Raw genomic sequence first — 72089 nt, forward strand, 5'->3', positions numbered from 1 at the left:
TCCAGGACAATTTCCACGGCGATTTTCGGAGTGATTTCTAATTCTTTTCTCCCCAGTTGGTTCGAATATGCTTTTGTAATTTATTGTCGAGGGACAGACACTTCCATCTGATTCGTGGTCTTCGAATATCATTGCTTTGGACTCGATCCTACTATACTGACTTTGACTCTTTTGAACGCTTTGACTTTCCTCTTGAGATGGCGGCCCGAGTGGTGAAAACTCGCACGACAAATCGTAGTGGCCAGGGTTGAGTGTTATCGTCTGGGTCTAAAACAAAGGCTTTATTTGACACGGGACTTGTAACTACAATGATGCGGGAGTCGGACGGTTCTCTTGTACCCCCCCGTTTGGTTTTTAATTGCGGCTTCACATTGTCTGACTATATCTAGGGGGGGTCTGATTCTGGCGGGGAATATAGGGGACCGGAAGCCTGTATGACATCTCCTCCTCCGCTCTTTTCCTTCTTTTAGGGTTTAGTTGTTGGGCGACAGGCACGCTGCTAGTGGGGTTAGGCCGTAGCCATTGCAGGGGTGCAGGGTGGGGGGAATGGGGGGGGTTATTTTGTCCTTATTTAGTTCTATGGCCTTTTTTCTTTCCTTCCCCTTTTACGAGAGGCGATATGTCTATTCTGAGTCTATTTTTCACATGTCTGGGTGTCTACTTTGGTCCTATTTATCCTGTATACGTGGGTGGACGGGCCTTGCTAGTGCGAGCATAACGGGGTTGTTGATTATATTGATTGTCCGTTCTATGTATATCTGCTCATGTTGACGCCCCACGCTCCTTGTACTGATTGTGTCACATTGGCCTATTTCCCTACGTACCGATGCAATGTATCCTATTGTGTGACTCCTGATATGTGTAATATTTCCTCTTGCTTTTTCTTCTTTAAATAAAAAGATACATTAAAAAAAAAACTCGTAGGCGTGCTTCAACACGAGACAGAAGCTCACTGCAAACATCCGAAAATTTCGGATTCGGGAGCGTGTTTTTGGCGTTCTGAGTGACGGATGACATCACAGTCGAAAGAACGCAAAAAAAACACGCCCCCGAATCCGAAAGAGACGGGGCTTTATTGGAGTGACGCCTGTCTCCTCCAATGGCTGGCCTCCGTTTAGGAAGCCAGCCAATGGAGGAGAGAGGAGGAGAGAGGCGGGTTCAAGCCCCCATACTCCAAATCATTAAATCTCCTCCCGGACACTGCGCAAGCGCAGCCTTTGGTCCTCGACCTAAAAAGCAGTCAGGCACCGAAAAGATGAGCTCCTGAAAGCAACTTTGGGCCGACCTTGCTTGTGCCGCCACACTCAATGATGGAAATGGATTCTGGGCAGCAGTTAAGGACATGAGATCTGTGGGCCAAACTCACCCCAATAAGCTGCAACATGGCTAGCAAAGCCTGGGTAGCATATTTCTCTAAAATATACACAGCCTCACACTTGAATGAGGCACCGTTAAATAATCCACCTGTTACACGAATCTCGATATCAGTGTCAGAAGTAGAGGACGCCATTTATCAAAGCTTAGGGAACAAGGCCCCAGGGCCTGATGGGATTTCCATTGACCTTATTAAATATAAACTGGATTTTTGGGTGCCTCTTCTACTTAATGTTTTTAATAATTTAATAAGCATCTTTATTCCAAGCACCTGGTCTACCAGCATAATTGTGCCCATTTTTAAAAAAGGAGATCGATCCAACCCTAGCTGCTACAGACCGATCTCTTTGATTGACAATACCTTGAAGATCCTTGGGAGGATATAAGGTCTTGGGCTGAAAGGGAATCCATTTTAATTGTTGTCAACTGGGTTTTAGAAGCAAATTAGGAACTGTGGAACAGAGCCTTAATTTAAACTTAATTATCGTTAAGTACACGATAGCCCAGGAGTCACCTATCTACCTGGCTTTTATGGACTTTACCTCAAATTTCGACTTTGTAAATAGGTCACGTCTGTGGTTGGTCCTTTTAAACTATGGGTTGGATGAGACATTGGTTAATTTTTTAGCATACTTGCATAGAAATTTGAAGGCACGGGTGAGGATTAGCAACAACGGGGAGGTCTCAAGGGACATCATAATTGGCAGAGGGGTCGGACAGGGGTGTGTACTGGCCCCTCTTCTATTTATTTTATATATAAATGAAGTACATAACGTACTGTCAGAACTTACTAAGGACCTACCCATTATTAATGGTAATGCACTATCCGCCTTACTATACGCGGACGATGCGGTCCTATTGGGTCACACCCCGAATGCACTACGCACTTTAGTAAGGGGTTTTGTTGCTTTTATGGCAGATCTAGACCTTTGCCCTAATTTTAAGAAATCTTTTAAAATGACTTGTGGACCCCAAAAACATTGTATTACCTCAATAACCTCCGGTCCTGAACACTTAGCATGCACAGGCACTTTCCCATATCTGGGATTAGTATTTTCCAATACTGGATCCTGGGCAGCTCATGCTGCCCATAGCAGAGGAAAATTTATGAAAGTGAGAAATTTGATCTTGAGTCTCCCTCAACTCAAACATGCAGAGGTAGTCTTATCTATAACTAAAATTAATAAAACACAGTGTATCCCCACCACCATCTATGGTGCAGAAGTTTGGGATTTTATAAGTTGTAGTGGAATTCAGAGAGAGGAAAACAGATTCTGTCAAACTCCTGGAGGTCCAAATTTCCTCACGAAACTTTGTGTGTCATAAGGAATTAAACTTATTTTATATAGAAAATTTTATAAGGTCTCGCCCAGCTATATGTTGGCTAAAAGTGTGGCAAAATCCGGCAGCTACCTTTGCAAGGAATATTATAGCTGACTGCCTCAATTGTGACATGAGAGGGAGCATACCTTGGCTTTCCGCTGTTAGAAAAAGCTTTAGCAGCGTGAATCTGGAGCATTTCTTTTTGAGTCCTCTGGGCCAAGAGGGAATAAGTAAAAAGGACCTTATGGAAGTGCTATATGATTCATACAATAATGCAAGACATGCCACAGAGTTTTCAAAATTGTCGGTCGCCAGGTATTTATCGCTAGTGGAGGCTGACACCCCTCTACCCATATGCTCACTTTGCTTTCCTTTGGGATTTAACAGTAACCTTGAGCAAACACCCTGTCCCTCTGACACCCATAGAAATCAAACGATGGAATTTTTTTTATTCTTTTGTAATTTTTATCAAATATATACAAAACAATACTTGATACCCTATTTTAAGGCAATTGCCAATATTCATTATAGATTCGCTTATCTGGAAAATCTTAGACCTTAGAGGGACGATTGGATTTTCCGCATCAGCTCCTTTCTGAGAGTGGCTATACGCTCACGTGCTTCTATGAGCACTTTGTAAAGGCATCTTAGCGTTTGGGATCGCACACCATTGCCTTTTTGTATGAACCTACTTCCATTTTTAGTAGGGAACACCAAATGAAAGTGTTACTTGTAGATTGGACTACCCTAAAATATCAAATGAAATCGTACTTTATATTATGCTGCTAAAATTGTTCACAATTAACTGCACTTTATTATCATCTGCTGTTACCTGTTTTTCAGGGGATCACCCCAGAAGATAAATTTTAACTGCACTTTACATTATGCTGCTAAATTGTACATAACCGATTGCACTTTCTCGTAATCCGCTACTATTTGTTTTTCAAACCCCTGAACGCGCTCAACATTATCCTGTTGCCATTTCGTCCATTTTTTACTTTTTTCTATGATATTGTAGTTTGGCACATATCGTCATAATTGAAGTCCTTGTAATCCGACAATCTCCTTTTTATCTATTTATATTGTATTTTTAACAAAAATTGTATGTTGCTGGTATTTTTTGACGTGCTTTTATGGATATTTTATATCTGAATAAAGATTATTGAATTGAAAACCCAAGTACTGGGTTGTCGCTGATGTACCTTTACCCTTTCTATAAAGGTGTAGTCACTCTTCATTCACTCTGTACTATCTGCTCGAGAAACAAACAGTAACTGTCAAGAAAAATCATGTTTCCTGTGGTAATAAATTCAGTGTTTCTAACAATTTAAAACATCTTGCTGATAGCTTTATACCTTTACTTTGCTTCTAGCACAACGTATAATTACACGATCCGCACCTACGCACTAACCAAACAATGATGCCAATATATTTTAAACAAAGCTTTTATTTCAAAGTTGCCACAAATGGTGGCAAACAATTTCCCACACAAACAAGGACACCAAGCCTACCATTTTCGTCACAAGTCGCCAGCTCATACCCAGCAATTGAGATTTTTTAAATACAAAAACATATGTTGCACAAAAAGGTTTTTCCGCCAATAATACTGCTCCTTCAAAGAAACCGCTTTTCCTTCCAAAATGCGGAGAATTCGCAAGTTCGCCCCACCTTATCAGCCCACCGCAAGCAACCATCTGTGCACAATTGTTTTCCTTTCACACTGTCTGTAGGCATTTGGGAGAAGCTAAATATCTCACATAAAATTCACTGTGTCCCAGCATACGGAGGTGGAGCAGGAAGTCTGAGTTAAGCTTTAGATGGTTCCAGTGCTTAATTTGTGCCAGTGGCTTCCGGTGTTCGGCACAGGCATTTAATTGTCAGCACCAGCTCTAGTGACAATCCACCACATGACTGTTTTATTTTGAGATGAGCACAAAAACTGTGTTTATTAAGTCAATGTACACTGAAAATGAATAATCCAAGCATCTAAGTTCTCACTTGTAGGAGTGTGATGGTTAGGTGTTAGTACGGCCATTGGCAGTGCTGGCAGGGTATGAGTGTGCAGGCTGCAGTGGCATCCAAGAAGGGCCAATACTTCACTATAGAATGCTCACACTGTATATGTTGACTCGATGCTCCAGGTAGAGGGGAGACAGGCCTGCTGTGATAAAGCTCAGTAATGAAAGCCTGTGTCTAGCTAGTAGCCCGAAATACCATATAGCCCAAATAACATGTATTTAAAAAAAATTTACATTTACCATAGGAAGATAACATTCTAAAAAGTAATCCTATATTTTAACCACTTATGTTTGCTTTCAGAAACATTTTTTTTTTAAATTTCAAACAATTGCAATTGTTTATTTTATATGTCAAAAAGAAACAAACCCACAGGAAAGTGCCATTGAATAGTGTCCCGCTGCAAAATGGCATTTTTTAAGACAGAAAAAATGGAAAATAATATGCCTAGTGGGCTTTCTGTCCCAGGGGCTTTTCCCCCATCTGCCTTGGGGGAGGAAGGGGAAGAAAGACCAGCATTTTTGGGGGCATTGCCATGCCCATTTTGGGCAGCCCCCACCCATATATACATAAAAATTCCCTGATGCCTAGTGTGCTTTCTGCCCCCAGGGGCTATTGCCTCATCTGCCTGGGCAGAAAGACTGGACTATAGGAGAGGTGGGAGCATTGGCATGCCCATCTCTGGCAGCCCCCACCCCTAAAGATGTCCTAAAAAAAAATCCCTGGTGCCAAGTGTGCTTTCTGCCCACCCCGGGGGCGGGTTGGGGGGGTGAGATTGGTTGCAAAAAGACTGAATATGCCCAAAATAATGGGGAGAGCAAAAGCCCTTGCCCAATAGGGCTCTCCCCTCCCTGGTGCCTAGTGGGTGGATCCCTGCTTGGAGCCCGCCCCCTCCTCAGGTGATCCCCAAGCAGGGATTCACTGGGAAGGGGAACTATTGGAAAGGGGAGGTTCTCCCCTTTCTAGTGATAACACTCCCAACCAGAGGGAATGAAATTGAAACGGAGTTGGTTTCTCCGAAATGAGGTCAGCGCAACGTGTGCATCGATTGCCATTTCAGAGAAACTATCAGAATACTCTCGGAGCTGGGGAAGTTTTCCCCCAGCTCCTAAGGGTGTTTTGACAAAGGAAATTCCTCTGGTACTCCCACCATAGGGACTTTGTGTGCCATGTCCCCCTGGACTCCCCGGGTGGCTAGTTTCCAGAAATGTCTCGGTTTGGTAGGCACTTACAACCCCCACAAATGAGGTACCATTTTTATCGGGAAACCTGGGGTAACACTGGGTGGTAGGACATTTGTCATCCCACAACTTTCCCACGCAAACAGGAGAAACATGAGATTTTATTGTGCTAAATTTTACGTTTGCAGGGGATTCTGGGGAGGAAAATGTTGGGGTGGGGGGGGTCCATGCAAGCTTTACCTCCCTGAACTCCCCCAGGTGTCTAGTTTTCATAAATGTATGGGTTTGGTAGGTTTCTCTAGATGGTCGCTGGGCCCGGGGCCAAAAACCCAGGCACTAGGGCTACCCAATCAAGTGAAGTACCATTTGTATTGGGAGACTTGGGGAAACACAGAATTGTATAACTGTTATTATCTGTTGACTTTCTGTGTATTTCTGCCTTCCAAATGTAAGACTATGTGCAAAAAAAGTAACTCTAATAAATATCATATAATTCACATGCTAGTATGGGTACCCACAATTTCAGAGATGTGCAAATAACTACTGCTTCTAAGTTCTATATTTTGTTCCCATTTCAGAAATACATAGATGTCCGTGATACCTATTTTTCACTCTATATTTTACCAAATACCCAATATGACTCAGCTCAGTTATTGGCTCTGGGTTCCTCTGGTTCTTAGTGCACCTACAAGCCCTATATATCTTCACAACCAGAATGGTCCGACGGGTGGAATGGTGTAGTGCTTTAAAAAATATGTCATACTTGGAAGAAGTTACAGGTGAAAACGTTTGCACAAATGGCTGTTTTTTCCAACTCATTTTCAATTTTCAACTGTTAGTTTCTATAACAAAAACTTGAAGGATCTACAAGAATTACCTCTTGCTGAATTCAGAATTGTGTATACTTCTCAGAAATGTATAGCTTTCTGGGATCCATTTTTGCTTTCACACCCATTTCTACCACTAACTGGATGGAGGTTGAAAGCACAAAAATAGGCTATGTCCCAGTAAAATGCCAAAACTGTGTAGAAACGTGTAGTTTCTGACATGTCTACCTGTCCCTGAAAGCTGGGAAGATGGTGATTCCAGCACCACAAATGCAAAGGTGAAACCCTTTGCAGGGGAGAAAAACCAGACGCTTTCTTCTGCAGCACTCTTTCACCATTAAAAAAAATGTAGCTGTATTTTGGCTAGTTTCTGGGTCCCCTCCAGGGGAATCCACAAAACCTGGCTATCTTTAAAATTCCCATGATGTTGGAAGAAAAGAAAAGGACAAAATTTTGGCGTGGATACCTTGGGAAAAAAAAGTTAGAGGCCTAAGCGCGAACTACCCCACATAGCCAAAAAAAGACTTTGCACAGGGGGAGGGGGAGGCCTAGCAGCAAAATGGTTAAGGGTTTCAAGGTGCTGGGGGTCGTATGGGAGATTGAGAGAGCTATTGCCCAGAGTTGCATGATGCTGAGCTGCCGGGGGCGATCAAACTGTGAAACCCGCGCTCCGGAGCCAGCCTCTTTGGCTGCTGCGCCACACCTTAAGATACTGACTTTTCCTTTCTGCCATTGCTGAGAAGATGAGTTCAGTTTGAGTTTATGAATTATCAGCAGTGTCTGGTCAGAGGCCATCTTTGGCGCTCTGGTAGAAGTTTGAGAAAAACAGAAAAGTCATTCAGTTGTTCTCGTCCTTTTGATCAAGAGTTCTCGAGTTGTCATATGGTTGGAAGGTTTGCCATATTTAGCCAGTTTTTCCTTTTCCATATGAGCTAATAAAATAGACAGGCTGACAGAAAATATTACTGCCTGGTGGATTAAAAGTTACCAGATTGGTCACATTATGATGTAGTTTGGTAAAGTTGGAGAGCCAGTTGGGGTAAGTTGTTAGGATGAAGCAGAAGTAGTATGGACAGTTAGCACTGCCTTTACCTAGCAGCAAGTCAGCCCTGTCAGTGCGGTGTTTTGAGCAGTGGCATGGGGTGGCAAGAGTATGAAGCGCAGCAGTGATGCCGTGTGTATTAAGGTTGAATGTTATGGCAGCATCTCATGAATTAGTTCTTGGAATGCTGCTGATGTTACAATACTGATTCATCTGACTGCTGTATCTTCCTTTCTGGAAAGGGGGATCTCATCACAATCTGCGTCTGACCAGAAGATCTACTTTCAACAGGACACTTTGAGATGCACAGATGTCTTCCATAGACTCACTGACTCATTTAGTGGGGGTTTCTTTTGCCTTCTGGTACGTGTAGTCCTGTTTGGCCAATCATTTGTGCAGGTCTGGATGAGCTTCTGACGAAGCTTTCCAAGATGCTCTTTCTGACATTTTGCACTTTCTTGTTTTCATGTCAGTCAAGGCTTCCAAAGTCCACTTGCAGAGCTGATTTGCCAGGCGAAGCATCTAAGATCCAGCTACTGATAAGAGTGCCGCTGCAAACCCACATTTCACAAGTGTCGCAAATAAAACAGCACTGTTACTGTTTGCACATGGCTCTTTCAGTGTTAAATTGATTTATTCCAGAATGCTCCTGCTGTTGCTTTGGAAGTGAGAGTGCCTCCTTGAAAACCATCACAGTGAATGTATCATATTTGCTTGTTTGTAAAATCCTTCACATCAATGTTAGAATTTTTGCCGGGTTCCGTTCAATAAATTGCAATTGCCTATAGGGCATGGTTTGGGACCACAGTTTTTCAAACTATTACCTGGCAGCCCAGTACCAGTGTTTGGTTTGCTGGCCGCACTTTGATGGATGCAACATCTTACCAGAGAGCACAGTCCCCCGGGGATAACGTATCCTACCTTGCACCAAATTAGGCCTCATCCCTCCGGGATCGACAACTATAGCCAAGCGCTGGGTCAGTAAAGTGCTCAAGTTTACATCCACATAACGTCCCCATGCCTCACAAATTCCACTTCGGGGCCTACCCATAGGCACACTTTTTCTCACACTTACAGAGCTAGGACAGTGTGAGAAAAACCTCGCTACCTGGCGCTATTTATTCCAGGACGGTCAGCTCCTCACCTTTGACCAACTTACAACAGAGACAGGCCTCCCGGCTGGCCCATTTCTGTTCTACACACAGATGAAAAGGATTGGCAGAGTGCTGTGAGGAATCGCCACCACAGAGCCGTCTACACAAGGGTTGATACAGAAACGGTTATGGTGAAGGCCGACCCTTGGTCACCTGGCTCTATGAAGCCCTGAGGGATCGCACCCTCACACCCGTGCCGTGCCGTGATTGATTGATTGACACCCCCTTGCGCGACTCCAAGGCAGTGGAGTAACGAAACTCGCGAGGTCCCCTTGCAAAGTGCATGGCGGGGCCCCCCACGACACTCCAGACCCAGTCAGGAGCTCTCTGGCCTGCCGTGCACAGTGCCGGAGGGGACCCCCTGGAGGTTTGGGGACCCCGCACTGCGGGGGCTGTTGTTACGCTACAGCTCCAAGAGTCCTGTGAAATGGAGTTGGGGAGAACAATGGTCATTTTCCCAGTGAGCCAGAAAGGCGGGGCTCGTTTTGGACCGGTGGGGGCCGTTTCTGGTATAAGGGGGTGGGTTTTGCAGCAGTGCTGCAATATCGCCCCTCTGTACCAAAAGCAGTAGCAGTGTTTCCCACCAGCAAACGCCCCCCTTTTCCCGGCCAGTCAGACTTCATTGCCAGTGCTGGTATGCGCTCCCAGTCTTGCACGCCACAACATTGGAATACTCACAATCTCCAGAGACAGCGGGTTCAAGAACATACTATTCTCCTTCCTACACAGGGCTTAGCTTACACCAAGCACACCTGGACCGAGTATAATCTGATGCACAAGTGACATGCCCCTGATGCCGCTCAAATGACACCAACTTGCAACACACAGTGTGGGACTGCCCTGCTCTCCACCAATACTGGCAAGCGGTGCTTGCAGCGATAGCAGACATCACTAATGTTGCCAGGTAGACACACGGTAAGCCGTAGCTCACAACCAAACAAGGTTGCCACCCACTGCGTGGCTCTCTCACTCCTTCTCGCCAAAAGAGCTATTACACTGCGGTGCTGCGCACAGATGCCTCCAGATCAGGGGTTTTCAAACTAAGGGGTGAGCTTATCTGCAATGTTTAAATAAGTCTAGACATATTTAAACATTGCTAGATTAATACAAATAATTTGTGAAAATATTTGAGGGGGGAGGGGGAGTGCGTGACATAAAAACGTTTGAAGACCCCAGCTCCAGAGGCTGCCTCCTTGTGGCGCAAACTAACCTGAAGAATCGAGGCACCTTCCAAAGCACTTCATCCCCGTGGAATGGTATGCTATGCTGGTGCAACTGCATGCAATGAATAGAGATGACACTCTTCCACCCTGAACCGCGTACACCTGGCACCCTAACAAATATCAGGGAGTGATACCATTTGTGGATCTCTATATGTCCCTTCCATAAACTGCATCATACGAGTACACCTCCAGTGACTCCCACAGTCACTACACACCACCTGCACTAAATCCCTAACAACACCCCCATACCCATCTCGCCCCGCCCCCATTAAGAAGTGGTCCACCTAAAATAACCACTAAACTCACACACTATTCCCACTGTTTGTAATTGTACAACACATTCAAATTGAAATGCATTCACACACAGGCATGATCCGTGGTTATAATTTATCACTCACTAAACTGTGACTATCAAGTACTGTGAATCAATCCTGCACCATTGTACTAATCTGTTAAACCACACATCTTCTAATAAAATGATAAATAAAAGGTTGGAGGTCTTTTTTTCTAACTAAGATTGAAGTTTAAACTTACATGCTTTAATCTTTAAAGTATATAATACGTTGACAAAGAAAGTAAGAAAGTAGACATAAACAAACACATTTTTAAAGTAAGAAACTGTGGTTGATACACATGATGTATCCAAAATAAAAAATTATTCGAATAATGGAAAAAATATGACTAGAGGATTTATCTTTAAAAGTACACTTTCAATAAAAAATAAAAAAACTGAGAACAGTAGTTTTTAGCAGATTTCCGAAAAATAAACAGGTAGAAAGTATATGAAACAAGCACTGGTAATGCTTATAACCGAAAGTGTTTCTTCAGTGACTATTAAGCTTAGGTACTCAATTAAACAATTCTCATGCTCTATTATGTAATTATAATCAGCAGCTCATATTGGTAATTTATTTGCTAATCCTCTTAAAGCCGAGCATCTTCAGCTGAAAAAAATTCATAATAATTGGTTTTCTGGACTTTAGTGAGACACACACGGTGCCATTAGAGAGTTTTTCACGTCGCAATTATGCTTCTAACATCAAATCAGAATGCTTACATTTAATAAAGCTAAATTAAAAGCAACAAAAACAAACGCATCTTATTCACAGAGATTTTCTTTTCTTCTACCACTTTTAAAGCAGTTGTTTCATTGATAAATGGCCTTAAAAGAACAGCACTGCAGTGAACTGAGCCCTTGTTGCTTTCTAAATGTAATATTTTTGCTCATGATTTTGCAAATAAAATTCAGCCTTTCTCTTTCATGTGATCCTAACATGTTTTCATTTTGTCCTGAAATAAAAAATAAAAGATCAGCTTCACTTCTTTCACAGATTTGTTTGCTATAAATCGAGAATTCAGATTCTGCAAGGTTGTTCAGCTTTGATAGAGATCTGTATAGCCTCTGGTCCAGGTATGGATCATCTTCCAGCTAAACTGTATAAATACTGCATAAAGTCCAATGTTAGTTTCGTATTCACATCCCCAATATTAATTCTCAATTGAATTCAGGAAGTATAGCAACAAATTTGACAAAAGCACATACCGTACTCTCGATTAAAAAAAACCCACTATGGACCCATCTGGATATTCATGGACCAACCCCTTAACTTCCCTATCCGTCTAAAATACTTGAGAATGCTTTCCCATTTAGTTGAATCCAAAAGAGTATACCATCCTGCACAAGCAGGCTTTCTTGCTGGATGCAGCACAGACTGGTTCAGCTGCGGTTTAGTCAAAGAGCCTGGTCTTGAGGCCCTTCCTGAATTGAGGCAGCGATAGTGATTCCCGGAGATGTAGAGGAGGGAGTTCCAGGTCTTTGCAGCAAGGTAAGAGAAGGGTCTTCCTCCAGCCATGGTCTTGCGGAACCATGGAATGGTGGCCAGGGTCAGTTGGGCAGAGCAGAGATGTCTGATGGGTGTGTAGAGGTAGGGCAGTGGTTGAGGTATGCAGGTCCGACATTATGGACAATGGGCTTTGGGTAAGCCCACTTCTATTATTCATCAGATAGTGCCATCTACATATTGGCTCAGCCCTTCGGCACAGCATACATATAATTGGGCAGAAGATCAGTCCTCTTCAGCCATTGGCTTTGTTCCCGATGTTTGCCTCTGCCTATTACACAACAACTAATCTTTAGGATGTCAGTTAGTGTGAGTAACAGTATTTTGCCTGTTTACTTTTCATCCAGAAGAATCCAACCTTAAGAGCTATTTCCTTTAGTTTATCCCCATGCAGCTCACCGGCAGCTGCAGACTAGCGCTGGCTAATGAGAGTACCAGCAGATGGGGCGTGGCCAACAGCCGAGCATGCCAGACGTGAGCTGAGTTAGCTCCATCTATAATCCCCAGTTTTTGGTAATTTATCCTGCTATCTTGGTGCCGAAAACCCCCTCCTTGACCGTAACTGGAAAGGGGTGTCGGCTGACGGAGAGAGAAGGCATCTCTACACTACACACGCTGTGTCGCAGAGGCTCCGCTGCGAGGAGGAGGTGAGGCCTAGTGGAGAGCGAACATCCACGGCCCCCGGTGACAGACTTGGCGGACCGGAAGTTCATCGAGGCTGGGGGGGAGTGTACCGGAGCTCCCGCTGTACGCATCAGGCCAGAAACACTTACCGGAGCGATACGGGGGCTGGGACACGGCCTTGCGCTACCTCCCACTCACCCGTCACTGTAGACGATCGCGCTGCCTCACAGACGGAGGCGCGGGTCAGCCAGCTCCAGCGAAGCCCGGGCCTGCCGCCGAGAGTGCGGCTGGAAGAGGCGTGGGTCTCGCTTCCCCCCTCCCCCTCTGAGGGGGTGAACCTCCGAATTCTTGCCGGTGTGGAGGAGGGCAGGGCGCTGCCTTGCCCGCGGGACGACTCAGGGCCCGGAATACGAGGGACACGGCGGATTATTCCACTGGGACACGCCCACAGACGAAGATGGCGGCCATTGCCCTGCATCTGAGGTAAGGCCTGACTGCCTCCTAAATTCGAGAGAGCGGCGGGGTGACCTAAAGAGTGGTTGTTCCTGCTGACCCCCCCACCTGTTTTGCTCTACACCCACTGTGCTGCTGGATAGTGGACGCCCGTGGGACTGGTGCGGACGGGCCGCTTATCGCCTTCCCTTCCCTCCCCCCTCGCACACGGCATCCCCCTCCATTTTCCGTGGCTGACGTTGACAGTCGCCTCCGCGCACATGCCGAGACCCCACGCACTGCAATAACACTGTGCTCCGAGGGGGCTAGAGGAGGGGGTGCTCTATACGCGGTCCACTGTTGGACTCACTTACAAGGATCTGGATGCTAAGTACATTAAAGATTATCCAATTTACGACAGCGAGGGGGATGAGGATTTGCACGGGTGCAAGACCAGGAATGGGACGCTGAGAACGCAGAAAACACTGTGAAGATCCTGGAAGCTTCCCTTGAGGCGCTGCTGAGTTTTCAAATCTGGGCGCTCCAAAGAACATTACGCCACACGTGGGCCTAGACGCACGGACCGACACGGAAGCTGGTTGCAGGGGTGAGTGGTGGGTCTGACCTCAGCTGGGTCGAACGCACGGGTGATTGCGGTGGAGGCGCTTCCGGATGCCGGGAAGCCTGTACGTCGAGAGTTCACTACTGTGCAGAAGGAGAATAGTGGAACAATGGTGCGGAACAAGGCCCGCCAACCTGACCCAGTTTCGCGGACGGTGGTGCACTCCTCTGGATCGGAAGATCCACTGGCCTCCTCAAATGACGACATAATTCCCCCGACGGGATTGGGAACACAGGAAGCCAAACTGGACCTTATCCTTGCTGAAATCAGGGCCTCCAGAGAGGCACTCGAACTGCGGATGGAAACGATGTCAACGGGCCTCTCACTGCTGAATGATGACCACAAAAAACTGTCCGAAAAAGTGGCTGAACACAAGCTTGCGCTGGATGATTGATTCCGCAGCAGACTGAACACTCTACACGACTGGAGGTCTTGGAACATCAACTTAAAGGTTTGCGAGAGAGGGTGGACGATGCTGAAGGGCGCTCTCGCCGTAAAAATGTGCGAATTCTAGGCGTGCCGGAACGCAGTGAAGGGACAAACCCGACAAAATTTGTGGAAGATTGGCTACGGTCCATTATGGACCCCGGGGACCTCACTCCGATGTACAGTGTAGAAAGGGCCCACAGAGTGCCCCCAAGGCCACCGAAACCAGGAGCCCCTCCGCGTCCGCTAATAGCACAACTCCTACACTTCAAAGACCGGGATGCAATACTGAAAACTGCACGAGAGAAAACCCCACTAAAATTTGAGAACAAAACGATTTCCATTTACCCGGATTTTACGCGAGCTGTGCAGAAAGCCCGGGCGTCCTTTTGGGAAGTGAAACGGACATTGCGGGAGCGTAACATGAAGTACTCACTCTTCTTCCCAGCGAGGCTCAAAATTATTCATGATCTCAAGACCTTCTTCTTCGACACCCCGGAGGACGCCTCAGAATGGATGGAGGTGACCCTGACGCCGCCCCAGACTCAGGGCGGTTCAACGAGTGAGCCAAACGAACAAGTATCGGACACTTCTAGACCGTGCTTAGATCAAGGAACAGCAGTAGAGACAGAAATCTCGCAACCTGACAATTGGAATCGTACGGATGCAGGGAGCTCCTTAGAGATTGCGGTGCTTACAAAGGATGCCCTAGCGGCACATGATGCGACCAACGATATGGACACGAACAGTCAGGCCAGCTCTCACACAGCTGCATCAGATACGGACACTAGCGTGCAATTGTTCCCACGCATCACGGCTCAGATGGCGGAAGATTTATGACCACTGTTGAGACAGATGCAGCTTGGTAAAGTAGCCGTGCGTCAGCCTGATTACTTAAAGGGGGGGAAAAGATACAGAGATACACATTGGTAATGGGGTGTTCCGGAGGTGTGACTTTTGGTGGACAACTGATAGTAGGCGACGACTGGGCACACCCCCCCCCAGGCGTAGGCACAATGGTGATTTGTTTCTACCCCAGTAGGGTACTTTGGTTTGGCTCTTCACAGTTTAGGGGGAGGGGCCTTCTAGTTGGGGAGTTCAGCACAAATGTAACACTTACACTGTATACCAGCATGATGTCCAAGTTGGACCTTAGAGTAATGTCTTGTGAGAGTAATGTTCTCTGCCATGTCGACCCCTAATAATTACAAAATCTGCACCTGGAATGTGAGGGGCCTAGGCTCAGTCCGTAAGAGGCATAGAGTTCTATCGCAACTGAACAGGCGCCAAATATCCATAGCGTATATACAGGAAACTCATTTGAATAGAGAGGAGGGTGCTAAACTACTACGGAAATGGAGAGGCCAGTTGTATGCCACGGAATATTCGGCGTTCTTCCGAGGGGCAGCCATCTGGATCAGGAATACTGTCCCTTTCAGGGTCTTGGAACCTAAGGTGGACAAGGAAGGGAGATATGTGTTCATAAGGGGGATACTAGATGGTTTATGCATAGTCCTGGGCTGTATATATGCGCCCAACTCGGAGCAATCGAAATTCTTACAGGATATTAGTGGAGTATTGTCCGGATGGGTGGCACATGATTGGGTGGTGGGAGGAGACTGCAATGCAGTCTTAGATATTACACTTGATAGATCACACCCCCCACTACATGCCACTGATAGTAGACGACAAGCTGCGGCACTAGCGTCTTGGGCTGACGGGTGGGAACTTGTTGATGCGTGGAGGACATTGAATACGACACATAGGGAGTACACGTTTTATTCTCCACCTCATAAATTTCATACCAGAATAGACCGTATATTCTGTTCAAGTACACTGTCTGGGTCCATACTGTCGGTGAACCATATGGGCAAAACACTATCAGACCACAATCCGGTGGAACTAACATTACAGTGGGGGAGGCTCCCCACCCCTATACCAACTTGGCGCTTATCGCCAGGTTTATTGGAAGACTCGGTTTTCCGATCCACTTTACTAGATGCCAGCACCGCATACTTTGTAGAAAATGAGAACACAGCCAGTACCAGACAAATTGAATAGGACGCGTTTAAAGCAGCTATACGTGGGATAGCGATGGGCACGAAGGTGGGGGTCAAACATCTGGTATTAGACAAATTAAGGGCGGTAGAGGGTAGCCTGACGTTGCTTGAGACCGAAGCTGCGGGTACGGCTGACAACCTCACTCAACTTCAGGAGGCGCATATTCAACATGCGGAGTTATTGGAGGAACAGCGAGTGATAGATTACAGGGAATAAACCAACATACAACACACGCAAGCAGACAGGGCAGGGCCCCTGCTGGCGCGCTTAACACGCAACGCTCCAGAGGGTGCTCCTATAACGGAGGTGAAGGACCAAGGCGGATCAATAATACGAACCCAATTAGACATCAACAACACGTTCAAACATTATTACACTGACCTGTATGGTCCACATGCCACACTGTCGGAACATGATCTGGAATGCTTCCTTTCAGACTTACACATCCCACAACTGACGCCTACACAAAGAACTGAGATGTCGAAACCCATATCACTAGCGGAAATCAGACAGGTCATTAAAGAGATGCCAAGGAGCAAAACCCCGGGGTCCGACGGCTTGGCGGCTGAATATTACCTGACATACATTGATATCCTAGCCCCACGATTACACACGTTGTACAAGGGAGCCCTAGAAGGTAATGCACTGCCAGACACGACATCACAAGCACTGATAGTGTCTCTATTGAAACCGGGTAGGGACGCACTGCAGCTGGAAAATTATCGACCACTATCCTTATTGAATACGGATTATAAAATCCTTAGTAAGCTGCTAGCGAACCGCCTCTCACACTGTGTCGCAGACATAATACACCCAGACCAGTGTGGCTTTGTCCCGGGTAGGAGCACCGCGCTGAATTTGCGAAGACTCAGTCAGTTGATGACACGGGGTGATGGAGTGGGAGCTACAGAAGGATGTGTTTCCCTGGACCTTAGACAGGCCTTTGACTCCCTGAGATGGGACTACATGTTCGCAGTCCTGGCCAGATTCGGCATACCACCTGAATACATTACATGGGTGAAATTACTGTACAAGGGCCCCACAGAACGTGTCCGTACCAACAAGTGTATCTCAGAACAATTTGAAATAGCAAAAGGGACTAGACAGGGCTGCCCACTGTCGCCCTTGCTCTTCATTATCGCCTTAGAACCCTTACTGATAAAGGTAAGGACTGTGGCAGTTAACAAGGGGATGACAAATCTAAACACTCATCATATTATCTCTGTGTACGCGGATGATATCTTATTGTTCCTTAGAGATCTGAAGAGCCCGCTAACACCATTACCAGAGATATTTAGAGATTTCAGGGGGCTGTCGGGTCTCACGATAAATGAAACTAAATCGTATGCTTACAGCTTTCATGGGTCTCTTGAGGCCACACACCTACAGTTTACACCGCATAGTTTCTGGATTGCCCCCGAGACTTTCAAATATTTGGGTATACAGATTTATAGGCGGGCACAGGATATGCTGGACGGTAACCTAGGTAAAGCCCTTACTACCCTGAAGACACAGGTCCGCTTTTGGACCACGTTACCGCTCTCAGTTGCAGGTAGGGTCACTATCTCAAAAATGGTGGTACTGCCTAGAATGCTCTATTATTTCACAAACATACCAATACTGATACCCATGTCCTTTTTTAAAGCACTAAACACGGTCATAACGGAACTAGTGTGGGGAGACAAATCAGCCTGGTAAAATTGCAACTGCCGACAGACAGGGGAGGTATGGGAGTACCGGACCTAATTGCTTATAGCTACGCATGCCAACTGCAATGGCTAGCCTACTGGCTAGCGGACCGCAACCTTCATGAAGTGAATATGTCTGATGCTGATAGAGCAAGAGGAGAGATACACCGGTTGCTACTACCGCATGCTAAGATAATGAACTCTGCCCCACCTTTGCTCAGGCTGGCGCTTCAACACTGGAAGGCAGCAGTCAGATACACTAACAAACACTCTACGTACCCCCCCACGATACCGCTGGTGGGGATCCCCCTGGGAACTGGTACACTAACGGAACGCAGGCTGAAATCATGGCACGACGCAGGAGTGTTAACTATCGGGGATTTTTTCTCGAATGGCAGTCTATTGTCACACGCAGATTTCACCGGGTTACACCAGACTCCAAGGGCACTGTTCCTCACTCACACGCACATTTCACATTACATAGCCACGCATTGGGCAAGAGACGGACAGGAACCAGATACAAACACACTGCTTACAATGCAATACCTTATGGGGACGGGCAGTCACCTGACGAAGTGGATGACCAACGGTATCCGTTTGGGCAGAGCGATATCACTGCAGCCCCTCCGGACCTGCTGGGAAGCGGACGCCGGCAGAGCCCTCGGGGACAAAGAATGGGAAACGGTACTGAAATATCCCAAGAAAATAGCACGCAACCCAAAGTTCAAATTCATTTAGTTAATGGTAGTCCACAGGGCATACCTGACCCCACATAGGCTACACGCAATGTTCCCGGAGTCAGCGAATACATGCCCCAGATGTACCGCGGAGGACGCAGGCCTTCTGCATATGTTCTGGGACTGTCCCAAGCTCGGGCATTTTTGGGTAACAATACATGAGATTTTAACAGCTGTGGCCCTGAACAGACCTTACACGTCCCTGCTAGTCGGCGTCCTGGGTCTGGGATACAAAGAAAAGAAAAGAAGTGTTGCTACTAGATTTGTAGACCTGGCACTGTAGTTGGCTAAACGTGCAATAGCGATGAGATGGAAATCACCTAGGCCACCGGACATTGAGAACTGGCATGGAGAGGTAATGAGATGGTGGAAGGCGGAAGGGGTAGAACTACAGAGAGAGGAACACAGAGGCCTTAGAGAAAAACACACATCTCACTTGATTGGAACTCACTACTATTGGAGTTTGACACACGCGCTACGGTGCACTTTGAGTAGGCATTGGCGATGGACAGGCGAGTCAGGGTTTTGTGTCTACACCCTGTGTCACCGGACACCAAGTTGCTGGACACGCCGTACACGTTCCTGGTTCACCCGCAGACCAGGAAACGGAACCTGATCTAATGATACGAACCAAATGTAGTATAAGGGCAGGGGGTCGACAGTTACGACAGTAATAAGGTTATAAAATCATGAGGCATTACCAGGTATGTTGAGAATTGTGTGTTCAGTAAGTGCTATGGGAGGGCGGGGGGGAAGAGTTTATGAATGTTCTTTGTAGACAAAAGAGACAGGAAGAAAATGGAAAATTGCACTGCTTTATTGTTTCTGCTTTACAACATAGGAAGATAACATTGTAACGTAATTGGAAACTGGTTGTATGTATATGTTTGGAATATTGATGCAACAATAAAAACATTAAAAAAAAATGAGAGTACCAGCGGATCTGCAGCCATTGCTACTGGACCACAACTTTCTTATGCGAAGCACTGAGCATCTTTACTGCAAGCTTCAAAATCAAGCCATCATCTTAAACCAGTATTCTGCATGCTTCTTCATTTTTACTCTTCCAAGATAGCAGACCAGTGTGAACCTTTACATTATTATTTATTTTATTGAAACACATTTAGTTGGCATATTTTGTATTTATTTCTTTGTTTTAGCATAGGCTTGTACTACAGAGGACACCACCATCTTGATATTTAGAAGGTAAGTGGGATTTTTTTGTATGCCAACACTGTTTCACATAAAAGTCCACAAACAGCAGTTCTGGTCAAAGTGTGACTAATGAACGGTTATATACTTTTAGAGGACAGAAGCACTAGACATTCAACCTGTGCCTCCTATGCCACCATCTGCCCCAACCAAGCTTCTTCGAGCAGTGTTCCTGTGTGTGACCAGTGTGCTTGTGTGAGTGCAGGATATCCACCATGTTTTGTGAGGGGGTGCCTGTGTGAATTCTTGATTAACATTATCTTTTGCGAGTGAAGGATAACTGGTCTACATGATGAAAGTATGTCTACTTAAGGGCAGCAGTGTGAGTGTAGGGTCTCTGCATTTTATGTCTTTGGGTGCATGCACTTTACAAGGGTTTACCCTATTGACTTTGGTTATGCTTTTTAGGATGATAGCTTTTACTTGCAGAAAAGCAGAAGGGAGTGGAAATACAATAGCGTGTGTATGAGAATGATAATGAGTTCACATATGGAAGATGCAGAGTATGTTGTTGGAGGTTGGGAAGTGTTGGGGCAGATGACAGACTGAGATGTCACATTAGTGAGGGGGCCCAGTGACTGCACGAAACTAAGGCTCATATCAACCTAGCTACACCACTGAAATTCATGTAATTTAATTAGATAATTAATTGGCAGATTACAGTAAACATGCATTAAGCAAGTTTAGCGTCAAAGCACTCAAAATATAAATACAAATAACTCAGTACAGTTCTAAATGAAATCTGGCATAGATTTGCCTTCTACCGGTAGGGAAAAAGGAGATCTCCTGTTACAGAAATCCATGTATTTTTAGAGGACTCTAGGCAAAGACTTTTATACATTCTGTTGGAATACATGATTGTCAGGGATTGCACCAAAAAGGAACAAGGCAAAGGAAACCTTTTACTACAAAATACATTCAAGGATTCTCTCAGGATAGTAATACATTGCGGTTCAGTCATTCTTACAGCTTTAGCTGAACAGTTGAATAGATACATGGTTTTAGCAAGAGCAAAGGATGAATGGAAAGTGTGGTATCTTCCACTCCTTCCTCCCCCGGCAGCTCGGCAGACAATGGAGCGGCTCGCGGTGACATCATTTGGAATGTCACCGCGACCAGCGCTCCGAGACGAGCGCCTGAGAGAAATGTGTTAAGCTGTCACCCGGCTGTGCGTTTGCTGTGGCTGGGGTCGCTGATCGTCATGTGTATCAAAGTTCATTAAACGTCTAACTGGACCCAGTTTCTACGTCTGGTCTCGTTTATGATCGATTCCACACTGGCGACGAGGGTGGTTCTGACACAGCGACCTCAACGCGCCTGGAAGGTAAAGGAGCCTTGAGACTGGAGAAGAATAATTGTATGCGGAAGAAGCAGACTGTAGCGCTGCGAATGATTTCGGAATAGGAGCAAAGGCAAGTCAACATCAGCGGGGAGAGCAGTCTAAAAGCAGTTCCGATTTATGAACGGGAAGCATCGTACAGTGAGTAGAGTCAGCTGAGTGCGGGCGGACTGTGCTGTCACCCATGCGTGAGGTGCGAACAGAGTATATAGTGGTGACGGACGTCACGAGAGAAAGTAGCGCGGATGTGAAGGACTACGAAGGTTTCACGTCCTCTCAAGAATAAAAAAAAAAAAAAAAAAAAAAAAAGGAAGAGCGGCTGCGATCATCGGATTGAGGGTGGAGGACTAAATTGCCTGAAATGTCTGGAATGAGTTTGAAGCATTGCGGGGCTCAGAGACTGACGGAGGTGCTGGCGGCTTGAGGCGAAGAGTAAACTGGCTGACTAGTCGGGGCATTCGCGCCTCCCTTGGCGTCGATCATAAGCCCTACCCCGACAGCGTAGAGCGGCGCTGGCACTGTACGACGTTTGAGCTGAGGCCAGTCTGGGAGTAACGGATGTGAGAAGTGGTGCGAGCGGCGCGCGACCCAGGCATACTTTCAGACGAGCTCTGTGATTTTGATTGTAATATTGCCGAAACAAGGATTTCCACACTTCGTGTAAATCAAAAACCCACCTGTGCCTTCCCAATAATCCTTTGCCATCTGCTCGGAGGGGACTAAGACTTTCTAATATCACTGGTGTAGCAAGGAAGGTATCGTCGTGTTATCCCCCTCAGACTGGAAGTGTCCTGAACATGAACAACGACTGAGCGGATTTCAAGCTTGTATTCGCCCCAGTAAGAACAGACTTGCACGCCACAGTGCCACCCAGTGGTTCATATTGAGGCTGTTTATGTTATCTGTAAGGTGCAGCATTAGTATTCTGTTCAGAGAAACCATTTGGTTTGGTGCATGTAATTTGCGTTGTTTACTGTTGACAGCCACTTCATCTCTTAGAGTACCCCACATTACTCAATACAAGCTTCCCCCCAGTACCTTGGGTAGGTTGAAAGTAACACTGTAAGCATGCAGAGTGTAACGCCCCCACCCTTCTTCTTGACTAACCCAGGGGAACCTGCAATTCAGTGGAAAAAATGGAAAAAGGTGTTCTTAAATTATGCTACTGTGTGCGGCCCGAATCTTGGGTTAGAGAGGAAGGTAGCACTATTGGCGTATTACTTGGGAGCAGAGGGGGAAGAAGTTCTAGATCATCTCCCAGATCTAGGTGTGCAAGAAGCGAGAAGTCTAAATGAGCTAGAAGTAAGCTTAAAGAAGCTAGATTTGCACTATCTCCCGAAGACCAGCACTATAATGGAGAGATATCATTTTGGGAAAAGGGTACAGAAGGAAGGGGAATCTATAGAGGATTTCGTCTCAGACCCTAGGAAACTAGCAGCAACATGCAAGTTTGGTGGTGCTAGTGAGGAAAGGATCAGGGACCAGTTTGTGTTAGCTTGCAGGATGGAGCGTGTACGAGAGGAATTGTGGCTTAAGGATGACCCACCCCTAAGAGAGGTCTTGATAGTAGCCAAGCAGGTAGAACACATGTTGCAGTGCGTCAAGGAAATAAAACAGGACAGTGGGGAGAAGAGAAGTGAAGACAAACCCAATGTAAGCGAAGTTGAGACTGATCTGGAAGCTGTGTCTGTGATCAAGGGCCAGAAAATAGTGAACAAAGAACAGAAAGAGAACAAACCGGGATGGTCATTCAAGGGTGCTTGTTACAGGTGCGGGAAGCAGGGGCGCATGGCCAATGATAAAGAGTGTCCTGCCCTCAAGTTCACATGCAACAAGTGCGGGTAGAGGGGCCATTTCAGACAGTATTGCAAAAGCGGACAGGGTTTCAGTAGACAGGGTAAGGACAGGACAAACACAGTATGTGATGAAATAGTTGTGCAAGTTGAGGAAGGCCAGGTCCGCAGCCCTAAAGACACTATAAAAATAAAAGGTACCGAGTTGGAAGCACTGTTTGACTCCTGTTCTAGGATAACAATTATCAGTGCGAAAGAATTTTCACGAGTGTCCAAAGGGAGGATAATCTTGAAGAAAATGGATGTGAGGCCCGGGGGATATGCAGGTCGCCCCATCTCAATGAAAGAATACTTTTGGGACATAATTGAATACAAAGACAGAACAGCAATGTCTAAAGTGTAGGTGTCTACTGTCGGCGATAACATTTTGGGTTGGCAAGCACAGAAGGAGTTGGGAGTATACCTTAATCCTAACAGCAATCCCCAAATTTTGATACAAGAGATACAAGAGCCGGAAGAGGGTCTAGTGACGGAGTTCAAGGAAGTATTCAAGGATGAGCTAGGGTGTTTGAAGAACTACTGCCACAAGATTAAATTGAAAGAAAATGCAAAGCCTGTAGTAGCCAAAGTCAGGAGACTACCCATTGCCATCCAAGAAGCGGTCAAGGCGGAACTCGAGAAATTGTGCAAGGCAGGAGTCATTGAACCGGTGGAAGCGACAGAATGGCTGGCACCCATCGTGGCCACACAGAAAAAGGATGGGTCGGTTCGGCTGTGCATTGACCTTAGGGCCCTGAACAAGGAGGTCGTGCTCGACCGCTTCCCACTGCCGAACATCACCCAGATGATGAGCATGCTAGAGGGCGCAAGAGTATTCTCCACACTTGACCTTACCTCAGCTTACTTCCAAATCAAGCTTCATGAAGAGTCGCAAGAACTCACAGCGTTCGTGACACCCATGGGCGCATACAAATTCAAGAGGATGCCTTTCGGGTTGGTATCTGCAGCAGCCGTGTTCCAGAGGATCATGGGAAACATCTTGAAGGATATTCCGGGTGTTGTATGCTACCAGGACAATGTGCTAGTGTTTGCCAGAAACCATGAGGAGCATGATAAGAGACTGAGACAAGTGTTGGCCAGGTTTAGGTCGCAAGGACTGACAGTGAGGAGAGAAAAGTGCGTGTTTGGGTGTGCTGAACTGGATTTCTTGGGACACAAAGTGACAGCGGAAGGAATCCGCCCCAAGGCAGAGCTCCAGAACACCATTGTAAATCTGGCGGCCCCGAAGAGCAAGGACGAGATCAAGTCTTTCATGGGGATGCTAGAGTTCTATGGTAAATTCATACGGAACCTTGCAGGGAGAACGCATGCTATCAGGTTGTTGTTGAAAAAGGAGACGGTGTTCAACTGGAGTCAGGAGTGTCAGAGAGAGTTCGAGGACGTGAGGAATGCTCTTGCAGAAGCACCCAGCCTGAAGTCTTACATACCCAATCGTACGACAATGGTCACCACGGACGCAAGTGCTAAAGGGCTAGGAGCGGTGCTCACACAAGTAAGCAAAGACGGGGAAGAAACAATCGCTTTCGCCTCAAGATCCCTTCAGAAATCAGAAAACAACTACTCCGTGATCGAGAAGGAAGCCTTAGCAGCATTCTGGGCATTGAGCAAATTTAGGGATTTCCTGTGGGGCACAACGTTCATCCTCCGTACCGACCACAAGCCATTGGTGGAGGTGTTCAGTAAAAAGGGCCTGGATGCGATCTCCAGTAGGATCAGGCGTTGGGTTGTTGGCCTCCAGGAATACACCTTCAATGTCGAATACGTCCCTGGAACTCGCAATCTGGCAGCAGACTGTTTATCAAGGTTGGTGGGAGAGAAGGATGAGAATGAAGCGCATGACAGAATGGAAGATGATTTGGAAGGTCACCAAGTGGAAAATGTGTACGCCATCCATAAAGCGATAGGTGAAGAAAATTGGAAGTGTGCACTAAAGGATGACGGAGTCTTAGGTGAGGTGTGCAGAAGAGTAAAAGACAGATGGAAACATGAAGATAAACGTGTGGAGGCACTGCGACCATTCTGGATTGTAAAGGATGAATTGTCTGTGGTCGATGAATGTCTGTTCAGGGGGACTAGGTTAGTACCTCCGGTGGCGGTGAGAGAGAATCTTATTGACATGGCTCACGATGGCCACCTGGGCATCACCAAGACCAAACAAAGGCTGAGAGAAGACTATTGGTGGCCGAGCATGGACCTAGCAATTGAAAGGAAGGTGAGGGACTGCATTCCGTTTACCATCAGCGACAAAGTACTGAGGCAACTGACACCTCCAATGGTGTGCAGGCCACCGCCTTCGGGACCCTGGGATGAGTTGGCGTTGGACATTGTAGGTCCCTTGACGGGAGAGGTGCGCACGTTGGTGAGCGAAATCACGACTAAGATCGTCATCAAGTTCCTTCAAGGGTTGTTTGAAAGGGAAGGTTTACCCAGCAGTCTACTCACGGACAATGGGGTGCAACTGTGTTCGAAAGAAATGGAAGACTTTCTTGGGGAAAGAGGAATCACACACAAGCGTTGTGCCCTGTATCACCCTGAGACCAATGGCATGGTAGAGCGTTTTAACAGGACCCTCAAGGAGAGTATCCAGTTAGCCAAGGCCAGCGGCATGAATTGGAAGGAAGAGGTATGGAGGCGAATAGAAGCGTATAGGTTCACCCCGCACCAGACGACGGGAGTCACCCCGTTCGAATTGCTCCGAGGAAGAATACCCAACCCCAAACTGTCCCCTGGGTGGATGGGGTGGCATAAGGGTTGGTCAGACCACTCCAAGGAAGCAAAAGGATTAGTAAGGCAGGAGGAAGCAATGATTGAGAAGAAGGAAAGATTCGACAGGCTCAACTCTACACAGGAGGCCGGGTTTAAAGTAGGGGATGACATTAAGATCAGGACACCCACTGGCAGGGCAAGTTGGTCAGGATACAGTAGGCCCACCACGATCACCAAATTGTTCAGGAATGCTGTAAAGACCCAGGAAGGAAAGATTTGGAACCTGGGAAGAGTAGTGAGGTTTCGCCCACCCGGTCAAGGTTCAGGTAGAAGCAGTGAGAGTGAGGGCGACTCTGAGGGGAACATGGGTTTCCCTCCCAGGAACCTTTGGCCAGTCTCCCACCCTGGTGGAAGAACTAGCCGGAGAATGACCAGACCACCCAGACATTTTGAACAGTATGTGATGATGTAATCTTTCTGTATCTCCATGTTCTTCTGTTATATTCTTATGTTTCATTATTCAGGGAAGGGGGATGTGTGGTATCTTCCACTCCTTCCTCCCCCGGCAGCTCGGCAGACAATGGAGCGGCTTGCGGTGACATCATTTGGAATGTCACCGCGACCAGCGTTCCGAGACGAGCCACTGAGAGAAATGTGTTAAGCTGTCACCCGGCTGTGCGTTTGCTGTGGCTGGGGTCGCTGATCGTCATGTGTATCAAAGTTCATTAAACGTCTAACTGGACCCAGTTTCTACGTCTGGTCTCGTTTATGATCGATTCCACAGAAAGCCTTTGGTTCGGTACTGTGAGAAAATGCCCCAGAACACTGTCTGCATAATCATGTGGACACTAGTGATACTTTAGAACAGAAATCAGCAGTAGTCCCCATGTGGTATATTGTGACTTTGATGAAAGATGGAGGACAGTGCAAACACAGTCTAATGTTAACATAAGCTCAGTTCGTAATTCTCTTTATTGACAGAAAATCAACTTTCACAGAGGTAAGTGCCACGACTCATTATGAGCCTTGTGGAAGGAGAAGGCTCTGAAGCTAATCTATCAATCTTCAGTAAGTTAGATCCATAAGCAAAGAAAAAAAAAGAATATGAAATCTCCACCTTACAGGTTCAATATAAGGTAAAATCGGGTACAAAGTTGAGAAAAGAAACACACTTGAGTGAATGGCTTGTCTCATAATAGGTAGATGGTATGACTCTTGTTTTTTGTTGCTAAAAGGACCACACACACCACTGGTACAGCTAACTCTTGACAAAATAACAAATTGAGATGTAAAACAACAGAAGTGGTACTTATAAACCAGTTATATTGCAAAACCTATTTTCTTGTTTCTTACTTGATGAGCCATTGCAATGACAGGTAATGACCCCAGGAAATAGCTGCAGACTATCTGATACTCTGGTTTCTGCATCTCAGCTGGTGTCGGTGCATGAGCCGGTCTTCACAGTTGCCATAACTCTGATGTTTAATTTCTATCTGCACTTTGCCTGCCATTCCCATGAAGCATGACAGTAAGATTGAGTGGTTTCAGAGGGGGGTCCCATTGAAATCAAAGGGAATAAAATGCTATAGATGGTGAGGGCAGGTGATGGGGCATGGCCAAGATAGCGGCTGTACTGGACGTGTTTTAGCTAGCTCTGTCCTGGGCCTGCAAACTATCCTGCTCTGCCCCGGCCCAAAGATGCCCAGGACTGATAGAGCGACCTTCGCCCCCTTAGGGGAATACTGCTGAACAGAGGCCCCCTGAGGCCGACTCCACCGCTGTGCCTGTGAGACGGCCTGTGACTCTGGCCCATGCCAGACTAGCGAAATCCTGCTTCTGCTGCGGGCCACAGTGGCGGCCGGGTGTATGGGGACTGCCAGAGGCATGCCCAGATCAGGTATGGCCCCACAGGGCCTATACTTGCAACCTACTCCCTCCCGGCTTCCTGAGGTGGTTTGCTGTCATCATCAAGCAGCATTTGTAAAGCGCAATACTGTCACCCCATGGGATATCTGGGCGCTGTGTCTCAGTCGAAAAGCCAGGTCTCGAAGACTGGGGTTTAGGTTCAGACCCCGAGGGCCTAGAGAAGGCTAGACTGTGCATCCCTGATCACCTGCAACACCCTTGGTGAGTGCCCCCTTCCCTCCTGAACCCCAATGCGGTCTGATGCTGAGGTCCGATTTGACCACGGGGTAGCTGCACTGCACAGAAGGATGTCCCTGCTGCCCTTTGATCGCTGCTTACCTCCTCCGCAGTCTATGCGGCCTACAACAGGCCATTTCCTACAAGGCCTCTGCTTCCCCGGAGACTACTTACAATGACCCCTTCAGAGGCAGTCACAATACCCTGTCACCTGCCTGCTAGAGGCTCCATCAGCGGTTGAACCGTGGCAGCTACCAGCTTACTGTGCCCCCCGCTGCTGTCCTTTGTCTCACCTATCATGCTTGATTTGCCCTACGCAACCTTGGAGCGCCCCCAAGTGCGGTGAAACCATGGCCTTGCGAAATTTCTATTCGCAGCAACAGGGAATACAAGCAATATAACCCCTACATTAATGCTGTTAGGATGTGATTAGAAGGCACAATATGATTATCGGAAGAACAAGTTTGTTTTTATTTCAATAGCTGTGGCCCGGCTGCTCATTGCCACAAAATGGAAGAATGCAGATCCACCTCTGTATAATGCATGGTTGGGTCGATTGCTGGCCATATATATTCTTGAAAAATCATTATATAATTGTAAAGGCTGTGATGCTAGCAGGAGAGGTAGGAAAATCTGGGCTCCAATGTAGAAATGGATTATAAAGCAAAGTGCAACGTATGGGGTCAGGTAGACTTTTGGTTTTAGGTTTCTTCTTTTGCTGTAGAAATTAACTGATTAGATATTTTTTTCTTATTGTATATATTTACTAGCAGCCCGTCCCGACGTTGTCCGGGTATGAATTGCTGCCGGCCAGTAGTATATTGTTTTGTAGGATTTTGTTTTGATAGCATTTCTTATCTATGACAGGCCTGTGAAACGCTCCGATTCACAGTGCACTGCTGATGCACTTAAGAGTGCGCGTTCAGTAGTGTGTGAACTCGAGTTTCCCTACTTTATTTTTCCTTGCAATATTATATAGCGCAAACTCGACAACATGGCATGAGCACAATTTACATTACAGAAGAACACATTCATTTGTGGTAGGCACGGGGAGACAAAGCGATTTGCCTGGAATCACAGGATGTTGAGCTGATGCCGAGATTCGAACGCAGCTCCCAGCTCTAAAGTTCGCAATTCTAGAACTTGTGGCAGGAGGTTGTCTAAAAGTGTATGTCGGTGCTGGCCATCAATGAGAGAGACCTGTGCATTTTTCAAATTGGTGGTGAAAAAATATGAGTATGTTGCTGGAGATGTGGGCCGCCGTGCCGCCAATGTACTTACCGGGGGAGGGTAAACACCCATTATTCCGCTACTTTCTTTCCGCATACCATCACTCCGCATACTTTCATTACGAAAGTACCATGACTCCGCAGTGCCATTATAACGCATGGCATTACATTTTATATACTTTTACCACGCATACATTTACAACGAAATTCGTCTCCTCTTGTGTACTTCATGACACAATGGCGGAAGCGCAGCGGACGAGCGCAGCGGGAGCGCCGACTTCGCGCCGAAGTCGTGCCAAAGTCCTGCCCGTCTGCGCCCGTCCGCGCCAGCACGGGCTCAGGGCCCAGCCCCTCTACACAAATTCCTCTTTCTTACTCTAGATCCGCTCTCCTGCTGTTGCGGGGATCATTTTGCTCTTCGCATACTGTGTTAAACTGTCAACATGCCCCTACTGTTTGCTCCCACTGCTCCCTGGCCCTGGACTCTTTTGAATCAAGCACGGACAGTATATCGTCCTCGTTCTGGAACTTACCCTTCCCTGCGTGTAATGTACGTCCCACCTCACACAATTACTCTTCAGAACTGACCTTTATTAGCATTAACAGTAGATCGCTCTCCAAACATAAGAGAGATATCTTCGACCTCTTGGAGTCAGATCGTCCCGCTGCTCTGTTTGTGACCGAAACATGGCTTAATGATAGCTCTGGACCAGATATCACCATGGCTCTCCCCAATGATTATACCTATGTTGGGAGAAACCGAGCGCTTAAAGACGGTGGAGGAATTGCTGTCATTTACAAAAGAGAGTTCTTCTGTAAATGGGAAGACCTCGACTTCCCTGACTGTGAGGCGGGCCTGTTTAAATTAACTCTTTCCCCCCAATTTACCTTAACAGGCATTCTGATTTACCGTCCACCGGGATCAGTGAGCGGTTGGGCTACTGCACTTCCCGAACTCATTGCTCCTTTATTAGCACAATCCACTAATTTTACTATTGTTGGGGATTTAAATATTCATTTTAATTCTGTCTCGTGTGCTATTGCTCAACGCCTCTTACAAGATCTTGAAGCTCTTGACCTGCATCTCTATAATTCCGACCCTACTCATAAGGCCGGTAACCTCTTAGACCCTATCATTTCCAATCTGACGACTATTTCCTATCAATCCTCTACCCCTGTTCTTTGGTCAGATCATTTTTTAGTTAAATTTTCTGTTAAAATATGTGTAGCTGACACTCCTAAGCCAGACCTTACCCATAAAGCTAGCAGGAACTGGAAACGTCTAGACCTTGACAGATTTAACTCTTTTCTGGCCAACTCTACCCCGTCAGTGTCTAATATAACGATCAAAGAGCTACCCACAATTACATCATGGTTAACTACAGCCTTGGATTCCTGCTTACCTACCCAAAAAAATAAAACTCAAATTCATCACCCCCCGGCGCCCTGGTTTAATGACTCTTTACGTCTTGAAAAATCCAATTGCAAAAAACTTGAACGTATTTGGCGTGCAAAGTATAACCCCGAGCACAAAGATAAGTATAGGTCCGCTCTTAAATCCTACCACGCGGCATGTGACACTGCTAGAGCTAACTTTGCCAACAACACCATACTTACGGCTCAAAACAGGCCCAAGGCCCTGTTTAAAATTGTTAAGGAGCTCTCTGGTGCTTCCTCAGTTCCGAAAGACCCCTGCTTAGACACTGCACAGTGTAACGCTCTAGCCAATTTTTTCCGGGAAAAGATAGACAAAATCTATGCCATTTTTAATTCCACTTCTGCCACCCCTACCCATGTCGCTCCCCTGGTTACTCCTCCCTGTTCCCTGCCTACCACTTCCCTATTGCTTTCTTGGGATCCCATCTCCCCTGCGCTTTTAAAAAAATACCTTCAGGACATTAAATCTGGCTCTCCCCTGGACCCTCTCCCCCCTCAAGTTCTGGGCTCCCTTGACCCAGTTCTACTTCACATTATTTTGGATGTCCTTAACGCCTCATTGGTAGAAGCGACTATTCCGAATGAATGGAAGCACGCAATGGTGGTACCACTATTAAAAAAGGCCAATGCTGATCCCAACAATCCTTCCAACTTTCGCCCTATTTCTTTGCTTTCCTGTTTCTCCAAGATTTTGGAGAAACATGTTAATTCCTTACTTAGCTCTTTTGTTGAATCCTCCAATTTTCTCCATGGATCTCAGTCCGGTTTCAGGGCTGGTTTCTCCACGGAAACTACTCTCCTTGGCGTGTCAGAAACCATCAGGCGCCAAGTGGATAATGGTGAGACGGTGGCACTCATCTTGCTTGATTTGAGTGCCGCTTTTGACACCGTCTCCCATTCCATCTTATTATCCACCCTGGAGGCAGTCGGTGTTGGTGGTACCGCCCTGGCCTGGATTGCTAACTTTTTGTCTGATCGCACGTTTCAGGTTTTTTCTTCTACCTCTGTATCATCTACCCTTCCTTCCTCTCACGGTGTTCCCCAGGGCTCTATCCTCAGTCCCCTTTTCTTTAACCTGTACGTAAGGCCTCTTGCGTTCTTGGCCGAACAGGCTGGTCTCACAATTTATTCCTACGCAGATGACACTCAAGTCATCTATTCACTTTCTACTAACAAAAACCTCCCTTCCTCCTCTCTCCAAATTGGATTAAAGCATATATCGGACTGGATGTTGAAGCACAAACTGAAGCTCAACGGGGATAAAACAGAGCTGCTCCTGTTTGGACCTGACACCTCTCTCTGGGGCCCTCACCATTGGCCTCCGGAGATGGGTCCCCTACCCATTCCATCAGTGTCTGCTCGCAACCTCGGTGTGATCTTCGATAACCAACTTACTTTCAAACATCATGTTGTGAAAGTTGCGGCCACCTGCACTACCATCATCAGGTGGCTGAGAAAGATCACTTGGATGCTGCCTAAAGACACCTTGAGGACCGTTGTCCAGGCCCTTGTCATCTCACGCCTGGACTATGGGAACATCCTGCTCTTAGGTGCTGCCAAAGAGGTAACCAGAAAATATCAAGTGGTTCAAAATATGGCAGTTCGTTTGATTTGTCACCTTCCCGCAAGATCCTCAGTCACTCATCACAGGCGTAACCTGCACTGGTTGCGCATTGAAAGCAGAGTGCACTTTAAAGCACTCTGCTACATGCATAAAATCATGACTAATAGAGCTCCGCGCTATCTTGCTGCTCTAGTCCAGCAATATGTTCCCCCTCGTACACTCAGGTCCTCGTCACAAAACAAATTTAAAATTCCACGCATCAACAGAGCCAAAATGGGTGGCCGCTCGTTTGCCCTGCTGGCCCCATCCTTATGGAATTCTCTTCCTCAACCCTTGCGCACGGAATCGTGCTTTCTGAAATTCCGTAAAGGAATAAAAACATGGCTTTTTAACAACTAATGTCCCTCCCTCTGTCCACCGTTCAGTTTGCCCTAGCGCCGGGAAACCTCCGGGTAGCTGTGCGCTTAATAAATGTAATAATAAATAAATAAATAAAATAAATAAATGCATGAATGGTAAAAGTATGGGGCATATTATCAAGGACCGGTGTTAAAATGATCACCGTTTTATCGGCAGGAAACTGCCGATAAAACGGCGATAATGGGCTTGATAATACGCCCTTGTTAATTCCCATAGAAGCCCTTGTTCTGATGTTAACATGGGCTTCTTTGGGAATTAACAAGGACGTATTATCAAGCCCATTATCGCCGTTTTATCGGCAGTTTTCTGCCGATAAAACGGCGATAATTTTATCACCGGTCCTTGATAATATGCCCCTATGTTTTTTAAAATGTTTGGATAAGGTCAGTATGGGTATAGGGGTATATGTTTTGGGGTACTGAGGTATATGTTTTGGGGTGTTTGGATATTTTAAGGGTTCAGATATAGTTTTGGGTTATGGGGTACAGGGGTAGTTTTAGGGTTTAGGGATAGGTATGGGTTTTGGGGTACAGGGGTATTTTTAGGGTTCAGGGCTAGGTTTGGGTTTTGGGGTATAGGGGTATTTTTAGGGTTCAGGGGTAGGTTTGGGTTTTGGGGTACAGGGGTATTTTAAGGGTTCAGGGCTAGGTTTGGGTTTTGGGGTACAGGGGTATTTATAGGGTTCAGAGCTAGGTCTGGGTTTTGAGGTACAGGGGTATTTTAGGGTTCAGGGGTAGGTTTGGGTTTTGGGGTACAGGGTTATTTTTATGGTTCAGGGCTAGGTTTGGGTTTTGGGGTACAGGGGTATTTTTAGGGTTCAGGGGTAGGTTTGGGTTTTGGGGTACAGGGGTATTTAAGGGTTCAGGGCTAGGTTTGGGTTTGGGGGTACAGGGGTATTTTAGGGTTCAGGGGTAGGTTTGGTTTTTGGGGTACAGGGGTATTTTTAGGGTTCATGGCTAGGTTTGGGTGTTGGGGTACAGGGGTATTTTTAGGGTTCAGGGGTAGGTTTGGATTTTGAGGTACAGGGGTATTTATAGGGTTCAGGGGTAAGTTTGGGTTTTGGGGTACAGGGGTATTTTTAGGGTTTAGGGATAGGTTTGGGTTTTGGGGTACAGGGTATATTATAGAGTTAAGATGGGTTAGTGTTTAAGGGTGTTGGGGTATTTTAAGGAGTAAGGGTGGGTTATGATTATGGGGTGCAGGGGTATTTAAAGGGAGCAGGGTGGACACCCGGAGCTGGAATGTACAGAATCTGGGAAGAAAAAACAATGAAATATTGGGCACAAGGCTCGCTTTTTTTCCCCGTAATCCCGCGCCCGCACACGCCCCGCCCCCAGCACACGCCCACAGCACACGATATGAGACAAGGCATGAAGGGCAGAACGTACCACACGCCCCCAGCGTTTGTCACGCACCCAGCACACGCCCACAGCACAACGCAGACACGCCCACAAGGGACTACTTTGCTGGCACGGTTCTTTTACCTTTTAAATGTCTATGGTGGGCGTCTGCATAGCCTATGTCCTTCTGCTGCAACTGCCCTTTCCAACTCTGTATTGGGTGTTGTGTTTGGTGCTGTGGTTCCTGAGATTACCCGCCTCAAAAGTTTGGGCTCTCTCTTTATTATATTAGTATAGATAAAATGTTGAAAAATATTTTTTGTGGAAGTATATATTAGCTATAATTGTATTTAAATTTGCTCAAGAACAAATATTTTTTACTCTGTATTCTCTCTCCAAATGAAAAATAAATAAATAATAATATATAAATAGGCACAGGTTCAGTTCAAACCGGATGCCTAGGGCCTGGGAAAAAAATAAAAAAATAAAAGAAACCATGGGCTTGCACTTGGGGCAACAGCGGTGGAATGGAGGGCCAGCACTGGCCTTTGAGAGCCATGCAACCTGGAGCTGCGGAGAGTCCTACCATGTGCTGTGGGTGGACCCTGGATTTGGAGGCCTCATTCTACTGATGTTCATTTTAGTCCCTGTGCACTGCAAGACTAGTGTAACCATGGTGATTTACATTCAGGGTGTGGCCAGCCTGACCCATGAGACAACAGTGACTCTGGTTCTGTCGCATAGTCGCACTCTCTCGAGAGCCCTGGTGTCCTTTATTGACATGCTTCTAATCGCCGTTTGACTGTCTTCGGATGGGCTGGGCTTGGGAACCCGGAGGAATCCATTTGTCATATATTTCTACTCCACCCGGTGCAGTGCATTACTGATACCTCTTCATCTCCCCCTACCTCCAATGAACATGGGCCCTGTGCTCAACGGTGATGTGTGCCTCTGCTGACACTACCCAGCATAAAGTGACTGACGGTGAGACCTTCCACTTTTTCTCATCTCCAGAGGATGTGTGGACCTGGCTCCACGCCAAAGTATTGGCAACCAGCCCCAGAGTTGACCTGGTGGCCGGTGAATTGTTAGCACCCCCACCACGAAGGCGCAGGGGGAATCGCCCTACTTACGGTCAAGTGGCCAAAGAGCAGGCACATTGGTGGCAGAGGCCTTGCAGCACAACACAAATTCCTTTGAAGTCCTTGGGTTAGACTGTACATCAGTTGCTATCTCAGACAGTGGAGACTCTGTCACCTTGTTATGATATGTTAAATGGTTTATCAGCGCACAGCTGCCCCAGCAGAGAGGCGTCCCGGCGCTACTAGATCTAAAAGATACAGATTCGACTAGGAGCCAGCCAAGCATAGTTGCAACTCTATGATAACGGAAAGATGAAGGTTTTTATAGCTCTCCGAAAAGCCAGCATGTCCTCCATACTGCGAATATGGACCGGCAAAGAGTTCCATAGCGTGGCTGCTATGACCCGAAAAAAGCGACCACCAATGCGGCAGAGTTTAGTCCGTGGTACGATCACCAGGTGTTGTCCGAGTGAGCGCAAACTGCGCTGGAGAACATACGGGGTCAAAAGTGGACGCAATAGTTACGGACACCCGGATTTTAAGATCTGAAATGCCAGGCACAGAGATTTAAACTGGATTCGAGAATTAATCAGAAGCCAGTGCAGTCTTCTGATTACGGCTTTGACAGAACACCGGCGAGGGAGACCAACCAGGGTTCTGGCAGCCGAATTTTGGACTTGTTGGAGTCGCTGTATATCGGCTTTATTTGCCCCCAGAAGCAGCACACTGGCATAGTCCAAACGCGATACTATTGAAGATTGGACAATGAGCTGCCGAACTGCTGAATCGAAAAACTTCAGGAAGGGATTGAGACCTCTTAGCAGGCCAACACATGTGGATGCCACTCTATTCGTGTGGGTCTGAAAGCTAAGGGATCAATCCATCCAAACTCCTAAGTTCTTAACAAGAGTCTTAGGCATAGGCATAGTGCCCAGCGAGGCTGGCCACCAGTGTTCATTCCACAGGGAGATGTTCTTCCCAACCAGTAGGATCTCAGTTTTGCTGGCATTGAGCTGTAGACAGTTGTCTGCCATCCATTGGGCTACTGCTGCCAACCCGTCTCTGAACCTCGTGGCCGATGTAGATGGCCCTTCAGCTAAGGTGATAACCAGCTGAGTATCATCAGCATATGATATCAATGTTAGATCCCATGCCTTTGCCACCGCCACAAGAGGCTGAACATATAAGTTGAACAGAGACGGGCTCAATGCGGGGCCTAGAGGGACCCCCTGACCGATGGAATGGGATTGAGACATGAACGGCGGCGCCGATACCCGGAACGATCTATCCAGAAGAAAAGATCTGAACCACTCTAAGGCGGTTCCCGTGATCCCTGCTGCCTCCAGACGATACAGTAGGATGTCATGCGACACCGTATCAAAGGCAGCGCTAAGATCTAATAAGATCAGCGCGGCACTCTGACCGGCATCCAGGATCGTCCGTAGATGTTCAGTCGTGGCTAGTAGGGCGGACTCGGTGCTATGGCCCAGTCTGAAGCCATTTTGGGACGGATCCAGAATGTCATTGAGGTTGACCTTAACAGCAGATACAACTCACGACCAATCCTCACACGGTGGATGTTGGATGAATTTCTTTGAACATCTGATGTTGCTCATATTCATGTTCTCACAGCTGTGCTTTGATGGTTGGTGCGCAATGTGAACTGCTGTACATTCCTATGGACTTGGGCCGGATGTACTGACATCCGCGGTGGGCCCTACTGACATCCGCGGTGGGCCCTACTACAGGAGAGCACAAGTTGTTGGTGTATCACGCCCAGAGGAGTTCCAAACAGTGCATGTTTCACTTTAAGTTGGGTCTTACTTTTGTTAGTTATTTCTGGAGAGTTGTTGGCTGGCTTGACACGAGTTTCATCTAGCCAGGGAGGAGACGGGTTAACAGGGTTCTTCTATTTTCGTATTGTTGGAGTCTCACAGGTGCACCAGAGGTTTATAGCCCAATTGTATGTGGGATGGATGGATATACTTGGGATTGGAGGGTGACTGTCCTCGCTGCATTCCCAGGGAACTGGTATAAAGGGCTAATGCATAACACACCATATCGATATCCCCAATGGCCACCCCTGCACATAGGCTCACCTCATGATACTACTTGGTGACATGGAAAGTGGGAAGCATGGCCAGCCCTGCAAAACTCTACAGACTATAGGCCTACCTTTAGAACCACCACAGGCACATTTCTCATCGCAGGAGACACACTTAACATGGTAGAAGGTACACTTGGTCTGAGCAAAATGGAGGCGGCATGTGTATGGCACCTCCTTGCAGGGTTGGACAATACAGACAGCGCCCAAATAGCCCCCCAGACTGCTCAAAAAAGCAGCTTACAGCAGAACTCGGACACCGGCCCCTCGGGCATTGCCCGAATGCCCGCGTTACCAATCCGATGCTTCCTCCTTGTTAGACTATGCATGTGGAGCTCTGATAAGAATTAATACAGGAGTCCCATATGTGGCGGACACAGACAGTGTTGATACAGAGGGGTGCTATGTAATAGTAGAGGGGCACCTCGAAGGGACACTGCTCACATGGTGATGCACCCAAAACTACCCAGACCTCCTTTTTTGACACTCTCACACATGTGCTCTTTCGGGATCCGCAAACCGAAGGCGTATGTGGCGGTGACTTTGATTTCGTTTCTGCCGTGAAACACAACCGCTCTGTTCTCCCCTGCACTCCCCTCCCCCCCCCCCCACACACACACAACACCCCGTGTGTTCAGGTGGTTCAACACTTCAAGGACTGGATGGCACAAAAGCGACTTCACGATGTGTGGTGATAAGGTCACCCAAATGACAGTGAATTCTCGTTCTATTCCCCGGTACACGACCTACATCCCAGGTTAGACCTCTTTTTGTGTATTGATCGTTTGGGCACACAGATTGTCCACACAGAGTATTTAGCACGCACTCTGTCAGATCACTGCCCGCTTCAACTGACAATAAACTGGAAGAAGCCATGCCCTAGGAACCAACATAGCGGTTGCAAACTAAGGCAGTCTCAGACCCACCCTTTGGGGAAGTCCTAGCGACTAGTATCACCCAATACTTCGAACTTAACAAAAGCAGCACCCCTCTAGGGCACTAGAGTGGGATGCGCACAAGGTGGTCATGAGGGGCCACTATATGGCTGCTACGTAGGGGTCCACCGAGTCCTGAACCAGAAGTAGGTGTCCTTTGAGTGTGAGTTGCACCTCCTTGAGGCAGCAGTGTCTAACCATACGGTGGAGGTTGATCAGCTCCTACAGCTGCAAAAACAGCAAAGGGTTGGATACGCACCTGGGATGGCATGACTATAAACGGAGGCTCGCCCTCCCGCATCCTGAGGGGGACCCCTCGAGGAGCATGTTGGCATGGCTGTTGAAGGAGTACCAGCGGGGATCACGAATAAGAGCCATCAAAATGAGGAATGGTGCATTAGGTAACTCACAGACTGCCATTAACACTGCATTCCGGGATTACTATCAGACCCTATACACAGCCGGAGACACGCTTCCACTTGACCAGATATCCAAATTCCTATGGGGCTCCCGATACTAAAATTGTCCCCTCTCCAGTGCACCAAACTGGATGTGCCACACCAGGCTGAGGAACTACGGACAGCCATTGCTCAAAGTGACCAGAATAAGACGCCGGGAACGGATGGTCTGTAGATTGAATACTATGCATTGTTCACTGCGCATCTTACTCAACACATTTTCAAGGCGTTTAACAAAACTAGGACAGTGGGCTAGTTGCCAGAAACACTCCGCGAGGCATTGATTGTGGTCCTACCTAAAGCTTGGCTGTGACGCCTTGGATGTTTGCTCTTGTTGCCCGCTCCACCCTCATAAATCTAGACTGCAAGATACATGGAAAGTGCTAGCCAACTGTTTGCGCCCCGCAATTGGCATACTGGTTCATAACAATCGGTCAGGGTTTATACCTGGGCGCAACACTTTTCTTAATCTCCGTCAGCTGCTGCGCCTTGTGCAGGCTGGCCCAGTTGAGCCATTTGCGCTGACCATGGTGTCGCTTGACATGGAGAAGGCATCTGGGGTGGGATTACCTTTTGCCATCTTTGGAGGGCATGGGCTTACCGGTTGGATTCACACCCTGTCCAACTGCCCAAGTCCGGACAGGCCGCCTGATCTCAGACAGTTTTGTTCTACAGAGAGGTACCAGGCAGGGTTGCTCCTTGTCCCCATTGATTTTGGCCCTGGTCATGGAACCCCTTGCTTGTAAATTACACCTTCGTGCACAGCAATGCCGGCACATGGTGTACATCATATTGTTTCGCTCTATGTGGATGATGCCTGTTAGAACTGGGATTTCTGGGTGGCTAAGGCTTGCGCCAAAGCCAGGCAGAATACACCACTCTAGTCAGGGCAAGGGAGTTACACGCCAAAGATAACCCCTGCTCACCCCCTTGGTAGTTTGGCACGAGCAGACAGGCTTATCCCGGAGGCAATGTGTAAAGCATTTGCACACGCACACAGCAACAACATCCCAGGCACACTACAAAAGGAACTCCACATAAGGTTATATAAAAATAACTTTTGTATTCTCAAAACACATCAGATAGTAATCACACAATATACATTGTGCCAACTGGCATGGGCAATATTCACAAGGCATTATTTACACAGGACAGGGCCAACGTGGGCCACTGTCAGGATCAACACTTAGCCTAAATTGGTACAAGTAAAAATAGATCATAAACCTACAACCAGTAGCCACTGGTAATCACTGTACTCCACCTCAACCTGTAACATAAATTCCATTATGTACTCTCACATCAGGCGCGAATTACATCCTGCGACAACCTCACCAGCACAAACACATTATGCCATCTCTCACTAGTCTAAACACATTAGACCCTACCTCCTAAGTATAACTCACATTTAGGGGCGTAAATCACAGTGAAGTACAATCTCACTAACAAAAAACCTAAATAGGCAAAACTACCTCATAATCATAAACCACAGTTTTAGAAGTATCAGATACAGGGTGAACAAAACATACTATACACAATACATTTCCTAGCACCCCATCACTTTAGCACATACCAGCCCCCTGGCCAACTGGCCATCTCAAGAAGGGGCTCAAATGCCCTGTGTCCAGAATGTCAGGGTGCGCTGCCAACGCAGCGCCAGTCAGGGGTGCGCCACTGGCGCAAACCTAAACGTTGCAGCTGCCCACTACTTGCTGGGCATCTGAGTACAAGAACAGGGCCTAAACGCTGCAGCTGGCACTAAGTTCTGTGCAACTGTGGAGGCCTAACTAGGGGTGAAGGGAGTGCGTCTCACTCCTGCGTTTACCAAGAACATGTCCCCTAGAAAGAAAGAACCTAAACGGTGCAGCTGCCCACTACTTGCTGGGCAGCTGTAAATCAGCAAAACTGCGGCATGGGCTCTCACTGGCTTCTGTGAATAAATAGTGCCAACCGTTGGAGCCACCTGGCTCTAAAACAGCTTAGGGGCGTTGAAGCCATCTGGCCCTAGAATCAACTGTGCCCCAGGAGCCCACTGGCTCCTTAAACAATCCAGGATGCCCCTAAACGTTGGAGCCACGCAGGCTCTGATCAAAGTGGGCAACACGATGGAGCCATCTACAAGCCCTTAGGATACTGAGGCTCATAAAAAAAAGAACGTGTCCCCCAAGCCCCACTGGGGCCCATAACAAGATACACACTGCCTCTCTCGTTGAAGCGGCCCGCAACGGTGGGTCCGCTCATGGCAACAAATAAGGAACTCTTCGAGCTCCCCTCTTACCGGCCTCTCTGCGTGTGTCATGCGGCAGGTGCCGGCTCGATCTCCTGGACATCTAGACCCGGTCCCGGTACTCCTCTCGCCATGGCTGATGATGGGCAGCAACACGCGGGGCTCTCCTTTTGCATGAGAGCCCCGACTCCACTCCAGCAGCCTCCATGCAGGCGGGATGGATTCCCGCCTGTCGGTAGCCTCTCTCCCAATATAAGCCGATGGCCTGATGCCGCGGGGCTCTCCCTTCACCTTCGGAGCCCCGCCGACCTGCCACAGCGCTCCTCTCTTCCTCTCTGCCAGAAACCGGTCCTCGGAAGCTTGTTTCCGGTCCAGGGAAGGCATGGCTTGGCAGTTCGAGCTGGACTGTTCCCATGAGGCACAGGGTCAGACTGATTTGCATATAGCCATGTCTGAACTGGGGTGGCAGAGTGGGCTAAAGAACGGTGATGGATTAAACCCAGATCTTTTGAGTGGGTGTGAGTGTTTGATTGGTTCAGATGCTCCGTCCATCACCACCCCCATTTGTACCACTTTTGGCCGCCATAAGTGTGGAAGGGTATGCTCAGACGTGAGTCTCTTGCTCACTTTGCCACTGGATTCAAGCAAGCCGGGCTGAAGATGGCTGTAATGCCAGAAACCGGTCCTCGGAAGCTTGTTTCCGGTCCAGGGAAGGCATTGCTTGGCTGCGTCCACTTCACCTTCAGAAGAACGACGATCCACCACCACCAGCAACCGGTTGCTCGTAGAAGCTGGAACAAGATCACAGCGGACCAACTCGCCGCTTCCCTGAGCCAGCACCCCCCCCCCGCCAGCTCAGCGAACCCCAGCCAGGCCGCCGACAACCTCACGAAGTGGATCACCAACTGCGCGGACGAACTCGCCCCACTGAGGACCCCGCCTAGCAGACCCGGCAGCAAGAAGGCCCCTTGGTTCACCGACGATCTCAAGAGCTCCAAGAAGAACTGCCGAGCCCTCGAGAAAGCCTGGAGAAGGGAACCAACACCGGACAACATGACCGCCCTCAAGCTGGCCACCCGGAAGCACCACCAACTCATCCGCGCCACTAAGAAAACCGCATTCAAGGACCGACTGGACAACAACGCACACAACAGCAAGGAACTCTTCAACATCGTGAAAGAGCTCTCCAACCCCAACGCCGGAAACAACGACATCACCCCTACGCAAGACCTCTGCAACTCCCTCGCCTCCTACTTCCACAACAAGATCGCGGACATACACAACAGCTTCAGCACTCAACCGACGCACGCCACGACCGAACCACCGCCCCCCACCACCACCCTCCGCACCTGGACTCCGATCAGCACCGAAGACACCATCCACATGATGAACTCCATCCACTCCGGATCTCCGACCGACCCCTGCCCTCACCACGTCTTCAACCAGGCCGACGCGGTCATCGCACCCCACCTGCGGGACATCATCAACACCTCCTTCGACACCGCCACCTTCCCGGAGAGCTGGAAGCACGCCGAACTCCGCGCCCTACTAAAGAAACCTACAGCGGACCCCACCGAACTCAAGAATTACCGCCCCATCTCGCTCCTCCCGTTCCCAGCCAAAGTCATCGAGAAGACCGTCAACAAGCAGCTGGCCGCCTTCCTCGAGACGAATGGCTCCCTCGATCCCTCACAGTCTGGCTTCCGAGCAAACCACAGCACCGAGACCGCCCTCATCGCTGCCACCGATGACATCCGAGCCCTGATGGACAACGGAGAAACAGCGGCCCTCATCCTCCTAGACCTCTCTGCGGCTTTCGACACTGTCTGCCACCGCACCCTAGGGCAGCGCCTCAGCAACGTCGGAATCCAGGAGAAGGCACTGGATTGGATCATCTCCTTCCTCGACGGAAGAACACAGAGAGTCCGCCTACCACCGTACAAGTCAGAGGCCACCGAAGTCATCTGCGGCGTCCCCCAAGGATCCTCGCTGAGCCCCACCCTCTTCAACATCTACATGAGCCCCCTCGCAGCCATCGCACGCCAACACAACCTCAACATCATCTCCTACGCTGACGACACCCAGCTGATCCTCTCCCTGACCAACGACCCCGCCGCCGCCAGAGCCAACCTTCACGAGGGGATGAAAGACGTAGCCGAGTGGATGACGACCAGCCGCCTGAAACTGAACTCAGACAAGACGGAAGTCCTCATCCTGGGTTCCTCGCCCTCCGCCTGGGACGACTCCTGGTGGCCCCCCGCCCTGGCCAGCGCACCCAAACCGACAGACCACGCACGCAACCTGGGCTTCATCTTGGACTCCTCCCTCACCATGACCAGACAAGTCAACGCCGTCTCCTCGTCATGCTTCAACATCCTGCGCATGCTACGGAAGATCTTCCGGTGGATCCCCACCGAGACAAGGAAGACGGTCACCCAGGCCCTCGTCACCAGCCGACTGGACTACGGCAATGCCCTCTACGCCGGAACCACCGCCAAGCTCCAGAAGAGACTCCAGCGGATCCAGAACGCCTCAGCCAGACTCATCCTCGACATCCAACGACACAGCCACATCTCCGGACATCTGAGAAACCTGCACTGGCTCCCCGTCAACAAAAGAATCACCTTCCGCCTCCTCACCCACGCACACAAAGCCCTACACGATCAAGGCCCTAGCTACCTCAACAACCGCATCAACTTCCACGTTCCCAAACGACATCTCCGATCAGCCAGCCACGCCCTCGCCGCCGTCCCCCGCATCCGGAGAACGACAGCAGGAGGAAGATCCTTCTCCTACCTGGCCGCCAAGACCTGGAACTCCCTTCCGACTGACCTGCGCCTGACCCAAGACCACCTCTCCTTCAGGAAGAAGCTCAAGACTTGGCTGTTCGAGCAGTAGCAGCACTCCCCCCCTCCCTAGCGCCTTGAGACCCTCCGGGTAAGTAGTGCGCTATATAAATGTCTGTGATTGATTGATTGATTGATTCGGGCTGGACTGTTCCCATGAGGCACAGGGTCAGATTGATTTGCATATAGCCATGTCTGAACTGGGGTGGCAGAGTGGGCTAAAGAACGGTGATGGATTAAACCCAGATCTTTTGACTGGGTGTGAGTGTTTGATTGGTTCAGATGCTCCGTCCATCACCACCCCCTTTTGTACCCCTCTCTTCCTGCTGGCGGCCCCGGGGCTCGCTGCCGCTCACCGGAGCCCCGGGTAGCCGGAGCCCATTCCTCGGCCTGCTTCTCTTCTGGTCAGGGTGTGCACAGCTTCCTCACTTGCGGGGCTTCCCTTCCGTCAGGGAAGCCCCGCCACTGTCCCAACCAGGGCTTGCCTGACTTCCGGGTCGCGCTGAGCGGGGGGAAATCCTTTGTCGGCTCGGGCCGCAGCGGTGAAACTCTCGGCGGGCCCAAAGAGGGGTAGGCTCCCTCCAATTTAAATTGCGCAGTGGGGTTGCACCCGAAATATAAAAATATAAATGCGGGCATAATGCAGGGTAGGTTCCTGCCAATAAAAATATCGCAGAAAGCGGGGTGGGCACCTGCGCTGAGAACAAAAAGGGGCAGGCGCGCTTCCCTCTGGGAAAACGGCAGCGCTCTGCCCATAAATGAAAATAAAGTGCTCCTGAGGCGATGGGAGGCACAATAACCACAAAGGCCCCAGAAATGGCCCCTTAAGCAAACAGGGCCCCAGGAACAAGGTCCTCCTAGGTGAAGAGGGCATGAGGGTCCCAAAGAAGTCCTCCAGGGTGTCCAGGGGCTGGGCAGGGCCCAGGGAGGCAAGCCTTCCCCTGAGCCCCAGCAGCAGGACGCCCCTGGTAGTTTCAAGTTAGAAAACAAGAACATTTTTCATGGGGGTCACAGCCCCTCTTTTGCCAACACCAGGTTACTTTAACAGGTTACGCAAGTGCAAAAAGTTTCGGGGTGAACCTGCCAAAAGGGCCAAGTCCAACAATGTCCTTGTCTTTTTACAAGATGTGGCCGTCTCGCTGCAGGGCCTGATGCGGCTACTGTAGGAATTTGGATATGTGTTGGGCCTTAGAGTGAACTGACCCAAATCATGCCTATTCCCTTTGTCCTGCTATTATAAAATGTCTTACTTTCAAGGTGTGTTTTTGTTGGCAAGAAACTGCTCAGAGATTAGTTGAACTTTCTTTTCTGTTATGTTGTTGTTATAATCTCCACCTTGGCCTCTTCCTTTCCCCCATCTCCCTTGTAATCACTTGACCTCCTCCTTAAAACCTTGAGTGGGAGGCAATTTAGAATGTTGGTGTTCTCTCAGATGACTCCAAACTGTACTGGCAAACTAAAGATGTTCTTACTCCACTAATGAAATAAAGACCTTTTGTGTCCTTCCTTACTTCAATTTGGCGACGATCGAGGGATGCAGTGTAAGGGCCAGTGTGACATCTTCACCTTGTTGATCTGCATCTTGCCAGTGACAAAGGGTACAAGGTGAGACTTGTTTAAGGACCATCATTCCGGCTGTTCTCTCCTCACCAAGTTCCTATTGAGACTATAAACTTTCATGCGTATACTGGTCATCCTTCTTTGATTTTGACGCACCCTTCTCATAAGTTCCTTTCATGATACTACACTTGTCACTCACATTTTGGGTGGTTTTGGTTCTGGCTTTATTCTTAGAGCTCCTGTGGTGACTGGAGTATTAGTTTAATACTCAGTCAGCGTCCCTGCTGTCGTATTTCACACAATGCGGGCTTCTTGAAGGGAGTTTCGTAGACACTAGCACTATCTTTGGAGTGGCTTTACATTCTGACTGCTGGCTTCGGAGCGCTAATTGATTGTATGTCTTACTCTCTGCGTACAGCTTATCGTTGCGCGCAGGGAGCCTTTTGTGGATCAGAGACTCCTCTGTTCGTTAGGAAGCTAAAATCATTGCCGTCCCTGTCCAAAGGATTTCCTGGCTGTTGGTGAGGCTCCTACCAGCACGTTTCAACATTTGTTCAATTTTCCGAACTCGTCTGCTCGGAGTGTGGCTACGATCTGCTCCACGCTCACTACGGCATGGTTTCCTTGTTCCGGGGTATAAAAGTTGTGGTGTGGTTTCCTGTGCTGCAAGCAGGGAAGATTTTCCCTTTTCTGCCTTCGATCTTCTAGCGGCTCATCAGGTTTCACCACCCCGGGGCAGTGAGGAATCTGTGCCGCTTTACAAGTACGGACAGCGTCCAAAAGAGATCCTGCTTTCGCCTTCTTCCCTCACCCTGCTCATCAGGAACCTGAATCTCTCTAATCAGAGGTGTCCAGCGCCCTTCTGCTCTTTCGTGCGACAACTACAGTCAAGGATTTGTCTGCCCAGCCTATCTTCCTCGGCGTGAGGTGAACTCTCGTCAAGGAGTGTGCCAGGCAGGCTCAATTCAAGAACATTGAAAGAGGACTACTTATTTTCACAGCTACAGTTCTTGAACAACTGCTATCTTGCAACATCTTCAGTACTCTTTTGACTCCTGCTCAATATTTTTAGGTTTTGCCTGCAAGTGCGCACGTAGTGCGCATGCCCTAAAAAACCTCTTGAGTTCTATATCTGATCGATGACCCGCCTCTGTCTCTCATTGGCTAGCTCCATAAATGGAGGCTAGCCATTGGGAGACAGAGGCTGTCAATCGCGCTTTCTCGAGAAAACCCGATTCGGGGGCGTTTCTCTGGCTTTTTTAAGCCCCGCCCCTTTGTCCCGGGCCGCGCTGTCATTGGCTACCGGCCCGGGACACCCCCGTGATGTCATTCCCCGGGCCGCGCTGTGATTGGCTGCCGGCCGGGACACCCCCGTGACGTCAGCCAATCACAGCGCGGCCCGGGACCTGACTTGTTTCTTTTTGCTGACCGGTTCGGATGTACTCTCACTCTCAGGTTTGAGATAGTTTTGGGCTCCTTTCTGTTTGTCTATAGATCTTCTAACTCAACGGTATTATCTTGATCGTGTAGTTACTTCTGCGTTCTGAGCACAAGAACAGTTTTGCATGTCAGGTCCTTGGACTCTTATTGACGGCCTATGGGGCCACGCCTGGCTGGGCCCTTTTTGACATCTAACAACTCTTCACATCTAACAACTCTAACAGGAAAATGAGCTGCTGAAGGAATGCACTCCGTTCCACTTCTGTCTGAAGTGCAATTTGAACTATCCTTACACTGGTCAAACCTCAGTCTGTAACGTATGCCTCTTGCCTGACTCTCTGGAAGATACCGGTTAGTCCTGCTGGTCATTCCAGCCTAAGAAAACTCCTTGGAACCGATGAAGCGTAGACACTGACAGCACACCAAACATCTTTGGCCAGCCAGACGGGGAAGAAGCAGCAGTCTCTGCAGCCGAGCAGGACTCCGCCTTCATCCATTAATCTCAATCCTAGTCAGAGACAGAACAAGATCGAGCCAGCCTAGGGTCTTTCAAAAAGGCGTCCGACCATGAGTACACCTACCCCTGACTCACAGCCCCAAAAATCTGCTCTGGCTGATAAAACGGCTCACAAGTTGCCACTGCACAAAGGCATGGTGCGCACCGACACTTATTTGGATGCCCACCCTCTGGCTTGGTGCCAAGACATCAGCCTACAGCAGGGACCTTCACCTCCAGAAAATCAGCCTCGGAACCGACATTGGACCTTGGTACCAAAAATAAAGCACACAGTTCTTTGGCTCCATCCTCGCCAGCTCCAAAATATAAGACTATTGGACTGAAAACTCCGCGAGCCTGTCCTCGAAACCATGCAAGAGCGGCGATCAGAGGCAAAAAATATTGCAAATTTATCCCAAAACTTCAGCCAGCAATGCCTATACCAGACAATTGTCTTTCGAAGAGCATATTGCCACTCCTATTTAGCCTCTCAAGAAGAGATGCCACACAGCCCACGGTCACGTGACCTGCCTCACGAAACCATGCACGAGACCTGCGAGGGAAAGAGATGGAAGGTGACACTTTGCAGAGACCCTGTCTGCAGCAAACGAGTCGGCCGTCCTCTTTGTTCCTCGTGCCTCCGCCCCTCAAGTGCCTCGATTGCTCCTCTACTCCCACTCCCCGGTGCATCTCCCCCAGTCCACGATGACGTGTGCGTGCGCTATCTCTTCCAAGGTTAAAATAAACTAATCTAAATGGGGTGCACAAGGGCCCAAAAATAAATGGCCCAGAATGTAATGAAGCATTTAGCACTCTGGTAAGTACCGATACTCTGGGGTGCAGTATTTACCTAATGCATTAAAGATCTCTTATTCTGAAATTTTCTGAGGAAAGCATTTGTCCTATTGGATGTCATCTCTGGACAGCATTGTCTGGTGCTGTGTATTCTCAGCAGCACAGCTGTGATCTAGCTTGAGTATTTTCAGAACAAATCTCAGTGAATGTGGTTATTCTCATGGATCTGCTCTGATTAAGCCTATGTTTTATCATGTGCAAAGTAGTGGATGGTTTTGTGCATTATCAAGAGCAGAATTCTGTATAATTCTGGTTGTTAGCGGTTGTTTAGCTCTTAGTGAGTCCCTATATTACTAAGAGTAAGGCTCTGAGAGATGACTAGGTATTTTCAGGTGCAGAATTCTGAGTGAGCCTAGGGCACTGTTTACAAGTTATGGAATAGATTCCCATTACTGTGTAAATACCAGTTTACGTAGTGATCGGAATTATGAGATGTGGTATTTACAGCACCAGTGCATTTCTTCGGGGAGGCCAGCTCTGTTGCAGCGTACAAGTTGAAAATGTGGGATGAACTCCGAGATATGCAGAATTTGGTATGAAATTATAGAAAGCCCCGATTTCACGTCATTCCTTATTTTAATGAGGAAAACTCATAATTGGTGGTAATTAGGGCATGTGGTAAATACCACATCCTGGGAGATGAGTATTTGCCAGGTTCCATAAATAGCTTTCACCGTTTTGGCCAAAGCTAACAGAACTGTCAAAACACAGATGATATCGCGAACACAGTTCCAAAGAAGAATTGAGGCGCTTTTAACAACTCTATCATTACTTTTAAGAGAGATGGTGAGGCAGCATATTTTCTGCCCGGAGACCTAGAGATTTCGCTTTTCATGCCGGCTTTTTTTTTTATCTGGCTGCATTGTGTGATCTCGAGCGCTTACTTAAATTTTCGTCGGTCACGCCTCCAATAGTGCATATTGGAAATTGGTGTACTGTATCTTACTTATGAGTGTTCCAGATATTTGCAGCGTATTTTCTTTTGCTTAAATACAGTTTTACACGGCGGATTTAGGTGCATTTATTCTGTTGTGCGAAATTTCAAATTTTGTCATGCAAGTCATGTGAGCCATTTATAAGGAGCTGCAGTGTTCAGATTACACACGTGTTTATTAGTATGAATACTGACTGCCTCCTAGGTTTGGTGGGCCTTGTTTGGCAATTATGTAAGTGAAATCGGTCCTGCCTTCAATATTTTCACAATCTGGTTCTTTAAACCTAGCAAGTTCTGCTTATGTGGGTAACTAATCTATCACTAACATTAGTTTAGATTTAGTAATTTTTCATGGGACGTGAAAGGTGCCTACAGCCTGAAATATCAACATTCAGAAAAAAACAACTGTTTAGGGTAATACATTCATCTTGACTGCTACTGCACAATCATGTTTGAAAGACAGAAAGCATATAGCCCACTGTGTGAGAATGTCCTAATGTGTGACAGTTTCAATGTATCATGAGTTATGTTGGTGGAGTGATAAATACATGTAACGATAATTGCGCAATTGCATTTTTGTTCTTAATATACATTGTTGTTTACCCCACTGTAATTTACAATGCAACGGTTTCGCCTTTGGAAAACTTAGAGCTATTGGTACTGTAAATGACAAAATGTGTATTTGTGTTGGTTTTGAAAACAGATAAATAAATGGCATTGTCATTTACATTGCCAATAGCTCTAAGTTTTCCAAAGGCGAAACCGTTGCATTGTAAATGCTTGTTTTATTTGTCTCCCCCCCCCCTCTCCCTTATTAATCCTTTTTCTCCTCCCTACAGGTCCAATCCTCTGACTTATCTTTTGTCACAATATTTTTACATGTTTACTTTCAGCTACTTATGCTTCTGGTATAAGTGATTCTACATTCTACTGTGGTATTAATTGTTTATTTGCAACAGCACTACTCTTTACTTTTCTCTTCCAGTTATGTACATAATGGCATCAGCTAGTATGAGTCAACCACCACCTTTTCTAAATGATTTAGGTGAGCCTGAGATTCCTTGGCGCAGATGGCTAGGAATTTTTAAATTATATCTCATAGCCATTGGTGGTGGTAATTTTTCCTCAGTTGGGAAACAGCACATCCTGCTGCATAATTTGGGGATTCATGGAAGAAAAGTTTATGAAGATATAACTGGCAGAGAGGTTGATGAAGAGGAAGCAGGAGTAGATGTATATGAATATATGTTGAGAAAATTAGAGGTACATTTCAGAGAAAAACTCAACGTGGTTTTTGAACTGCACACATTTTTCAAAAGAGTTCAGAAAAAGGAAGAAAGAGTTTCTGTCTACGTTGCAGTATTAAGAGGTCAGCCACCTGTTAATTTGGTGCACTTACAGATTCCCTCATAAGGGACCAATTAGTTAGATGCACGAATGATCAGAAAATACAGGAAGAGCTTCTCACAAGAGAATCCTGATCTATCTGAAGCCATCAACGTTGCTAAAGGAATAGAACATACTGCCTTATTCATTAAAGAGGTGAAATCTGTAACAGGCTTTATCAAAGAGAAAGAAGAAGTAAAAACCCTAGTGAATGAGGAGGTGGTGTGTAAAATTAATGAAGAAAATAAGGAGGTTTCTCGTACTAAAACAGATAACATTCATTGTTACAGATGTGGTAATCATAACCATCCAGCTAATAATTTCAAGGGGGGCGTGGCTAACCCCCGACGGGCATGGCTGCTTGAGCTAGGAGCTCCGCGCCTGCCTTGGAGGTTTTATCCTGTGCTGATACCTGGGGAGCGGCGTCCGTGCCCTGGAGGGGTTCCCTGAAGCTGTGGTGCCACCGCTGGGCTGACCGGGGACGAGCGGCGGGGACCGCTGCCAGCGTTGAGGCAGAAACTGCTGCGGGCCTGAAGGCGAGAGATCGGCCATCTTGGCGGGACCTAGTCTTGCTGATTTATCCCTGGCCTTGCGTAATCTGGAGGCCGACACGGAGGCAGAGAGGCCATCTTGCGGCCGATCCGGACTCTCTCAATCTGTCGCCACTGACGACGGTAACAGGGGAAACACAGCGGGACCGCCGGTGGATGCTGCGGGGGGCACGCCTATCGAGTGGAGCACCCGGTAGGCTGTGAGGCCCAGTACGGTGACCCTGTGACGCCGCGGGGAGCTCCTCGAGGTGCTCCAGCTGGGCCCAGGGATCGGAGGCATCTGAGCGCCTGGCCAGCTGTGCAGAACAAGTCAGGGGACTAGCAATGGATTAAATTATTCACTGGCATAAACGACTACACACCCTTTGAATGTGCAGCCACACCAGCCTGGGAGCTCAATCACGAGGGGGCCCCACTGTGGTGGGACTGGGCAATGCCTGAGAGGAAAGCTCGCTGCTGACTGCAGACTCGCCTGCTGTTGGGCACTTGCGGCTGGACACCGGCTGATCGGAGAGTTGGTCGCTGGCTGAATAGCGGAATGCGAAGGGGTTGACCCAATAGTAGTCGAAGGAACCTGGGTAGTTAAGCGTTAGAAATGAAGGGGTCCCAGACTGGGAATAGATTTAGATTCATAAAGGACAGAGTTAACAAATTACAATTTATACAAGAAATATATCTCGGTAGTATAGTCGTTTTTATTCACAACATACCAAAAACCTACAACTGGTTTAGCAGTGATCAATCAATTACAATCATTGATTAGTTATACCATGTTTGTGCCCACGCGCGCAAAGGAAAAGGGGTGGGGGAGTGCTGGTATTGTGAGGGAAAGCTAGGATTCAGTGCAGGAAAACTTCATTATTCAAACAAACAGAAAATAGAATTGTATTTCATTCTATATACAGTCGTGAATTATTTCAAATGGTACCCCATCCAGGGGCCACAATAAACTGCTTCAACAAGTCAGAAAAAGTAAAAAAACAGTCTTCTGATACAGCTGAATAAATCACGCTTTTGGCTAGAAGCTGGTATGTTGGTGGGTAACGTCTACGTTTTGACCCTTGAGGTTGTAGGGATAGTACCCCTTACGAAGCGGGTCTTCATCAGGACGGGGGGTGGGGTGGGCAGGGTACCTTAAACTTGTTAAACGTTCAAAACATCAAATTGTTGAAACGTTGAGTCCTCGTGTAAAATGGAAATCGACGGGGGGTGGGGTGGGCAGGGTACCTTAAACTTGTTAAACGTTCAAAACATCAAATTGTTGAAACGTTGAGTCCTCGTGTAAAATGGAAATCAGCGTCGGCAAAGGAAAAGGAAAAAGATGGAAGCCTCACAGGTATACGGGTCTTCCTTCAAATCGAATCACGCTGTGTTCAAACCTCTCTAGAAGACAGCATGCTGTCTTCTAGAGAGAAACCCCGAGAACACAGCGTGATTCGATTTGAAGGAAGACCCGTATACCTGTGAGGCTAAAGATGGAAGCCTCACAGGTATACGGGTCTTCCTTCAAATCGAATCACGCTGTGTTCTCGGGGTTCCTCTCTAGAGGACAGCATGCTGTCTTCTAGAGAGGTTTCTCTCTAGAAGACAGCATGCTGTCTTCTAGAGAGAAACCCCGAGAACACAGCGTGATTCGATTTGAAGGAAGACCCGTATACCTGTGAGGCTTCCATCTTTTTCCTTTTCCTTTGCCGACGCTGTTTTCCATTTTACACGAGGACTCAACGTTTCAACAATTTGACGTTTTGAACGTTTAACAAGTTTAAGGTACTCTGCCCACCCCACCCCCCGTCCTGATGAAGACCCGCTTCGTAAGGGGTACTATCCCTACAACCTCAAGGGTCGAAAAGTAGACGTTACCCACCAACATACCAGCTTCTAGCCAAAAGCGTGATTTATTCAGCTGTATCAGAATACTGGTTTTTTACTTTTTCTGACTTGTTGAAGCAGTTTATTGTGGCCCCTGGATGGGGTACCATTTGAAATAATTCACGACTGTATATAGAATGAAATACAATTGTATTTTCTGTTTGTTTGAATAATGAAGTTTTCCTGCACTGAATCCTAGCTTTCCCTCACAATACCAGCACTTTCCTTTGCGTGCGTGGGCACAAACATGGTATAACTAATCAATGATTGTAATTGATTGATCACTGCTAAACCAGTAGTAGGTTTTTGGTATGTTGTGAATGAAAACGACTATACTACGAGATATATTTCTTGTATAAATTGTAATTTGTTAACTCTGTCCTTTATGAATCTAAATCTATTCCCAGTCTGGGACCCCTTCATTTCTAATGAATAGCGAAAGGCAGCCTCTTGCTGGAGGAGCGGGGAGGCCCCCTGCTGACCAGAGACGAGGAGCCTAGAATGTGGCCCGTGGGCGGTGAGACCGGTGGGAGCAATACACCTGCCACCCGGACCTGGTGGAGGACGGTGAGAAACGGGGCCCAGCTGGGATCGTGCATGGGAGATCTGGGGGCACGGAGCGCCCCTGGCCCGTTGGTGGCGTGGGCAACTGGGGCGGCGCCGCTTTGGGACTGAGGAGGGCGGGGGGCTACACCGCTGCAGTTCTATCCCGACCCCTTGGAACTGGAGGAGCCACCCGAGGAGGCGCCCGCTGAAGGGTAGCGCCTCTCCCCTGGGATACCCACCTGTGCTAGGGGCGGCTTAGTGGAGCAGTGCCCAACCCGGCTGTGCAAATCTGGCTTGAAGAGGGGTGAGTGAGTGGCCCAGCGCTGGTGCCACTGTCCCGGAGAGTTGGGCATTGTATAACCCCCGCTTGACGGACTCTGGGACACAATCTGCGGCCAAAATCATGGGGAAGCCGAGGGCCAAACCTGGGCCGCTGCCCCCCGATCCCGTGGAGAAGGTGTTGGAGGGCCAAGATCAGGAGCCCGCCGGGGCACAAGCATCGGGACTGCAGCAGCAACAGCTGGAACAAATCCTGAAAGCCATCACGGACACAAGGGAGGCGTTACATCACGATATAACGCAGGTATCCACGAGCTTGGGGCTACTGCGGACGGACCACGGAAAACTAGCTGACCGAGTCAAGTCCACGGAACTGGCTTTGGAACTGCTGGAGCCGGCTCACAAGGCGACTGATGCAGCGGTGGGAGATCTATTGCGGAGGGTACAACAGCTGGAGAAAAGGGCAGAGGACGCTGAAGGTCGCAACAGACGTAATAACGTGCGAGTGGTGGGCCTGCCCGAAAAAATTGAAGGGAATGATATGGTTGCCTACCTCGAGACCTGGCTACGTGAGGTGGTGTCTCCTGAGGGACTATCACAGTTCTACACTCTGGAGCGGGTCCACCGAGTGCCGGGCCGCCCACCGGCCGCCGGTCGCCATCCCCGGCCTGTGGTGGTATGGTTGTTGCATTTCAAGGACCGGGATCTTCTATTACGGAGGGCACGGGCAATGGGACCCGACCGGGTGGATAATGCATCTGTATCCATTTATCGTGACTACTCCTACGAGGTTCAACGCAGTCGCTCCACTTTCCTAGCGGTCAAAAGGGCCCTCCGAGATGAGGGTATACAGTACTCTCTCCTTTTCCCGGCGCACCTGAGACTGCTGATGGATGGCAAATCATTATTTTTTGACTCCCCTGAGGATGCTTGGAGCTGGCTGGAAACGTATAGGGCTGGTGGGGATGGCAACAGGATGCCGGAGAAGACAGCGGAGACCAGCCCGAAGCCCCGTAGAAGACGGCGGACCAGGGGACGTGCAGGTTCTACCCAGACACCATCACAGTCGCAGACTGAACTGGACCGTCAGGCGGCTCTCCAGGCGGTGTCCGCCATTTCGGGAGCAGTGATTCCGGAGCCTGTGGTAGATTCGGGGTCCCAGCCCGGGTCCGAGGAACTAGTGACTGAGGGATCTGATGTGGACGGCCGGGCCTTGCCGCATGTCACACCGCGAACTGCAGACGGCCTATTGGACGAATGACTCTGGTGTGCCCAGCCTCTGTACAGTAAGGGGGTATTGTTCTACAGTTGAGTTGGCCTAGTGGGATGAGAGCCGGGGGAGCCTGCCACCGGGATGGGTGAATGTTTTCACTGTTTTTCATGCTAGGTGGGGTCAATGCAGTACATGTTTGCTGGGGGGTCCCTCCGGGGCGGGGCGTCGTGTGCCGATGGGATTCCTAGTGGAGGCTGAGCGTAGAATGTGCAGGGTGTTATATTGGCCTAGCTCGTTCAGGTGTAGAGTCACCCCCCTCGTACTCACGCTAGTTGTGAGACTCTGGTAGTTGCCAGAGTGTTCCCGCTTTCGGGACCAGGTTTGGATGGGTAACTACAGTTTAGCGCCTGTTCTGGGGAAGGGAGGGTGGGGGGTTGGTTGGGGAAGTTTGGGGGTTGGGGGAGTTGTCAGTGTGCTCACTGGGGAGAGGGAGAAGTTATGTCTATGTGTATTCAGGTATAGGGACCCGCCTTGAATTGAAATGCATTACCTGGAATGTACGGGGGCTGAACTCCATGAGGAAACGGTACAAGGTGCATGCATACTTGGTGCGCAGAGGGATACAAATAGCTTTCCTGAAGGAGACCCACATTGTTCAGTATGAAGGCCGAGCGCTGCAGCACAGATGGAGAAGTCAATTGTTTTATACTTCGTATTCTGCATATGCGCGAGGGGCATTGATTGGGTGCGGGCAGGTGTTCCTTTCCAGCCCTTGACCACAGTGATTGACCCAGAGGGGAGGTTTGTGGCTGTGCATGGGGCGAATGGATGGAAGGGAGGTAGCCCTGTGTAGTGTGTATGCTCCGAATGTGGACCAACCGGCCTTTTTCTCGCGTCTGTCTGGGAAGCTGGCAACCCGCCTGACTGGCCCGGTGTTTGTGGGGGGCGATTTCAATTTGGTCGCTAATGCCGATCTTGATTGTTCACATCCTCCGCTGGCCCAGTCACCAGTGCATAGAATAGGGAAGGTGCGGCGAGAGTGGCAGAACACTTGGGGGTTAGTGGACGCGTGGCGGACACACCACCCGACGGACAGGGACTATTCGTTCTACTCAATACCCCATGATTTGCATGTGCGGATTGACGGTATCCTGTGCTCGCCGGTAGCCCAGGGTTTGACCTATCATAGTGAAAATCTAGGGAGGACGCTTTCGGATCACAATCCCTGTCTCATAGCAGTGCGGTGGACGATGCAGCGTCAGGCGATCCCCACGTGGCGTTTGAACCCCATCGCCTTGGAAGATCCTGTTTTTAGTACCGAGGTCAGTAATGGCATAGAACATTATTTCACCGAAAACGCAGTCCAGTAGGGCTCATGAATGGGACGCGTTTAAAGTTGTGATGAGAGGGGTGTGCATCTCGGCTATGGCGGGTGCCCGCAAGACTTTATTGCGGGATATCGAGAGAGAGGAAGACCGGCTGCGCCAAGCAGAGAGAGAGAGCTATATGGATGCGGCGGGTCAGGAGGCAGTACTGGAGGCGCTTGAAGCGGTAGCCACTCAGGTGGAGTGACTGCGTTGTCTTGATTATAAGGAGTACCTGGTGCGGGCCCATGCGGAGAGGGACAAAGTGGGTTCATTGCTAGCTTGGCTAGCGAACCCGGCGGCCCGGGGTACCCCGATCTTGTCTCTGAGCACGACCACCGGGGACCTAGTGCACTCTCAGAAGGAGATAAATGACCAATTCCTTAATTACTATACCTTGCTCTATCGGAGTGCGATGCCAGACCTGCCGGAGGAGATCCATGTTTTCCTTTTGGCAGCTTAGCTTCCACGATTGGAACCGGCACAAGGTGACAAGTTGGGGGAGGCTATTTCCTTGGGTGAAATCCGGACCGCAATCAAGCACATGGCGCGGCGGAAGAACCCGGGCGCCGACGGCCTCCCGGTGGAGTTCTATGCGAAGTATGTTGACCTTTTAGCGCCAAGGCTGCCAGGGAGGCAATTGTGATACCATTGCTAAAGAAGGATGGAGATGCCAGCTCGGGCTCGGCGTATCGCCCACTAACTATGCTCACTGTAGATTATAAGATTCTCAGCAAAATACTGGCATCACAGCTCTTGGATCACATGACAACCATGGTTCATCAGGATCAGGCGGGCTTTATTCCCACTAGGAACACGGCGACGTGCATACGTCGGCTGCTCAGAGTTATGGAGGGAGGTTGCCATGATACCCTGAACGCCACTGTGCTTTCGGTTGATATTGAGAAGGCCTTTAATAGCGTGGAATGGCCCTATATGTTCCAGGTCTTGAGGGAGTTTGGTCTGGGTGATCGGTTTATCCAGTGGACCACGCGGCTCTACAACTCGGCCACCGCCAGGGTCAGGACGGGTCCAACCATATCAGCGGCATACCAGGTGGGGAGGGGTACTAGGCAGGGATGCGCCTTATCCCCACTACTGTTTGCACTCGCGATTGAACCGCTGGCTGCACACGCCAGGTTGGGGAAATCGTATGAAGGTATGTCTTTACGCGGAGAGGCCCATTACATTTCCCTATACGCGGATGACCTGCTGATGTTTCTGTCGGGGGCGGACGAGTCGTTACGAAGGGCTAGAGCGCTGCTTTGGCAATTTGGTCGACTGTCGGGTCTGCGTGTGAATTGGAATAAAACCTGTCTATTCCCGTTGACCCCGGATGGGCGGCAATCTCCGGCGGGGGAGGATTTGAGGTGGGAACCCCACTGCCTACCTTATTTGGGCACCCGTATTTATCATACGCAATCGGACCTTCTGGAAGGTTACGTGCACAAGGCAATAAGGGGCCTTAGGGGCAGCATGGAATTTTGGAGTACTTTCCCTCTATCGGTTGCTGGCCGGGTGGCACTTTTAAAGATGGTGGCGCTGCCGCGCTTGCTCTACTTTTTCCGCACACTACATGTGTGGATTCCGACTTCAGTCTTCCGGATGCTCAGGGCTCTGACCACGGGCTTTATTTGGGGCTCGGGTAGGCGCCGAGTTGCGCTGGCCACCCTCATGTGGCCGTGGGCTGAAGGGGGATTTGCGGTGCCTGACTCCGAATGGTATTATTTGGCGGCGCAGCTTCAATGGCTTACACTGGCGGTGGCCCTGGAGTTCCAGGGACCTGAGGGGCACTGTGGCAGAGTGATTCCTCGACACGTCCTATCTTTCATAGTCCTTCAACAGAAGATCGACCTTGCCCAGCTCACTCTGGAAGAACGCACTCTCCGTTTGTGCTGGAATCGGAGTCAGAAGCGAGTGGGCTGTTCCTGCCCGTATGCCCCGGAGATACCGTTGGGCATGTGTACAGCCCTCCCCCACTGGGGAAACTGGTCCGTGCTGGCGGTTTGGGAGGAGCTTGGCCTCCACATGGTGGGAGATCTATATAGAGACGGCGCATTGTTATCTTTTCAGGAGTTACAAGATGTGTTTGAGTTGCCTCGGGCGACTATCTGTTACACGCTGCGTTGGTGGTGGGGTTGCAGCACCGCTGGAAGACAGGGTTGCAGGAACCTCCGGCTTCGTTGGTTTGCCAGTATGTTACCATGGCGGCGAATACGTTTAAGGCTGTTACTTGCCTCTATAAACGCTTGTCACGCGAACGGCTTCCGTCCTTGGATACCCTGAAAGGTAAATGGGAGGTGTACATCGGCAGAACCATACCGGAGACGACGTGGCCCCAATTGCTACGGCGGGCCTGGAAGGGCATGCGTAATGCGCGGTACCAGCTGGTACAGTTTTTTACGCTACATAGGGCGTATTTGATTCCGGGCAAGATCCTACGGTACTTTTGGGGTTGCCTGCTCGATATGCCCGAGATGTAACGTGGACGGTGCTGATTTCCTGCACATGTTCTGGTCCTGCGCAGGGTTGGGATCCTACTGGGAAGAGGTAGTGACGTGCCTGAACAACGTGTCAGGGCAGACATTAGAGGCTGAGATGGCGATCTGCCTGTTGCTCTGGTTCCCGCACACCCCCAACACGAAAGTTACTAGCAAGTTCTGTGACTTGGGGCTGATTATGGCGAAAAGGGAACTTACCATGCATTGGAGGGCAAGGATGGGTCCTAGCTACCAGCGGTGGCGGGCGAGTTTCTTGACTTGGGCGGGTAGCGAGGGGACAGTCCGCCTGCAGTTGGCTAGGCGCTCAGCTAATGACAAGGCGTTGGAAACGGCGAGAACATGGGAGGCACTGGTGGCCGAACTGCTTGCCCCATCTGCAGATACTGACGAGGAGGGTGGAGAGGTGGACGCTGAGCCAACTCGGGGGACCAACCCACAGCACCGGACAGATAGAGAATGCACTGAGTGTGGTTGCGGCGAGTGGGTGAACTGGAGAGATGCCTGACCGCGATCCAGGGCTAGCGATGTTGGTGGATTCGGCTGTGGACGTAGGGGCTTGCCTGTCTCCGCGAGGATGCTTTAACCTGATACAGCATTTGTTTTCTCTTTGGTGAACTGGCCAGGCGGATAGATAGCAGGTTGCTTTTCTGTGACCGACCTAAGTGAGGCACACCGGCGGGGGAGGGAGAAGCAGGGAGGGGGGGGTTTGCGGTTTGGTGGGGAGAGATAGTTATTTGATATTTGTTTATATCCTGTGGCAGCATGAGCCATCTGCGAAATGGCGGCCTTGGTACTGCGATCCTCAGCGGTTCTCTATGCACAAAACAATTAAAAAATTTAAAAAAAAAAATCTAGCTAATAATTTCAAATGCCCAGCGAGAAAGGTATGTAGAAAATGCAATAAAAGAGGTCCTTTTGCAGAAGTGTGCAAAGCAGCTAGTGACAAGGTACACATGATAACTGATGCTAAGGGAGAGGAAAGCAAAAATTACATATTGCAAATTGGGGAAGCGGAGTTTGAAGAGACAGTACAATATCCCACATGCAAAATTAGCCTAGATGGTGTGAATATTCAAGTCTTTGCTGATTTATGTTCACCGTATAAATTGATTGAAACAAAATTGTTTGATTAAATGTTTTCTAAGCATGATTTAGTTTTATAAGCAACAGACAGTCAACCTGGAGGATACAACAAAGAACCAATCCCCGTAGAGGGTATGGTGAGAAAGCGCATAACATTCAAGGATAGACACACAGTGGGGAAAGTAAATGATGTAAGTACCAATGACAATCCAAAGTATTAACATAGAAGAAAGGCTAAGCACTATACAACAGTAAACATCACTAGGAAGGGATCAAGCTTATTAGGTTGGAAACACCAAAAAGAATTGGGTATCACCCTAGATCCTAACAATGTCTATCAGGTTTTGTTAGTGAATTCCCCCCTGAGGTAGATAGCAATCTCACAAAGGAATTCACTGAGGTATTTACAGAGCAACTAGGCAAGTTAAAAAGTTACATGCACAAAATTATTCTTAAAGAAGGTGCACTCCCTGTAGTTCAGAAAACCAGATCTGTACCTCTTTTAATGAAGGGACCTTTAAAATTGGAACTGCAAAAGCTTGTATGTCAAGATGTTATATAAATAAAGAGTTCAGAATGGTTGGCATCCATTGTCCTCACTACCAAGGACAATGGCAGGAACATCCGGCTATGTGTAAACTTAAGGGACCTTAACGCAAACATCTGGGTGTAAAGATATTCCCTCCCATGAATACACAAGATGTTAAGCACTATCCAAGATGCCAGGTATTTCAACGTTCTTGATTCACCCTCAGCATCCCACCAGGTCACCGGACACCCAGACTCTCAAATGTTGACAGCGTTCACCGCTCCCTTTGGTAATTTCAAACTTCTTAGAATGCCTTTTGGGCTATCTTCAGCCGCTGCTGCATTTAAAAGGATAATGCAATGCATATTTAGAGAATGTGTAAAGACATTGTGTTTCCAAGACGACTTATTAATATATGAGGCAAGTGAAAGTGAACACACTTACAATGTTCTGTGCAAGTTGAAAAATGCTGGTTTCACCACTAAATAATACAAATGTAAACTAGGTGTCACTTCTGTAGGCTATCTGGGTCACACTATTTCAGAGGAGGGCATCAAACCCAAAATGGATTTGGTTGAATCGGTACGCAAAGCTCCTTCTCTCACCTCAAAAGAGGAGATTAAGTCATTCTTGGGTTTGGCAGAGTACATGGCCAAATATATAAGGAATTTCTCAGTCTTGACACAACCCTTTAGGAACTTGCTTAAAAAGGCAGCACATTATTGTGGGAGGGGAGCATGATTCAGCATTTGTAAGTAAAGAATGCCATTGTTAATGCACCATACATCTGTAATTTTCTTGTAGAAAGAGAAACTTTTCTAACCACCAATGTCAGCAACAAAGGCATAGGAGCAACTCTATCTCAGAGAATAAATAACCAGGAGAAAATTGTGGCATTTGCCTCTAGGACTGTTACTGGGGCAGAGGTTAATTATTCTACAGTGGAGAAGAAAGTCCTTGCTTGTTACTGGGCCAATAATCATTTTAAGTTTTACTTGTGGGGCCTACCTTTCGAACTCGGCACAGACCACAAACCATTACTGTCCTTATTTGCAAAAATAGAAATGGAGAATACCACCCCCGCATAGTAAATGGGTACTAGGACTCCAAGGATTCAACTATAGAATGGTTTATGTACCAGGTTCGAAGAACTGCATGGCAGATTTTTTATCTAGGGCCCCAGTGGAAAAGTTGGAAGAAAAAGAGTGCGGAGATGATGCAATTTGGGAAGTTACTTTTCCTGCCAGATTAAAAACCCAGTGGGAATCACAAATAGAGCAAGATGAAAACCTTAAAATGGTAAAAAAAAAAAACTTCATAGTGAAAACTTACCAGAAGAATTACAATCTTTCTGGAACGTCAGAGAAGAATTATCCCTGGAAGGGGATATTATTTTAAAATCAGTAAAGATCGTGCCACCAGAGGGATTACGAGAACAAATAATACATTTAGCACATGAAGGACACGTGGGGAGAAGTCTCAGTAAAGCCAAGTTAAGATCTGATTACTGGTTTCCATACATGGATCACTTAATGGAGGAGAAGGTCAGTGATTGTCATGCCTGTAACCTTAATGACAAAACCACAATTCTAAGGTGTTCTCCTTTTATTCCTGTTGAAGTACCCACTGTTCCATGGATTAAATTGGGATTAGACATTGCAGGACCCATTCATGGTATGGGTGCCCAGGAAAAGTACTTATTAGTGTTCATTGACTATTACCCACACTGGATCACACATAAATTTGTCAACACTAAGACTCCTACTAGTTTCTTGACGGATGTATTTTCCAAGGCGGTAATCCCCGCTACTCTATTTACAGATAATGGGGTCCAATTTGTGTCTGAAGAAATGAAGAACTGTCTCATATACCTTTCCATTTCTCATGTTTGCACCGTTTGTATTGTCCCAAGGCCAATGGCAAGGTGGAAAGAGCCAATAGGATGATAAAATAATCCATTCAATTGGCGGTAGCCTCTGGGAAACCCATAAAAAGTACTGTAAGAGATATGTTATGGTCATACCATACCACACCAAATGTCACTACTGGACTATCCCCGTTCGAAATGTTGAGCGAAAGAAAAGCAGGGTCCAAAATGTCTCCCAGCTGGCTTTTCAGAACAAAGGTGTCACCATTGACCCTGTAGAGGATGGGGAAAGAATGAGGAGGCAACAAAAAAAAGACAATTATGGCAAGAAATGGGGCACTAGAAGCAAGGATTGGAAAAAGGGGCAGTGGGTCCTAGTTAGAAAGCCTTTCGTGGCAAGTGTTGGACTTGGCCCTCTTGGCAGGGTCATCCCTGAACCTTTTGCCTTCCTCCGATACTCTCTCTGACCTGTTTTTGTTGGTTTAATGACTCTGGGCACTTTACGACTGCTGACCAGTGCTAAAGTGCATATGCTCTCCCTGTGCAAAATGTATATGTGATTGATGTCCATGATTGGTTCATTGGATTTACTGTCAGTCCCCAGTAAAGTGCACCAGGAGTGCCAGCGTTTGTGAATGCCAATACTGCTAGTGGGCCTGCAGCGCTGGTTGCGCCACCCACAGAAGCAGCCTTAAAACGTGTCTAGGGTCTACCATTGCAGAACCTGTGTGCAGTCTGGTACTGTCATGCTGGCTGGGCAAGTGCACACACTTGCCAGCCCCTAAACCTTCCCTTAACTTCATATTAGTCACCCCTATGGTAGGCCCACGGGCAGGGTGCATTGTAAGTGTAAGGTAGAACATGCTCTGATGAGTGTGGCATGTCCTAATAGTGAATTACTGCCAAATTCGTTTTTCACTATTGTAAGGCTACCTGTCCCCTTTAGGCCAGATGGGCTGCTGGAATTATTACACTCTATAATCCCAGCAGGCTCAGGGAACATGGTAGAAATTAATGTTTAGTATGCCTGAACTCAGAATAATACAATACTTCTTTTAGTAAAGTTTATTTTAATATCCTGTGTTTGCAAATGCTACTTTTAGAAAGTTAGCATTTGCTTGCCTAACCATTTCAGCCCGCCTCTGCTGGTATGTGTATCTGGCTGTCTGGGATGTGTGAGTGACAGGGCTGGGGGATGACAGGTGGTGAATGCAAGGGTTACACCTTAGTGGGAGGTAGGAGTGCTTAATCAGGCTGTTCTCTGCCACCACAATGCTGGCTCCGCCCCCCCTGGGGAGCGACTGATGACTCAGCCTGCACAAGGCCCAGGAAGGGCGAAGCACTGTCATCAAGGTACTCCTTGTTGCCTCTGTCCACACAATGCTGGCTCCACCTCCCTGTGGAGCGTCTGATGTGCCTGCCCCTCACACTGAAAGCAGAAGCCAGAAGTACACCCAACAAGTACTCAGAGACTGAAAGCAGTTATGCAAAGGCCCCCCTGGCCTGAGAGGACAAAAGAAATGCTGTATAAAAGTAGGAGCCCTGCTCCTTGTAAATCAGAATCATGTTTCCCACAAAGAACCTCTGCCCAACTAGAAGGAGAAGAAGACGCTGGAAGGACTGGCCTGCTGCTTGCCTTGCTGAGGAAGGAGAGGAAAAGACTTGATGAAAAGACTTTGCTGATTTGTGCTTGAAACTTTCTCCAAGGGCTTGTCTGAGCTTGCCCCCTGACCTGAGCCACAGGACCATCTGGCTCAACCTGCTCTCTGCTCGTCTGCCGGTATTTTAAAGGATTTCTGCAACCGCCGGAGCTGTGACCCTGGTGCCCCCCAGCCCCTCCCTGAGGCCGTGACCGACCGTGTCTCCCCGTCCCCGCCGAGGAAGAGCCCTGCTCCGCCGAGCCGCTCTTCCCCCGCTGAGGGAGATCGCTGTGTCACCCCGCCTTGGAAGGCTCGCTGCCGTGGTGCCCCCAGCCCCTCCTCGAGGCCGTGATCACTAGGTTTCCCCGTCCCTGCCGAGGAAGAGCCCCGCTCTGCCGAGCCGCTCTTCCCCCGCCGAGGGAAACCGCCGAAACAACTGCTGACAGAGGCTCGCTGTTGTGCCCCCACACTCCCGCCTGAAAACCTTCACTGGACCTACACAGACCCAGAGACAGACCCCGTGAGGCCCGGGTGCCTCGGGTATCAGCCTCGTTCTACTGAAGAGCCGCCGAGCGCCCCGCACCCGCCTTCGCTGGAACTCTTCACAAACTGCCACTCGCCCACGCTCAGTGTTCACCACGGGCTGGGGGCCCGCAACGTTCTTCTTTCCCCCTTTCGAACACTGCACGCGGTGACTGCTCCAGTACGCCTGCCCCCGCCTTCACAAAAGACCTCGGAGGTGTAGAGACCGAGCCGCGGTACGAGCCGTCCCTCCAACGAGGCTCGCACCGCTCCGTGTCCCCCTGGGCTCCTGGAAGATCCGCAAGCCTGCACCCCCCCTCCGCCGTGTGAGCCGCACACCGCGGTACAGCCCGTACACCCGACCCGACCGCGCGCTCCGCGAGAAGCGTGAGCTTTGGCAGGTCGGGCCCGTATCTCGAGCCGGGAACGGACAGGAGCGCTAGGAAGCGCACGGGTAGACTGGAACTGCGTGAAGGGGCTCCAGGGAGAGTATTGGGAGAACTGTGGCATAAAAAGAAGACTAGAACCTTACTTTATTGAACTACCAGCGCGAAGAACATTTGCCCATTTACAACCTGTGGCCCAACCTGAGAAAAAACGTTATTGGTCTTGTGATAAGTCTGATCTATATATATATCACTGAAAAAACCATAGGTTATAGACCATATATAGTTAGGAATTAGCATTTACAAAACCTTGAAAATTCACTGAAAAAACCATAGGTTATAGACCATATATAGTTAGGAATTAGCATTTACAAAACCTTATTTTACTCACACAAAACCATTGAAATTCCATATATAGTTAGTTGCACTAACTATATATCGCGCACCCGCAATCCACTGCTGATGATGTCAAATATTACATCATTCATGACATGGTCAGTGACATCACTGATGACATCACTGATGGCATCTCAAATGACATCACTGATGACATCACTGATGACATCTCAAATGACATCATCTAGTGTCTGTGTGTTTTTGTAAAGTTTAAATATGTTTTACATATTGAAGAATGAGTGGATGTATGGAAGACTGAGTGTGTGTGTGGCTGGCTGGGAGGTGTGTGACTCTGTGCATATCAATGTGTACTTGTATCAGTGATTGTATAAGAGAGTAAGTATGTGTTAGTATATGTGTGAAAAAGTATGGTGTTCTGTGTTTAACTGTATAGATGAGGAAATCGAAGTGTGATTGATTCTTCACAGGACTGACTAGGTGTATGAGTGCATATGATAGTGTTGTAATAATGAGTGACTGTATGTATGAGTGATTGTATGGGTGAATGAGTGAATGTGTGTGTAGACGTAGGAATCAGTGAGTGCGTATGTAGTAACTGGTATTGGTGTGTCATGATGTCATCAGTGATGTCATTTGAGATGTCATCAGTGATGTCATTTGAGGTGTCATCAGTGATGTCATCAGTGATGTCACTGAAGTATGGTGTTCTGTGTTTAACTGTATAGATGAGGAAATGGAAGTGTGATTGATTCTTTACAGGACTGACTAGGTGTGTGAGTGTCTGCATAGGTGTATGAGTGCATATGATAGTGTTGTAATAATGAGTGACTGTATGTATGAGTGATTGTATGGGTGAATGAGTGAATGTGTGTGTAGACGTAGGAATCAGTGAGTGCGTATGTAGTAACTGGTATTGGTGTGTCATGATGTCATCAGTGATGTCATTTGAGATGTCATCAGTGATGTCATCAGTGATGTCATTTGAGATGTCATCAGTGATGTCATCAGTGATGTCACTGACCATGTCATGAATGATGTAATATGTGACATCATCAGCAGTGGATTGCGGGTGCGCGATATATAGTTAGTGCAACTAACTATATATGGAATTTCAATGGTTTTGTGTGAGTAAAATAAGGTTTTGTAAATGCTAATTCCTAACTATATATGGTCTATAACCTATGGTTTTTTCAGTGAATTTTCAAGGTTTTGTAAATGCTAATTCCTAACTATATATGGTCTATAACCTATGGTTTTTTCAGTGAATTTCATTGGTTTTTTAACAGCTAATATCTGTAGCTGTAAAATGTATTCTTCTTTAAATCCAAAAATATATTTTATATGTTTATGAATAATTTTTTTTTTAAATATTTTTTTTTCTTCGTTCCCGCTTCGCGAATCGGGAAGCTTCCCGTTAGCTGACCTTGATGCCGCGAAATAGACCGCGAGCCGGTAAACGTTTCTTTACCGCAACTGCCGCGTTAGAAAACAACATCGTGACGCCTCCCGTCCGCATGACGTTTCGCGTTGTCGCGTGATACGTCATATGACGTGCTACGTTAGCGAACTGGTACGCGAAGCGAGTCGCAAAGCGCAGGTTTCTGGAAGCAAACTGGGAGGCCCTGCAAAGCGCTTAACGTAAACACAGCAGGTCATGTGACTTGGTAATAACACTTTTCATTGGTTCATTTCACTTTTGGTTTCCTAATGATGTAAGACTAGGTCATATAATCTAAAATGAACACTTTCCATTGGTTGAGAACTCTTGTTTTTCCCAAATGATGAAAATCCCTCCTTCTTTCCTCACTCTGACTTTCATCATTGTGAGAGAAAGACCCTTTGTGATCACTGAGCAATGGCTTCTTTAGTAGCTTCAGCTGGTGCTTCCCCACCACCTCCACCACATCCAAGGAAGAGTGGACCACCTGCTCAAGTTATAATTCAACAAGAAGAGGAAGAAGAGGAACAGAACGACGAGCACGAAGAGAGGCAGTTTTTGCCTGAGGAGCCCAGGACGTCTCACCGGAAAGAAAACTTCATTTGGCAATTTTTTAAAATTCCCAAAGGTCAGAAAAAAGTAAATGCAAGATACGTAACTTGCCTTATATGTCAAGATAGACTGTCCAGAGGAACCGAGAAAAAATACAGTTTCGGAAACTACACAATGCATCGCCATATGACTAGGTGGCATCCTAACAACTACAGTGCTGCACAGTTTCGGAACGACCTAGATAATCTCCCTATTATGGCCAGAAGATCTGTTGTACCGGAAGTAACGGGACCAGAGGGCAGGGAGATGGTGCCAAATATACAAATGAGATTTGGTGAAGTAAAACACATCTGCGTATTTTGCGATGGATTCATTTGCTACGGAGAAAGAAGCATCACTCTGATCAACAGAGCTATTGACTATCATATGCAAGTTTGTACGAAACGCCCAAAATAATAAATACTTTTTTTTTGTTTTGTTGCTCCTGTTGAGCCCTTTACAATGAATCGTTTTCATTGCCCCCTCCAAGAAAAACCCAAAAAAATATAAAACTGTTCAGAAAAATTCAAAAAAAGTAAAAAAATGTTCCGAAAAATAATAAAAAAAATATAAAACAACAAAAACAATTTAAAAAAAAGTTCTTTTCAGAACTACCTCCCCGTTATTAAAAAATTGGTACAATATTTGGAACTGTGCCAACCTCTATTTCTCTTAGTTCGCTTCCCAGTTCGCTCGCCGGTACGCGAACCGGAAGCGAACCAAAAACAGTAAGTATAAGGGAAGGAAACAGACACTTATGTTAAAAGAAAGACAGCTATAGGGGAGTAAACTAGAGATACTATTACCCGTAATCCACTGCTGATGATGTCACATATTACATCATTCATGACATGCTCAGTGACATCATCAGCAGAGGATTGCGGGTTTTTTGGCAACGTGCCTTATCCACGGTTTAATAACGCTGCCTTTTGCTTTATATAAGTTTTCAAATTGTATGAAATATATACCAATAGGTCGTTATGAACCTTTAGGTAGTGCTTTTCTTCATGAGGTCTGGTCGCTTCCATACACATACAGATGTTTCAAAGATGATCAAGAAGTTTATCTGAATGGAGAGGAATGCACTGAGACGCCAGATCATTCACTAATGTGTAGGCACATACAGTTACACGGTTCATGCAACAAACACCGACCAAATATGGCTTGCGTGTTGCAAGGCACGCCAGTTCCTGCTATCATCCCCACGTTCAAGTTGTTGGAAAATGGTAGTTATTTGATGCTCAATAATGAAGATTGTTCTGGGTTAATTAAAAGTATTCCTTTTATCGTAACAGTAAGTGAACGGGTTATTTGCTGCAGAAATGTTCTATTTCCTCCCACACATGAACATAGGGAGTTTTCAATCTCGCCACAAATACCAACCTTGGGAGCATATTTCAACGGCATGGCAAGAATAAGAGCTCTTTTGTCTCAGAGAGAGGTGGCCTTGAGTTCGGCCCGTGAAACTTTCGTGCTTCACATAGCGAACACCCGTACAGAGGTGCAGACCCTTTTCAATTCAGATTTGCCTTTCCATTTCAGCAAAATGGTTCGGACTATCTTTAACGCATCCTCCACAAAGGCCCTGGCGCACTTTTTTAAAGTTGTTACCAGTGGTCTCGTGACTTCATTTGAGAAAATCTTTGGAGTCATCCCTGCTTTCTTTCATTCTATTTTCTCCACTCTGCTTCGTGGATTGCCATTTTTACTTGCATTACCAGCGGACGCTCTTGTGCTTTTTTACATTTTTAAATATGGATGTCCCTCCTATGCAACCTCCCGCCCTGCAGCTGCTGACACTGTTCCGCAATCGCATGCTAGAATATTATGGCACAATGCCGTTGGCGATATTAAGCACGGCATATGGATTATCTTTTCGATTCTCCTACTTCACCTGTGTCCAGCCTGTATTTCACTGCCTGACCTGTGATTTCGATTGGGCCATTGATTTGTGTCTCTGCGGACCGGTTTCTCCTGACGTCGACTTTAATCAGCTGATGACTCCTATCATTACTCACGAGTTGGTTTGTCCTGGCGAAAGGATTATGGCTGTGGCATTGATGCATGGACTAATTGGTCCCTGGAATTTACTGGCGGCAACACAGTCTTTCTTGGAACAGAGCTTTCTTGAAAACCCACCGAGCTGTCCTCTGATGGTGATAGAGGATCCGGTGCTGGGAGAGCACGTATGTTCTTTTCCGCTTTTAAATTGGATGGCTGAACTGTTTTCGGATGAAGACGGTGACTTCCTATTGGAGGCTGTTGCAGCTTATTTTGCATACACAGTTATGTCATAGACCTTTTTCATGTTTGATATGCTGAGTACTAGCATTTCATTGACAATTCATTGACTTATTTGTCAAGTTTTTATTATTTACCTTGCCTATTGGCTTAAGACTCGATAAAGTACTTGGCTGTTTTATTTTTCTTTAGCATTAAATTTTCCTAGTTTTTAATGCTTTACCTTGCGGACCGTCCACATATAAACTTGCAATCTGCTCTCATGAGATGGCACTTCTATTATCTTATTCAGTTCGTTTCCGGATCATGGGGAGGTGTCATCTAGGTCCTGGATATCTTTACACCGTGTTAAGTTAGCATGGGCTCATTACCGGTTTAAACGCCATTTTTCCTTTTTTGCAACTTCTGCACACGACACTTAGTTGTTGCTTTAGCTTTCAACCTAGTAGTTCATCGTGGTTTACATGAGAATAATATGTTATTGCTCTACTATCTGCTTTGCTTGTTAAACTATATCTGTACAGCGAGTGCTAAAGTTTCAAGAACAACACGATACAGAATTGTTATGAGGTCTGATCTCCACGACTTCATACTCATAACATAAGTGCAACTTCTGCCAATTCTGGGCATGAGGCGGGTTTTATATTGCTTTGCCGAACACACATACACAACACTTGATGCGGTTCACATGAAGAGAGAGCTGGTGTATGCTGATGTGATTCCTTCAAATCTAAGACACTAAAGTATGGGCACGCCCTAAACCAACACAAAGAGACCTTCTTAGCAAATAATATAATATGTGTATTAGGGAGGGTGAGATATAAGCAGCCGCGGGCCGTGGAGGGAGTTACGGTGAGGCAGGGAGGCGGGGAGGGGGAGAAGCAGGGTGGAGCCCTCTCCACCCTGCCCCTCCCCCTCCCCGCCTCCCTGCCCCACCGTAACTCCCTCCACGGCCCGCGGCTGCTTATAAGTGTTGCTAACTCTTATTCATTTACAGCATGTTAACATACTGTCACCATTCGCTTTTTATGTACTAGTAACTATGCTGGTAATTTTGCTACTGATAATATGTGTACTTGTATTATCTAAGATACTACGCCTGAGAAGACGGCATTAGTAAATAAACATTTCAAATACACATGTGTTCTTCTTAACTCCATGTTCTGGTTTCTAAGAAATATATAACGACCGACTGTTCATGAGTTCCACGTATCCTGAGGTACTATAAGTTCATATTCTGGATTGTCTAAACATTGAGAGTTTGTTATATCCAATGTGACACTGTACCTAGCTTGCTAAGGGGTTTTTGATTACTAAGGTGAGTTTTGGGACACCCTAATTCGCCGAGGTTCCAATCCTCTGTCCACAGTTCTGTGTGAGAACAGAAACCCTGCGACAGGGGCACCCCCGACCCTTGCTGGAGCTTCATCACACTTGCGATACAACTCCAGCAATGCGCCACCTTTACGGCACAGATACATCACGCATCTGTGCTGTTTTTGCCCCATGATGCGCCGCATTGTAAATGCAGCACACCATAGGTGACGGAACAGCGGCACAGAATGACTAACACATCCCTGGTGATGCGCCAGTCATCATAAATCTATCCCTATGCTTCTTATCTTGTTAGAGATGAACCGCCATATGTATCATCAAAGTTTTTTGCATTTCCTAAATAGCGAACTTTAAGGAATAAATAGCGATTCTTTACCATTCCTAGTTTGCGATGAGCTATTTGCTAATTACAAATTACCCATTCATTTCCTTCATTTCCATAGGGCGGTTGGACTCACTTTTAGCTCGAACGGCTGAATGGATTTCCACGAAACTTGGCAAAATTGTAGGGACTGGTAGCCCGATGTGCCTTTGCTATGTCTCAAGATATATGCTCCAGTGGTTTTTACGAAAATTAACTTTGAAAAATATATATTGGGCTACATTGGCCTATATATATGTTGGAGCCCAAATGTAGCCCAATGTAGCCCAATGAAGCCCAATGAAGCCCAATGTAGCCCAATGTAGCCCAAAGATGGCCGCCAGAGACGAAAAAAAAACAAATGTAGCCCAAATATCAGCCGGATGTAGCCCAACTATAGCCCAGTGACAGAATGACCAATCAGCTTCGCAAACCTCCGTTACGCGAAGCGGAGCGCTGTTACAGATATATATCTTTTTTTGAACGTTAATTTCTCAAAATCCACTGGAGCACATATATTGAGACCTAGCAAAGGCACATCGGGCTACCAGTCCCTAATATTTTACCAAGTTTCGTGCAAATCCATTCAGCCGTTCGATTATTATTATTATTTTTTTTTTTTGCCCCGCGGGGCCCTTTTAAAACCTCCACATCAAACCTAGGGGGTCAGCGAGGATCTACTATTCCCCCTTATGGTCATTTGCCCCTTCGCTTTCGCCTCCTCTTGTCTCTCGATCCTACCGAGAGACAAGATGGCGGCCGCTACGGACTGTTTGGAATGTTGACAGACGCCGGAGAACCAATCAGCTTCGCTTCACAAAGCTCCGTTGCGCGAAAAGTACGCGTCCTGGAGCGCTGCCCGGTCCGCTGTTACAGATATATATCTTTTTTTAAACGTTAATTTCTCAAAATCCACTGTAGCACATATATTGAGACCTACAAAAGGCACATCGGGCTACCAGTCCCTACAATTTTGCCAAGTTTCGTGCAAATCCATTCAGCCGTTCGGGCTAAAAGTGAGGCCAACCGCCCTATGGAAAACTCAATGTTAAAAACACGTTTTGGGACCCCCCTTTTTTCTCGGCCCCCCCTTGACGAACCCCCCCCAAATTTTCAAGGGCTGCTCAGAAACAAAATGTGCCATTTTCCTGAAAATTTCAGCCAATTCCGTCCACAAACGCCAAAGTTATTAGACATAGAATTTTCAAAAATCCCATAGAGAAAAAATCCTAACTATATATACCTACTGGCGACCGCCAGTAGGTAATATATATATATATATA

This window comes from Lissotriton helveticus, chromosome 7 (genome assembly GCF_964261635.1).
Source record: "Lissotriton helveticus chromosome 7, aLisHel1.1, whole genome shotgun sequence".
Lineage (NCBI taxonomy): Eukaryota > Metazoa > Chordata > Amphibia > Caudata > Salamandridae > Lissotriton > Lissotriton helveticus.